The sequence below is a fragment of the Bombyx mori genome, chromosome 12 (assembly GCF_030269925.1).
Source record: "Bombyx mori chromosome 12, ASM3026992v2".
NCBI lineage: Eukaryota > Metazoa > Arthropoda > Insecta > Lepidoptera > Bombycidae > Bombyx > Bombyx mori.
In genome coordinates, this window is record NC_085118.1 from 5,905,325 (window position 1) to 5,977,413 (window position 72,089).

The 72,089-nt window shown below is 38.4% G+C and overlaps 2 protein-coding genes and 1 long non-coding RNA gene across 3 annotated transcripts; 2 read left to right on the top strand and 1 right to left on the bottom strand.

Annotated features, from left to right (window-relative positions):
- Positions 1-15,316: 15,316 nt before the first annotated feature.
- LOC101739185 (phenoloxidase-activating enzyme 1) lies at positions 15,317-34,274 on the top strand. The gene is made up of 7 exons (XM_021350123.3): positions 15,317-15,550; positions 18,813-19,018; positions 28,557-28,743; positions 29,552-29,660; positions 31,634-31,821; positions 32,613-32,705; positions 32,934-34,274. The coding sequence occupies exons 1-7, from the start codon at positions 15,499-15,501 to the stop codon at positions 33,245-33,247; spliced, it is 1,149 nt and encodes a 382-aa protein (XP_021205798.1). The 5' UTR covers positions 15,317-15,498; the 3' UTR covers positions 33,248-34,274.
- A 2,817-nt stretch (positions 34,275-37,091) lies between these two features.
- On the top strand, positions 37,092-38,652 carry LOC101743509 (uncharacterized). Its single transcript, XM_004929517.5, has 4 exons — positions 37,092-37,352; positions 37,530-37,706; positions 38,057-38,209; positions 38,455-38,652. The coding sequence occupies exons 2-4, from the start codon at positions 37,545-37,547 to the stop codon at positions 38,635-38,637; spliced, it is 498 nt and encodes a 165-aa protein (XP_004929574.2). The 5' UTR covers positions 37,092-37,352; positions 37,530-37,544; the 3' UTR covers positions 38,638-38,652.
- LOC134199825 (uncharacterized) lies at positions 38,390-41,630 on the bottom strand. Its single transcript, XR_009974466.1, has 2 exons — positions 39,270-41,630; positions 38,390-38,544 (listed from the first exon to the last, which is right to left on the bottom strand). It is a non-coding gene; the product is annotated as an uncharacterized LOC134199825 (long non-coding RNA).
- Positions 41,631-72,089: the final 30,459 nt, after the last annotated feature.

Genomic DNA, 72,089 nt, shown 5'->3' on the forward strand with positions numbered 1-72,089 from the left:
CAATAAAATAAAGATGTCGGCCCTTAAGGCCCTTATACGGGTTTTTGGTTTAATTGTTCACGGCTTAACACCTGATGTCCTCAGTAATTGGACGCGAAGACTTGAATGTTGGTTGTCTTTTGTTTTACTGCTATACCCGACGCTTATGTAGCTTGCGATCCAGTCAAATTTGTGTCCCCTAAGAAAGACGAGTGAGGTTTGAGATCGGGCTCATAGAATTGTATTGACAGTGTTTCTGAAGTAATTTATTACGTCATAATTAAAAATACTTTTACGTACATATTAATCTCTCGTTTCTATTGTCCTATTTTAGCATTTATTGGTCCCGAGCGACTAAAGTATTGTTCGTCGACCTTTTAATAATGATGTAACTACCGTTGATTTTCTAATAAAATGTATATATTATATTATATAAATATTTATATATTATATTATGATACTTTGTATTAATTGTATGTATATTTACGGAGATATGTATGTGTTATGTATGTGTATATGTATTTCACTGGAATGGTACACCGCGCGTAGTTCGTTTCAAAATGATTCTTGTCCACCTGATGGTTGTCTGGAAGAGATCGCTCTTAGCGATAGACCGCCAATTGTACTTTTTTGTGTTTAATGTATCGCACTGTTTATTTGTTTTTTGGTGTACAATAAAGAATACTCTCTCTCTCTCTCTCTCTCTCTCTCTATATTTCTACACTTTTACGTTTCATTTCACATAGAACGAACTAATAGTATATTGAGAGGTGGCGGTCATTAAGGTTTTTTTTTATTGCTTAGAGGGTGGACGAGCTCACAGCCCACCTGGTGTTAACTGGTTACTAGAGCCCGTAGATATCTACAACCTAAATACGTCACCCGCCTTGAGATATAAGTTCTAAAGTTTCAAGCATAGTTACAACGGCTGCCCCACCCTTCAAACCAAAACGGATTATTGCTTCACGGCAGAAATAGACAGGGTGGTGGTACCTACCCGCGCGGACTCACAAGAGATCCTACCACCAGTAATTACGTAATTATAAATTTGCTGGTTTTATTTTTATTACACGATGTTATTCCTTCACCGTGGAAGTCAATCGTGAACATTTGTTGAGTAAATATTTCATTATAGAAATTGGTACCAGCCTGAGATGCGAACACCGGTGCATCGCGAAACACAAATGCACCGGACGTCTTATCCTTTAGGCCACGACGACTTCACAAAACTGAGTTACCTGAGTTTTTACTGTTTCACATCACATACGTGAACAAAACAAGTAAATAATAATAAACACAACGTGTTTCTGAAACGATCCAGCACTGTACAAGTTTTCCTTTTTCTTTCCACACATTCTTGCGTTGTCTTAAAAATTTAGAGCTATCCTAAAAGTTTAAGCTCATTGGGAAGTTTAAACTCGAAATTACAAAAATTCAAAAAAGGCATTTTGCTAAAATTCAGTAATAACCTAGTAATCGATTATTATTCAAGTAGATAACAGTACATCTAGTAATAGACATAATCCACTGAGTTTCTCGCCGGATTTTCTCAGTGGGTCGCGATTTCGATCCGGTAGTAGATTCAGCGAAGCACTGCTCTTGTTAAGGCCAGTGTTAGCAATTTTCTCGGGTTGAGCCTGTGAGTTCACTTACCGGTCTTCCCATCGTGTTGCTGGATGAGGTGGGCAAGCTGCTGGAACGCATTCTGGCGGCCCGCATCATCCAGCATCTGGTCAGGGTGGGACCCGATCTGTCGGCGGAGCAGTATGGCTTCCGAGAGGGCCGCTCAACGGTAGACGCGATCCTTCGCGTGCGGGCCCTCTCGGAGGAGGCCGTCTCCAGGGGTGGGGTGGCTTTGGCGGTGTCTCTCGACATCGCCAATGCGTTTAACACCCTGCCCTGGTCCGTGATAGGGGGGGCGCTGGAACGGCACGGAGTGCCCCCCTACCTTCGCCGGCTGGTGGGTTCCTACTTGGAGGACAGATCGGTCACGTGTACCGGACACGGTGGGATCGTGCACCGGTTCCCGGTCGTGCGCGGTGTTCCACAGGGGTCGGTGCTCGGCCCCCTTTTGTGGAATATCGGGTATGACTGGGTACTGAGGGGTGCCCTCCTCCCGGGCCTAAGCGTAATCTGTTACGCAGACGACACGTTGGTCGTGGCCCGGGGGGGGAGTTTTGCTGAGTCTGCCCGTCTTGCTACCGCTGGGGTGGCGCATGTCGTCGGCAAAATCAGGAGATTGGGCCTCGACGTGGCACTCAGTAAATCCGAGGCCATGTGGTTCCACAGGCCCCGGAGAGTGCCACCTGTCGATGCCCATATCGTGGTTGGAGGCGTCCGGATTGGGGTCGGGGTGCAGTTGAAGTACCTCGGCCTCATTCTGGACAGTCGTTGGACCTTCCGTGCTCATTTTCAGCACCTGGTCCCTCGTTTGTTGGGGGTGGCCGGCGCGTTAAGCCGGCTTCTGCCCAACGTCGGGGGGCCTGACCAGGTGACGCGCCGTCTCTATACGGGGGTGGTGCGATCAATGGCCCTATACGGGGCGCCTGTGTGGGGCCAGTCCCTGGCCGCGGGGGTGGCGAAGCTGCTGCAACGGCCGCAACGCACCATCGCGGTCAGGGTCATCCGTGGTTATCGCACCATCTCCTTTGAGGCGGCGTGTGTACTGGCTGGGACGCCGCCTTGGGCTCTGGAAGCGGAGGCGCTCGCCGCTGACTATCAGTGGCGGGCTGACCTTCGCGCCCGGGGCGTGGCGCGTCCCAGCCACAGTGTGGTCAGAGCGCGGAGGGCCCAATCTCGGCGGTCCGTGCTGGAGTCATGGTCCAGGCGGCTGGCTGATCCTTCGGCCGGTCGTAGGACCGTCGAGGCGATTCGCCCGGTCCTTGTGGATTGGGTGAATCGTGACAGAGGACGCCTCACTTTCCGGCTCACGCAGGTGCTCACTGGGCATGGTTGCTTCGGTGAGTTCCTGCACCGGATCGGAGCCGAGCCGACGGCAGAGTGCCACCATTGTGGTTGCGACTTGGACACGGCGGAGCACACGCTCGTCGCCTGCCCCGCATGGGAGGGGTGGCGCCGTGTCCTCGTCGCAAAAGTAGGAAACGACTTGTCGTTGCCGAGTGTTGTGGCATCGATGCTCGGCAACGACGAGTCGTGGAAGGCGATGCTCGACTTCTGCGAGTGCACCATCTCGCAGAAGGAGGCGGCGGGGCGCGTGAGAGACGCACAATCCCGCCGCCGTCGAGCGGGGGCCAGGGAGGCGGATCTCGCCCAAGCCCTGGCCCTCTAAGTGTTTCGGGTCCCCCTCACATGTCGGTCTGGGGACCGGCGAAGGGGGCCTAAGAAGACGACGTGCAAGCTGCTCTGCACGCGTTTTACGCAAGAGCATCCGGGTGATGGAAGGCCGGCTATCCTCGACTCACGCTGGTTCTGGTCCAGCGGGGTATTCCGTAGGATAGCTCACTCTAACCGGCGCCATCTAGGCGGGCTTCGGATAGCCTGCCGACCGAGAGGGCTGGTGGTCGTGGCGCCGACGACCGCCAGTCCGGCGTCCCGAGGGGGAGGGTGATGGGAGAGATGTGCTCCGCACTAAACGCTTCACTTTCCCCCCTCTGCCTCTTCATGAGTTCTGTCTCATGCGAGGTTTGGACGTTGGTTGTTGAGCGACAGGAGGTTTTAGTCAGTTCGACTCTGACATGCTCCGCCCTCTATCCCCAGTGGAGGGCGGAAGTCCGGCGATTTCCTCCTGACAAAAAAAAAAAAAAAAAAAAAAAAACCGGTCCGCGCAAAGTTGAAATAGCTCTTTAAGCTACCAACGATTAGGTAGGTAAAAAACAGAAAAAAAACCGGGGTCCGAATACACCATGCGAATGCTGCTGAACTTTTTTTTTGGACAGGAGGAAATCGCCGGACTTCATCGAACAGACTAATATCTCCTGTCGCTCAACAACCAACGTCCAAGCCTCGCATGAGACAGAACTCATGAAAGGGCAAATGGGGAAAGTGAAGCGTTTGGTGCGGAGTACATCTCTCCCATCACCCTCCCCCTCGTGACGCCGGACCGGCGGTCGTCGGCGCCACGACCACCAGCCCTCTCGGTCGGCAGGCTATCCGAAGCCCGCCTAGATGGCACTGGTTAGAGTGGGTATGTCGCTGCCCAAGTGAATATTGGAGTTTCGATTGCATTATTGTGACGTTCACTCTTAATAGCAGAGCAGACAGAGTGATAAAATCGAATTATACATTTTCGATACAAATTCGAATTAATCGTGATCTAATGGTTAGGACGGCCGGTGTATCAAGCGATGCTATTATGTCGTTGTTCAAATGACACAAGCGATATCTATTTTCAAGGAAATACGTTATTGATATGTCATGATAAACGAATAAACAACTTTGTGCTATGAAAATAAAACACGTAAAATTCATCTATTATATGTATGTACGTACGTAATTGCTGGTTGTATGATGTATTTTAAGCCTGTATGGATAGGTGTCACCATTCCACCATATGGTGGGACAGTTCTTATAGAATACAGTTGAGACAGCGAAATTATCGTTGAAGTTGGTGATGGTGGATGCATTTACGTTGTAAGGTTACGTTGGAGTTTAGTAACGTTAATTGAAACGTGAGCTTGTTCACCCTTCTATGACAGTATAAAAAAAAAAAGTTTTTTATTTCATGGTGAAGATCATTCGTGAGCACGTGTTTGGTGCCCTTAGATTTGAACCGTAATCTATGTTTAAAGCGTGGACTGTATTTTGGTGCTAGCTTCAATAGAAACTAGATTCAAAGCAAAGTATTTTTATTTTTTACACGCTTTATATTAGCTGTACTTGTATGAATGTTTGTATGTTTTATATTTGTAACCGACTCCTTTAGACGCGATTTTGACCCACTCTAAACGGCCAGATTTCATTCAAACTTTGTAGATTTATCGAGGAACGATGACAATACACTAATTTGATAAGATTATTCCATTATTCAATTTTTCCAAAAAAAAAAAACAACTAAAAAACGAAAAAATGAAAATTTAAATTGAAAATAGTGTAAAAATAAATATATTTTGTTGTAAGAAAAGCGTGGGGTGCATGGTGTTATTAGTTATAAATATTTTTCCTACAGATATGAGTAGAAGAATTATTATTTCAATAATATCTTAAAAAGCTCCCCACGCTTTTTTTAAAATAAAAAATATGTTTTTTACACTATTTTCAATTTAACTTTATTAAAATTTATTTTCCATTTTTCAGTTGAATTTTATATAAAGCGTGTTTTTTAGTTTTTTTAAACTATTATTTATTGATGAACAACACGTGCACGTACGACCATAATTATTTTGTAACTGCAACTAACTGTGTTGCCATACTTATGTTATGTTCCCACATTTAAAAATGATCATATAAAATTTTATGTTTAGGATTGCCCTAAACAATCTAAACGTCTTACTCATTGGCCTACGGACACTTATAAGCTTATAACTTATAAGCTTAAACGGCCGTCTGGTGTAGTGGTAAGTGAAATGGTCACTACACAAGGGGGTCGCGGGTTCGAATCCCGCCAAGGGAAGATATTTGTATGATAAATATAAATGTCTTTTCCAGGGCTATGGATGTATATTAAATATATGTATGTGTATAATAAAATCTTACGATTATTTCAGTTATCTGGTTCCTGTAACACAAGTTCTTTACGAACTTATCACGGGACCAGTTAACGTGGCGTGATTGTTAGTAAATATTTATTATTATTAATATTATAATACTTTGCCTATAATAGACTGGCACCGTAACCCTTAAACTAGCAAAATTACGTATGAAGGCTGCGTATTTGGAACGAAGTAGACTGCAATAAAATCGGTGTCTATAAAATTCAATCTTTATGTAACCAAAACCAGTAAATATCCGTTAAAAATTCAACAACTCCAAGATTTATGTTTTCATGTCTCCCACGAGAGTGTATTGCATTAGGTTTATAAATGTAACCGTCTATATGTTGGGACATATTATTTGTATTTTTCTAAACTTAAATTGAAAACAACAATTTTAATGTGTCATTTATTATTTACTTTACTTTACCTCAAACAAAGAAAGTGTTTTACTCATAATTAAATATATTCTTATGTATATACTGCATTTTGGTCTACATAGCTTTAATCTTTTTTTTTAATGTAAATTGTAATCAGTTATACGAACAATTTTCTGATTACTTTCAAGAACCAAGTAACCATTACTGTAGTAAAATACGGATTTCAGATAGTTGACATATTTATCTGTGCGGTCACCGTCCGTCCACATATCAAACGTCGGTAGTATTCAATTATGGCAGAAACTTTCCCTATAGAAGCTCTCAAGTCGTCGTGGTCATTAGGATGCCTGGTGTACGCGTAACTATTTTATTTATTTATTGCTTAGATGGGTGGACGAGCTCACAGTCCACCTGATGTTAAGTGGTCACTGGAGCCCATAGACATCTACAACCTAAATACGCCACCCACCTTGAGATATAAGTTCTAAGATCTCAAGTATAGTTACAACGGCTGCAAATAACATTGCCTTGACTATTAACGCACACAGAAAGCATTAAGCTAAGGAGTCAAATCACAAAACTTTTGCCATTTGTCGTCATTTGCCATTCCCATTTTCGATGTGTGCCCTTGGTGCCGGAATTGAAGGAAATAGCATCATTATTTAACGTCAATGTTTAACTAGATTGGACCCCGAAAACGGGCCGGTAATGATTCCAGTCGAATATAAGTAGCGTTATACGAACAAAATACAAATTATTTATTTGTTCTTATGTTTTAGTGCTCCGATCCAATATATGTATGTAGGTGTATCTACACGTATGTAATCATCAATAACATGAATTATGCTGATTTACAAAGCGTAGAAAAACATTTAACGGATTTTACGGTAGGCAGCGGCTTGGCTCTGCCCCTGGCATTGCTGAAGTCCATGGGCGACGGTAACCACTCATCATCAGGTGGGCCGTATGCTCGTCTGCCAACAAGGGCAATAAAAAAAAAATTTAAACAAATTAACAGTGAAGTTAATTTTACAAAATATATTTCGAAATCAATCAAATAAATACGATAACAAGGTTTCGTTCAATCATTCAAATGTTATTTACTTTCTCCTAGAATTGATATTGTGATTGCAATATCTCAGTCTCGTAGGAGTAAAAGGAAAAATAATCCACAAAAGAAGATGCTATCGTCAATCAGATAAATTCTATTCTAAAAGTATTCATACATGTTTAGTTTGATACTTTAGGACTTACGGGAAAACATTGGTCTTAATATTACTGTGTACTGTTTAGTTGTCCGAAGAATTATTTTGGTTGATCTCATTATTGCCATTTGAGTTGCCATTACCATTTTGTAAGTCATCGTGGCCTAACGGATAAGACGTCCAGTGCATTCGTGTTGACCGATGCACCGGTGTTCGAATCTCAGGCCGGTACTAATTTTTCTAATGATATATGTACTCGGCAAATGTTCACCATTGACTTCCACGGTGAAGGAATAACATTGTGTAATAAAAATGAAACCCGCAAAATTTGAATTTGCGTAATTACTGGTGGTAGGACCTCTTGTGAGTCCGCGCGGGTGATACCACCACCCTGCCTATTTCTACGGTGAAGCAGTAATGCGTTTCGGTTTGAAGGGTGGGGCAGCCGTCGTAACTATTCTTGAGACCTTAGAACTTATATCTCAAGGTGGGTGGCGCATTTACGTTGTGGATGTCCATGGGCTCCAGTAACCACTTAACACCAGGTGGGCTGTGAGATCGTTCACCTATCTAAGCAATAAGAAAAAAAATCATCTCACTAAGTACCTAGAGTAGAGCCTACTAGAGTAGAGCTCAACCCTATTACCTGAAATCTTTGTAGCACATCTACCAACCCACCACGTTTGAAATTACTATTAGTCAGTTGAATGAGCTCTCCTTCTTTTTCTCGAGCGCTTTGACTCATCCTTCTTCATCAGAGTTTTGGAGAATATCCTGCTAATGCATTGCCGGTATTTATGAGCGACAGTAAGCATTTGCGATGGACTCTAACCAGGAAGCAATGATCAAATATTGGGAAATTGATGATGCTGCCAAAGCCGATAATTAGATAAATTTAGATGATACTATGATTTTTATTGATGACTAGATGACCCGGCATACTTCGTAGTGCCTCAATCGATAAATAAAAGACCGACGGGGGACATGTCAAAGGAAAAACAAAATTGTTATTTTTATTTAATTCCTTGCATTTTCATATTTATCTACCTTTTAAACCTTCCCTGGACTTCCACGAATAATTCAAGACCAAAATTAGCCAAATCGGTCCAGCCGTTCTCGAGTTTTAGCGAGACTAACGAACAGCAATTCATTTTTATATATAGAGATTAATTAAAAATATTTGTGTCTAGATAAATAATTTACATTTTAGAATGGAATTATCATATTCGTCTACTGCATAATAAATCTTGACAATTTTTACTATCTGTGTAACAAACGGCGATCTTATCATACGATAAAAATGAGTTAAAAAAAATCAAACCTCAAACAAAGCAAATCATATTTAAAGTAATCCTTTTTTTGACAAAGTCAATGTACATTACCAATAATGGCCAATCGATATTAACGTCAGACAAACCAATCTGTATATGTACCAAATTCACTGTCCTTTGATTTATACTGGGCGCTCAATCTGCCGACAACACTCATTTATTTCAATATAGAGACATTCAGAAAAAACCTTTTAAGGTAAACGAATTCAGATTGGACACAGAATGTATGGACGTTAATTTGTAAAAGCTGTTGAGTTAGATTGACGAAATTATCTCTTCGTTACAATTCACTGTATTTTTAAACCAAATTCCTTTATAATGTTACAAGTATGTAAATACATATTGATTAATATAGTCAGAACGGAACACTAACTTCCTAGATGATGTTTCAGGTAAAACAAAATAACAAGTGCATATCCCAAAAATAAAAGCAGAAATGTCTATGGATAGATACATTTTCATTGATGTCGTAAACAATGATATATTCAGGGACTAGTTACTTATGATTTTTGTACTTTCTTATAAAGTTTCTGGCAAAAACATAATGGTGATTTTAAATAAAATCTGCTGTTTTGTATTGGCATAAAATTTGAGAGTGTGATAAAATACATGCATTAATTAAATTGAGCTATAGGATTTTAAGCCCGGGGTACGTTTAAAACTATATGAGTCGTGAACTTGTTTGCACATCTCTGGGAGTAAAAACGAAAAAGAGTCAATTAACAACTGCCTATACTTATAATGAAGCAATAAAACAATCACGATTCAAGGACAGGGCTATAAGCACTTTCTTTACAAAAGTTCTATGTCAAATTTTGGAAACGTCAAACCAAACCCCACTTCTTCCTATCTTTAAGCTAAAACAGATCTATAACCAGGCAGATATAAGTACGAATATTTTGCATATCTTAGTACCAAATATTTAAAGTCCGCAAATTACTGGTTAGGTCTCTAATATTAAAATGAACACTGCCACAGTCGAAAGCTCTGAAATTGAAATTTGAAATATTATCAATCCCTGAAAATTTGTAATAGATATCGCTCATATTTTGTTCTCTACAAATAAACATAATGACAACAACAAATATTTGTGAATTACCTTTTCAGTCACAGCTGCTCAAGGAACAAAGATAAAACGTATTTGGATATGAAAAATTGTCCGAATATATCGCGTCTCAAAACACTAAGACTCAATAAATCATGGATGGTTGAAGGTGTGCAAATAACAGGAGCGCCAAGCGAACATTGGCTACTGAGAACCATATAAATAATATCCAGGGTCATCGATAAGAAGACACATTGATGCACCCTCAGCGATCCCCTTATAAAATTCAATGTTTTTACGAGACATTTACCTTTCGTAAACATCTACAAGAAAACACATAGTTCTTTCTTTAAATTTATATTGTTTTGTTTATCTATGATGTTATTTTGAAATGTCATTTTGTTTTGTCTCATATATTTTATTTTTGTAAATTACTTTGTATATTCTTGGAATCTAAATTTAAAGCAGTTAAATCGTTTTAAATATTTAAAGCCTTTTGGCTAAAAAGCCCTTGTAGTTTTGTCTATCTATATAATATTAATACGTGGAGCAAAAACTTTGTACCCCCTTTTTCGAAAATTGCGCGGATGGAGGAGTATGAAATTTCCCACACTTATAGAGAATGCTAATATATTTTTTATTATGTCTAATAAATACATCGAATCTGATAATGCGATACAAGTATTTAATACCCGGACTCCTTGTACTCGTAATGCCATATTTCCAATACTAAATTCCAATTCTGAAAACATCAAAAACTTAACTTGATATTATTTTGCATTCATATTCAAAACACAAGATGCTCCTATCAGGTATAGTTCGTTCTATTTGCTTCTTGGATCAATTATTAAGGTAAGGTTTCGAGACAGTCGGAGAGGCCACAACCTCTTTAGAGTCCGAACACCAATTTATCTTGCTCTCTCAGCGAATTTGATAGTGAGGGTCGCTATTGTCAGATATTTTATATATAATTTTATTAGAATATTGAAATTCAGGTTTTTCTTTTCAAATAAATTTGATTGTCGAGACTAAAGTAGCATACACAAATGCATTGACTTTTATCAGCGTCTATGTTTTGATAGTTACTCTCAACAATCGATTTTTTTTTCTCCTACCTATGCTGATAGCCTTGAGAGGCTATTTCAGCTTCTCCTTGACGTGTAGGTGAGCTTACGGGGCTTAAACCGGGAGTTTTGCTAACACTGGCCCTAGCAAGAGCAGTGCTTCGGAGAATCTTCCACCGGATTGGCAACGCGACCCACTGGGAAGATCCGGCGAGAAACTAAGTGGACTGTGTCTATGGGTTAATTCACTCGTCGAGCCCTTTATCGCAAGCGACGGGTTCGACGAGGACGGTGACCGGTGCTTGTGGTACCTAAAAGCACCGTTAATGGATCGGGCGGATCCGTAATGACGTGCTTAAGGTGACGTCAACTGTTTACCATTCGGTCCACAGGATCGGGTATGTAGTTACCGGCGGCCATGGCAAGAGGGTTTTCATGTCGTGCCACCTTTTCGAAGTGGCGCAGTGATGCCGACTGTTGATGCTGACTGACTTAGTCAAGCTCCAGGTCATCATGGAGATCCACGTTCTTAGGAATCATAGAAATCTATGGAAACGAAGTACCGTATTAGACTTTAGTTTGGCCTCCTTGGTCTATCCTATCTGCATTACAACTATCAAAAACACTTCACATTATTCTTAAGTTCAGATTCCGACAAGTAAGGCCGGTTTAGCAGCAATGTTTTTATATGATACTTTTTTAAGCGAATTAGACTTGGATATTTTTTTAACGCTACGTTCTAGACTCATCTCACCTGATGTTATATGATTTCTGGAGCCCGTAGATATTGCAACATTATTGCCATCACCCCATTTTCAGACATGAGGTTGAGGTCTTCTTTGTATTGTTGAAGTACCTGATTTGCGGCAGTAACAGATAGGATGGTATCAGATAGATGTAAGCAAGTCTAGCCATTTATACAAAAAATAATTACACTTCACGTGTATCACATTTATATCAGAGGTACGTAAATTGTTTTCTGTTTCAATAAAATTCAATTAACATTCACAAATAAGCCTTGTAAACAAAATCTCGCATTTAAAATATCTATATAATAGAGCATTATATCAATAGCTTTGTCGAGCGGATTCCTTAATAATCCCCCAGACGTCCAGTCTCTGTCCGAGCATTCGATTGAATACGTGCTCCTCTTACATCGACGCGATTTGTTCAAGAATTTATTGCTGTTATTTGCTTATTTTCTCGTTCATTTAATACTCACGAACCTTAAAACGAAATACGGTTTATTAAAGAGTAACATTGAAAACAAAAAAAAAAAATGTCTAGATAAAATCAAAAGTAGCATATGTTATCTTAATTCCAAGGGCAGGTTAACTAAACAAGGAGACGTGTACACATTAATTTGCTGTCACATTTTTATCTTAACCTAATTTTAGTTTTACACGGTCACAGCAGAGCGAAAATAATCACGAAATGTTCGTAAATTCAATCAGATAACAAATAAAAAGTCTATATTACAAGCATAGCGAAGAATTGAATCTTTAAAGAATTGAATATTTTTTACCCGCCGATGAGCCTAGAGTACTACGAGTATACCATTCGGGCCAAGCCAAACTCAGGGAATCACTAATTTTTATCAACTTGGCATTTTCATTTTAAAATTTATAAAATACGATAATTTGCACGGAAGATAAAAATTCGTGACTTTTACCGTCTAGTTTAAATATTTTAAGAGGCTCACGGGTGACCCTCGTGGCCCGAATGGTTCGGTAAGATAAGGCTCACCCGTGAGCACCGTGGCCTGAATGAAAATACTCGACTTTTCATATGGCGCTCAATGTGTTAAAAAACTAAATTCAAAAGTTAATATCATAAAGAGCTGTATCACTAATATAATACTACTAATAATTATTGGCGGTAGGATCTTTTGTGAGTCCGCACGGGTAGGTACCACCGCCCTGCCTATTTCAGCCGTAAAGCAGTAATGCGTTTCGGTTTGAAGGATGGGACAGCAGTTGTAATTATACTGAGCCCTTAGAACTCATATCTCAAGGTGGGTCGCGGCATTTACGTTATAGATCTCTATGGGCTCCTGTAACCACTTAACACCAGGTGGGCCGTGAGCTCGTCGACCCATTTATGCAACAAAATAATAATAATAATATTAAAAAAAACTTGACAGGTGTCAAGGGACACCCAGATGGAAAGAAGTTCCTTTCGATTAATAGTGAAGGAATTGTGATTTTTTTTTTTCCAAGTTATAATAATTTTTTTATTTTATATAGGATTCATTATTGCTATTATTTTTTATTATGTACAAAAAACCTGTATACACTCAACAAAAATAATCGTCGCGACACCACACTGCTCGATGCGAAATAGAAAGACGAAACGAAAATAACTGGTTTGCTTTCTATGAGAGAGAGAGAGAGACAAACAGAGAAACACGCGCACGCCGCACGGCTTACAGCTATAGCAAAAAGTGTCGTTACAACTTTTTTAGTTTTAATTTTTTCCGTCTAGCCCCCTTTCGCAACGCGCGATAAGGAATTTCGTTCTAATAATTATATATTCTGTATTTTCAATAGATATCCGATTGAGATCGTTAACGAGTGCGTAGTCGGACTGCGTTTCTGAGAATCGGGGAGCCAACGCAATTAGCAGACGAGACATGAAAGTTAATGCGGTTAATCGTTAAACGAATTGCTAGAAGGAAATTGCGCTCCACTCGGGGACCCTTGCTTGATTGGGCACTAGGTCGAATAAAATTACATTCCGAGTAGGCAACAAAATGTTTGTTAAAGACGACGATATTCTGTTTACTAGAGGTCCCGCAGTACCCGAAATTCGACTATAATTAATTGGAATTGTAAGTTTGTACATCATTATGACCACAGACGTGAAGAAGAAAAGTTTGAAAATTAATAGTATGCATGCGTGTGTGCGTCAAATACATGGTATGTAGTGTGTGTAATGTTTTCTTTATGGATTTAATGTATCTTTTATGCATTATTTAAAAAAAAAATTAGCATTGTGCACTTCTTCTCTATATTCTCTATAAGTGTGAAAAAGTTCATACTCCTCCGTCCGCGCTATTTTTTTTCGATACGAATGCACCAGGCGTCTTGTCTTTTAGGACACGATGACTTCAAAATACACAGCTTCAAAATTAACAAACAGCTTGATAACACATCACAGTGTAAATGCCATTACCCCTCTTAGACATCGAAGAATTGTGTTATGAACGGTCGTCTCACCTTCAAACCGGAATGCATAAGCGCTCTGCGGCATAGACTCACATAAACTAATAGCAGGATACTATTTTTAATAGACTTCAAACAAGGAGGAGGTTTTCAATTCGACTGTATGTTGTTTTTTTATGTTTGTTACCTCATAACTTTTGACGGGGTGAATCGATTTTGATGATACTTTTTTTATTAGAAAGCTGACGTTTCTCGTGTGGTCCCATTTCAATTTAGTCCAGTTCTGATAATGGTATCCATAAGAAAACCATATCAATCTTAAATTTGCATTAAGTACGTGCGCAACAAATAGATGAATAACTCAATAACTCAATATCACGCCAACCGATTTCGATGATTTATTTTATATATTTGAAGTCGGTTTTTGTTAAAGCATGTCTATTTACAATTATACAACTTTAGTAGTATCTGAACACCGTACATATAATTTTCCGAAACGCAAAAGGTTCCGTCTAATGCCATTTATCTACGGGAAAATAGGAATTAGTAATTTAGCTAAAAAAAGTATGGCCACGGTAAACTTCCTGTGTCGGACTTCCACAAGCACGTCGATTTCGACGAAAATCATTACGTTCATATTATATAGCATGACCTAACGAGGTTGTATAATAACATCAATATCAGTGACTGTTTTGTTAAAGGAAAACGTACTATGAATGTTTATAAGGAACGGGTAAATCCATACATTTAATGACCGCCGCCGCGTCACTGATCTTGTATACTCAGAAACGAGTTATAGATCTTGTACGGATAGCATAAAACAGTGACTAGACTTTTATTCACAATTAACTTATTCATTTTATTGATGCTAACTAGATTGAAGGGATTTTCTGGTTAAGCAGTTAATAAACGTGCAACTGTTGTGATCGTTATATACTTCTGAGCCATGAGTAATTATATTAATGAGCCAAATAAAAATCGGAATGAGTGAACCCTGCCCACATTATCTGATTGTAAAAAAAATTATATTGAGTTCTCGACGTGTTATCTTGCGTTTTTATACGAAATACTGTTGCAAAGAAAATATGATAAGTGTCTGATTGTCTGAATTTAGAAACAATGCAAGCCTACGAATACTTTGGACGTACTACGTATATTTGTATTTACACGGTTTCGTCATTAACCATTGCCATAATGAATACTAAATAATTAAATACTGATTTGTTTGTCCCGTGCACTTTAGATACTTTAGAAATGAAAACGACATAAAAAAGTAATTCCAAATCACGGAATATAATGAAACTAGAGTTATATTTCTGTATATATAAAATATAACCTAAAAGTTATATTCAAATTTTTAATAATAAAATTAATAATTTTTAATCACCTTCGTTAATTACTGGTTACGACAGTAGCAATGAATAATTAAATTTTCATTAGACAGTGAATCACTTTGCGACCATCGGATATTTTTTTTTGCAAACGGTACCGCGGACAGGCACAGAAAATGTATTCGTAAGTATTTAACGTACGGACTTGACCTCCAATAAGCAGTACAGCGCAGCCGACGAACGTGATCCGGCCTTCTTTTGTTTAATAAATTAATTTAAAAAAAAAAAATCCGTCTATAAAGACACTAGTCTAGTTTAATTTTAGTTTTATTGTTTCTCTGTGTGCGTAAAATGAGGAATAAAGTGTTGTTGCTTGTGTCGTCGCTTTTTTGGAGCTATGTTCGTAAGTAGTTTTTGAAAGCTTTCTTAGCGGGTGGTTGTATTTCTTGAAGGATTTTTTATTAACACGATACTCGATTGACTCGGTGGTACAGTAATTAGCGAATTTGATTGCTCAGTGGGGGTCGTAGGATCGATCCCCACATTGGGCAAACATTTATGAGACAAATAGTTTGTTTGGTTCTTTAATATCTATAAATAATAATAATAATAATAAATATTTTACTAACAATCACGCCACGTTAACTGGTCCAGTGATAAGTTCGTAAAGAACTTCTGTTACATGTACCAGATAACGGAAATAAATGTAAGTTTTTTTATTATACACATACATATATTTAATATACATCCATAACCCTGGTAAAGACATTTATATTTATCATACAAATATCTTCCCTTGATTCGAATTCCCGGCGCGACCCCCTTGTGTAGTGACCATGTCACTTACCACTACACCAGACGGCCGCTTAAATGTATACATTTAAACTATATAAGTATATATTTCAGTCTAGCCATACATGAGGCCAGGTGACCGTGTCTGATTACTTATTATTTTCATAGTTAATCAAACATATTTATTGATAAATGAGTTTAATTGTATATTACAATGAAATTTCGGAAATGAGCATTTTAAACGCAGAAAAAACGCGATGTTTTTTTTTTTTAATATATAGATTCTTATTTTACACAAGCACAAGTTTTTGTTTTTGTCGTATATACAATTTTTTTGTTATAGCATTTTCGCGTTTATCATTCTATGACTTCAATGCTTACTTCACAGTTTTTTTTGTAGCTATATATATTTTTATATTATATTTATAACCTTAGTTTGAAATGTTTTGTTTTGTAGTAAGTAATCTTCCACTGAGAACCAACATGAAGAGCGTTGCGTAGCTAATTGATAAAAACCAATTATATCTGTTATATTGCAACTGATTCACAAAATATTTAGTGTTTTTATTACTGATCTTGAACCTTTTTGATAAAAATATAAACTTATTTCGTCACTAACGAACAGATAACAAAATATATGTTTTATGATTTCTAATTAAATTGTAAATAGCAATATCTTGAATGCGGAACTTAATTGCTTATGACATTCCATTCATAGCAAAAAAGAAACTATATTCATTGACCAATATTTTTGGATATAATTACATCTAGTTACTGTTTTCATTACGCAGAGTGTTAAAATTATAGAAGTGGCTTTTTGCAAAATATGGTAAAAAAATGATTGTAAAATTGTAACTACTAATTGTAACTATTGTAGTTGTACACTCTGTTATGAAATCTATGGGATCCAATACTAGAAAAACATCAAGAAGGCAATTAGGTCGCTTAAGTTACAAAAACATTGGGTCATTAATATAATACAATAATTTTCTCTTTTCTCTAAATAAGAAGTCGTTTATTATGTCAATGTGGTCGATTTTTTTACTAAAAATTTATAAATGTAGTTGAATAAATTTTTACTAATAATATAAATGTCAAAGTTAGTATCTATAGATATTTGTTTCTCAATCATGGCTGAGCTGATTTGGGTTAATTTTGCATTGAGGTAATTCACAGCCTGGCTAAATACATATTATGATACTTTGTATTATGGTTAATTGACATGATCCGGGCAACACCGGATGCACCTGCTATAATCAAAACTACAGTATATTTGCTAGTTCATGGTTTTTTTAACGAATTGATATAAAACAGCAATTAGCAGTTTATGCACCAGAGACTGACAGACACAAGTAACTTTATATCTCAGGAAAATGCAACGCTATTCACTCTTACTGAAATTTTAAATTTAAGGCGAATCTAACCGTGGATGAAACTGATCTAGTATATAATAACGCAATCTTTGTGCTACAAGGTTCAGATTCGAATATCGTCCTCAGTTAATATCTTTCTAAAAGAGGTTTAGTTATCTGTTTGTATTTATTCTTGTTTACGTGTTTCTGGCACACAGGAACCATCAATCTCAGAACCGTTTCGGTTAGGTTTTTTTTTTTAAATTCAAACGTTATTTAAGTAAATAGAATGCACATTTTCGGGTATATTTTTTTTACATATATGTAGTACCATATTAGTTCACTTTTATTCCATCAATGATAGTTTGTTTGTAATTTTTATTAACTTTTATTCAATATTTTCGCACGTATCACCCAGAAATAGACTGCATATTTCTGTTGCAAGGCCTGGAGAGTAGGACAACCGTTATAATATATAATTGAGATTTAAACCTCACCCAAGATGGGATAAGAGCAACGCTAGCTAATTGGGAACCCTTTTATGGGTAATATTAATGTGAATTAAAGATGATAATACTATTACTGTGATAATAATGTGTGCATAAGAGAGAAGCGGTAGTAACAGTTCCATATAATCGAGTCATCGCCTATTATATTTTCATCATTCCATCAACCACGACAGGCAAACATTTATCGATGAACATATATGTAGGTATGTTCGCTCTCTATCTGAGTGTTTAGATTCATTTATATAAATATAACTATCATCACGGGCACATCGCGATGCTTAGAAATGAGCGATCGATTGAAGGATGAGGAAATAAATATAAGTGCGATAGTCTCGTAATACTCATCATAGTAATCTTCAGTTATTATTACTGTCGTTTTATTTATTATTATTATTAGCATCCTGATGCGCCTGAGACCTTTTCTTGTGATTTATACCCACTTATGTCGGTCAGTAGCACAGTGAAGTGCGTCACTCACTCTTTTTTTTTATTGCTTAGATGGGTGGACGAGCTCATAGTCCACCTGGTGTTAAGTGGTTACTGGAGCCCATAGACATCTACAACCTAAATACGTCACCCACCTGGAGATATAAGTTCTAAGGTCTCAAGTATAATTATAACGACTGCCCCATCCTTCAAACCGAAACGCATTACTGCTTCACGACCGAAATAGGCAGGATGGTGGTACCTACCCGCGCGGACTCACAAGAGGTCCTACCACCAGTAATTACGCAAATTATAATTTTGTGTGTTCGATTTTTATTACACGATGCTATTCCTTCACCGTGGAAGTCGATCGCGAACATATATTGAGTACGTATTTCATTAGAAAAATTGGTACCCGCCTGAGATTCGAACACCGGTGCATCGCTCAGCACGAATGCACCGGACGTCTTATCCGTTAGGCCACGACGACTCGTGTCCAGATTCTTGTTTTATATGATAGTGTTATGTCAATAAACCTATCCTTTATTGTCAATGGATCATATTAATTTACCAAAAATATCTCCAGTTTCAGATCATTGCACGACGCCGCTCGGCGAAGCTAGCGAATGCGTCTCATTGTACGATTGCTCTCAACTGTTGTCTGCGTTCGAGCAACGGCCCTTACAAAGCAAAGTGGTCAGCTTCCTGAGACAATCACAATGTGGTTTTCAGGGATACGTACCGAGAGTTTGTTGTGGGCCTTTACCGGCGCAACAAGAGAGGCAGACTACGGTAAGATCTTTGGATACGCTTCGACTTTTTTATTGGAACGAAGTTCCTTATCGCGCGTTGTGAAAGGCGGCTAGACGGAAAAAATTCTTACGAAAAGTTGTCACGACACTTTTTAGATCCGTCATTCTGACCAATCAACGTGTAGGCGCTTATCGCGTGACATTGCTCGTATCCGATTGGTCCGCGTAATGAGTACAGTTTCTCGAGATAGCGTTTCAACAATAGTAATTTAGTTCATAGTATTGTTTTTTTCTTCTTCATAATGCCGTAATTTATTATTATAACTTAAAAAAAATTATTACAATTCCTTCACTAATTAATCGAAAGGAACTTCGTTCCATCCGGGTGTCCCTTGACACCTCTGAAGTTTTTATTAACTAAGGAGTTCGTCCCGAGGTCCGTTCCGTGGTCCCGTAAGGGGGTACGATGACCTTCTTCTTCTTCTAGGGAATACTAGTGACGTGATAAAGTGATTATTATCGCTTTGTATCTACGTAATTAGTTAGTTGAAACAACACGCACGTATTTTAACTGGTGGTAGGACCTCTTGTGAGTCCGCACGAGTAGGTACCACCACCCGGCCTATTTCTGCCGTGAAGCAGTAATGCGTTTCGGTTTGAAGGGTGGGGCAGCCGTTGTAACTGTACTTGAGACCTTAGAACTTATATCTCAAGGTGGGTGGCGCATTTACGTTGTAAATGTCTATGGGCTCCAGTAACCACTTAACACCAGGTGGGCTGTGAGCTAGTCCACCCATCTAAGCAATAAAAAAAACGTATTGCTACCATATTTTGATCAAAAGATCCTTAACTGCTCTTGATGGGTATACGAGTTTACGGCTCACCTAGTATTAAGTGGCTGCCGGATACATAATAGACATCGAAACGTGAATGTCGCTATTCGAAAAAAGAACGCATGCAGCAAAAATAAGCAGTAGACCAAGATTGAGCATCGCCTTAACCACAATTGGTGGTCTACTATTTTCATCTCATATTCAATCTAAAGATTATTGCAAAAAGATTGATTTAACGTTACATAGTTGAACATACGTCCCTAATCGCATGACACAGCCATATCTATACTCTATACTAATATTATAAAGAGGAAAGATTTGTTTCTTTGTTTGTTTCGAATAGGCTCCGAAGCTATTGGACCGATTTGAAAAATTCTTTTTCCATTAGAAGCCGACATTGTCCCTGATGAACATAGGCTACTTTTTTTAACTTTTTTATTTATTTATTTTTTTTGGTTTCATGTGTGTTTTAATGTTTCCGAAGCGAAGCGAGGGCGGGTCGCTAGTTTGTTTATAAATCTGATGTACTAAGCCTATAAGATTTAGAAATATACAAATAATTATTTGTGTGTATATCATATCGTTGGATCACATGTGCGCTGTTACTCTCAAGTAATATTTCTAGGTATAAGCGAATTAGAGCCGCTGCAATTATAATCACAATAATACGTATCTAAGACGTATTATCGAATGACTACAACGACGAATGATAATATATAGTATAGCAATGGGATAGGAACTTTAAAATTTATAGCTTGATTCATTGTGGTGGATGATGTTGTGAGGCTGTGCATGTAAATACCAATATCATAATTATAATTCCGGATTAAAAGGATACTCGTTATACCAATGCAGTTACGGATTTCATGCAATTTGGTCTTTGTGGCCCGGGTCGTGATTTTTTCTACTATCTTTTTTTGTTGTTGTTGCTTAGATGGGTGGACAAGCTCATTGACCCACCTGATATTAAGTGGTTACCGAAACCCATAAACATCTACAAAGAAAACGCCGCCATCCACCTTGAGACATGAGCTCTAAGGTCTCACTTTTAACCACGGCTGCTCTGCTCTTCAAGCCGAAACGCCTTATTGCTACACGCCAGAAATAGGCAGAGTGGTGGTATCTACACGTGCGGACTCGCAAGACGTCTTACCACTAATAAAAAATCTATATTATCTATCTATACTAAAAAGTGCCGCTCAGATCATTCATAGTAGGTACTTATCGATCATAATAAGAGACGGCTCCATTTTCACGGCTTGTTTACGCAGTTAATTCAATTTTTAAAACTGTTTTGCGCAAATATGGTTTTTTTTTTATGGCCGCGTCTTATAAATTATTTATAAATTTAGGAGGAATAAAAATATTTTAATCTTATGATGAATAAATAATGTTTGTTTTTGTTGCTGTTCGTTAAGATACTGACCGGTTTTTATTTACGTGACAACCCTAATTTGAAGTGTGGCCTTGTTAATTAGTCGCGTGAATACGAGACAAGCCATTGTGCCCTTATTTGTAAATATCAATAACTGGTTAACTCGAGTCTTGATATGAAGTGAATTTTTTTTTTTTTTTTTTTTTTTTTTTTTTTTTTTTTTCCTACCTATGCTGATAGCCTTGAGAGGCTATTTCAGCTTCACCCTAACGTTAGTAGGTGAGCTCGCGGGGCTCAACCGGAGAGTTGCTAACACTGACCCTAGCAAGAGCAGTGCTTCGCTGAATCTACCACCGGATCGGAAACGCGACCCACTGAGAAGATCCGGCGAGAAACTCAGTGGGCTGTGTCTATGGGTTAGTTCGCTCGTCGAGCCCTTCGTCGCAAGCGACGGGTTCGACGAGGACGGTGACCGGTGCTTGTGGTGCCTAAAAGCACCGTTAATGGATCAGGAGGATCCGTAATGACGTGCTTTGGGCGACGTCGACGGTTTACCATTCGGTCTACTGGGTCGGGTATGTAATTTCCAGCGGCTACGATGAGAGGGTTCTCATGTCGTGCCGCCTTCTCAAAATGGCGCAGCGATGCCGACTGTAGATACTTACTAAAAGAGTCGAGCTCCAGGTCGTCGTGGAGATCCACATTCCTAAGGAACCAAGGCGCTCCGACGGCTATCCTGCAGAATCGTGATTGAATAACCTGAAGGGATTTCAAGTTGGTGCGGGCTGCGTGAGCGAACACTACGCTTGCATACGTCATGACGGGGCGTATACAAGTTTTGTAGAGAGTTACCTTATTACGGAGGGACAGTTTGCTTCGACTACAAAGCATTGGATAGAGTCGTCCTAGAATAAACGCGGCGCGGTCGCGTACCGTTTTTATATGGGGACGGAATGTCATCCCTCTGTCGAGGGTGACGCCTAGATATTTGACCTTCGAGACCCACGGAATGGGCTGGCCAAAGAGAGTGATGGGACTAACGGCGGAGGTGTTTGCGCGCCTACTACGGAGTGGGATGCTCGAAGTGATGTTCGGAGGGCGACCCCTTTTGAAGAGCACCGCTGCGCTTTTCGTGGGGTTGATGTCTATTCGCCACTTCCGGAACCACTGTCCCAGGGTGGCTACTGCGATCTGGAGTCGCCGATGAAGCAGCGACATCTTCCTACACGAGTAGTAGATAGCCGTGTCATCGGCGAAGAGCGCTAGATGGGTCTCCGGAGACCGGGGTATATCATTGATATACAAACTAAATAATAACGGGGAGAGCGCGGAGCCTTGCGGGACTCCGGCGGTCAGTTGACGGGGACGAGAACGAGTTCCCTCTACTCGATATCGAAACGAACGGTTCGACAAGAAGTCTCGTATGATGAGCACGAGTCTGTCTGGCACTCCCATGTTGTACAGTTTATAAATTAAACCGTTGTGCCAGACTTTGTCGAACGCCTTCGCGATGTCGAAGAAGAGGGCGCCGGTCGGGATTTGTTTACGCCTATTTAGTCCTATCAGAATGTGCTCCGTGAGGCGGTGCACTTGTTGTACGCACGAGTGTTTTGAGCGGAATCCGAACTGTTCGTCTATGAGAATTTTGTTCGCGGTAACAAAATCCCAGAGGCGTTTCCTAAGGAGCCGTTCGTAAATTTTTCCTATCGTCGAGAGGAGACTAATCGGACGGTAACTAGAAGTTTCGTTTGTCGGTTTGCCCGGCTTATGTATACCGATAACGTCCGCTTCTTTCCACACCGCGGGAAAGATGCAGTGCGTCATAGCGGCATTTAAAATTGTAGCCAACATTGCTATCAGTTGGACTGGCAAGAGTTTAAGCGCGCGGTTGTGGATGCCGTCGGAGCCGGGTGCCTTCCTAGGTTGTAGGTTGTGGATCGCGTCTCTAACTTCGTCGGTGGTAATGGGGGGTAACGCGTCCGAGGGCGGCAGGGAAGCTCTGCGCTCGACCTCCCTGTCGACTAACTCGGTGTGTTCGGGGTCCGCGTGTTGAGTGCTGGTGGTGCACTGCTCTTGCAGTGCATCGGCCAGCAGCTCAGCCTTGTCATCGTCATCGAATGCCGGTGGTTGGCCTGAAGGGCGTACGAGGGGAGGCATAGTGGCTATAGTTTCGGATTTGAGAGTCCTAGCTAGTCGCCAGTATGCTTGGTGGGAGGGCGCGAGTTGTTCTAAATAACTATGCCAATTATCGTTACGCGCGTCGCTTAAGCGGGAGTGGACTTCGCGTTGTAGACGACGCATCCGAATCCGGTTTGAATGCGTGGGAAGACGATCGTAGGCCCGGATTGCCGCGTTCCTAACTCTTAAGAGATTCCTAAGATCGGGGGACAGTCTGATGCGGTGGAAGCTGTCCTCCACATCGACTTCTTTAGAAGATCTAATGATCGCGGAAGATATGTGATCGGTAATGATGTTTATGGATTCGACGGTGTCCTCGGGGGATAGATTCGAATCCGGGCCGTAAGGGAGGATTGGCGGAGCGGTGTCGGCTAGGCACGTGCCCAGCTTATTCCAATCCACCATGGTCCTCGTAACAGTGACTGGGTTGTGGGGGCGACCGAGCTGCATAACGACAGGTCGGTGGTCCGAGTCGAGCTCTGACATTGCTTCGATGGAACGCAAGCGCAGAGTTACGTTCCTCAGCAGTGCCAGGTCTATAGTGCTCGGACGGAGCGCGATGTTATACGGATAACATGTTGGAGTTGGGGGACCGACTACTTCAAAGGTAAGGTCGTCTATAAACGCGTCGAGACGCCTACCATTTATGTTTGAACTGTGGCAGTTCCACCTAGTGTGGTGGCAATTTAAATCGCCTGCCAGGATGACGGAGTCTCCCATGCCGAACAGTGACTCGATGTCACTGCTCAGAAGGGGCTTGTCCGGGGGGAGATAAACGGATGCGATGACGATCGGCTGGTGTCCCGTCAGCGAGATACGGCACACTGACGCCTCGATATGTGAGAGCGAGGGAGTATCGAGAGGGACAACGTGCAGGGCCCGCCTATAGTAAATGGCAGTCCCGCCTTTGGAGGCGGTGAGTCTGTCATTCCTAACCATGACGTAATTCGCGACTTTCGGGTCGCGACGCGAGGGCTTCAGACAGGTTTCCTGCACTAATAGAATATCTACAAGATTATCGCGGAGGAATTCGAAAATTTGATCGCGTTGCCGCGCGAGTCCGTTAGCATTGTAGAATGCTAACGTAAGGGAATACGGTTTTTCTCTACCTTTTTGCGCCATTGATTACCGGTAAAGATTTTATAACGTACGCGACACGGACTCATAAACGTCCATGTGATCGAACGCGGCCGCGAGCCGCTGTTCGGGGGTTGTCGACCTACGGATAGCGTCAGCGAACGATCGCAGACGGTCGAAGTTCACCGCGGTGACGAAGTCGCGCACGAGCGCGAAGTCGTTGGCGGCAGAGGGTTGCGGGGGACGGAACGCGGGCGCGGGGCGAGGTGCGAGCAGGGGCTGAGGCGCGGGGCGTGTCGCGAGCGGGGGCGGGGGTGCGGTTTGTGTTCCCGCCTTCGTATACGGCAGCGGCTTTTTCCACGCTGAAACCGTGGGAACTGCAGCCGGCACGAAGGCAGGTTTCGGCACTGAGGGTGCCGAAGTCTTTGGGCCGACGGTTCGCGGAGCTGGGAGGGTTGAACGCTTGCGCGGAGCCCTAGGACATCCACGGTAGTTCGCGGGGTGCCCTTGCTTAAGGCATAGGACACAGCTTGGGGGTTCGGTCGCGGTTTCCCTAACACGCGAGCAATCTAGTGTGGCGTGGTCGCCGAGGCACTTTACGCAGCGGGGGCGCGCGTGGCAATTACGAGCCGAGTGGCCGTAAAGCTGACATCTGTAGCACTGCCCGGGAGTGCCACGCTTGTGGGGGGCTTCGATTGAGATCCCGGATAGGCCGCAAATTGTCGTGAGACATGCGATCTTCTTTTTGGCCTCCGGGGTGGGTTCTAACGCCACGAGTATCATATTATAGGGCTGTTTGCCCCGCCCGCTGTGCATCCGGTGCACACTAACTATCGGGAGGGCCTGAGCGGTCAGATCCTCCTTTATGTAGTCGATGTCGAGTTCTTTAGGGACTCCGCGTATCACTACGCGGAGCTCGCGGTCCTCCTGAAGAGCATAGGTGTGGAAACCTATGTTCTCCTTTCGGAGGTATGCTGAGAGGGCCCTATGGTCGCCCGGCGTTGCGACCTTTATCTGAATCCCATGCGCGACGTTACGCGCATGGGTATAATTAATTTTATTTGCCTGAAGGGCCTGGGAAACGCGGTTCCACGCAGTTTTTTCCTGGAGAATCAGCGGGGGCGGGGCAGCTGCTTTAGGAGCGGGCGCGGGCTTGGGACGCGGCGGCGGGGTTACGCGGCGAGCGGAGTCCGACTCCGGTGTCACGACTACCTGCGGGCGGGAGGCGGTCGCGGATTTTGTCTGCTTCGTCGTGGAGCTCCGGGACTCCACGGCGCGAGTACGCTTTTTACCGCGCGTTACGGTTTGGAACCCATCCGAAGTTCCAGGCTGAGGGCTTGACGCGGATTCGAAATCCATCTCCGATTCGGTATCGGAGCCTGAACTTGAAACGATCGAGGTCGCGGCGGACGTAGCGCGTGATGACGTAACCGACGCGGGCGCGGGGGTGGGGGTAGCGCTAGGCGCTTCGTGAGTCGCATCGTGGGAACGTGCGCTCGAACTTGACGCGGCGGCGGGGGGTGCGCGGCGTGCCTCCGAGGCACGTTTGAAATACGCGGCGACGGACGCGGGGGGGGAGGGATTGCCACGAGAGGCCCTATATGCCAGATATTCGGCCCTAATTGTCGGGTACCTTTCCCGGAGGAACCCGACAAAATCACTATCACTGACACTGTCACGATCTTCAATCATCTTGCTGTCTTCTTGCCCGGGGGGGGCGGCCCCGGGACTTTTGTTGAACTCGCCGAAAGGCGAGGCCCCGGATAGGATAGGATTTGTAACCCCCCTGTGCTGCAGGACAGCAAGGAGCAGGGGGGGGGAATGCCTATGCCGTGAAAACGGCAATCGGCGGGGAAAAGGAAAGGAACCCGCTCGGGCTGTATAGTGCTACAGCAGGCAGAATCGCGAGCGGGGGTCTAGTCTTGAAAAAGACTGTTGTTTTTGGGAAGGGTTAGGAAATCGCTAGCCTGTGAGTGCCACAGGAAGCTGAACGTAGCGATTGGTTGCCTTGAAAAAGGCAGTTGGTAAGGGTGGGTTCGCGGTTACAAAACTTTAGCGCACAAAATGGACCTCGATACGCAGATCGCAAGCGACCAACGGATCGGCACGTCCGCACTACCGAATTGTACGCACGATGTATTCACGGTCACTACACTGTCGAGCACAACTGTGAGTTCAGAGACGCGGCTCGCAAGCGGGCCACGGATCGGAAAGCACGTCCGCGCACGACCGAGTCGTGAGCGAGAATCATGAAGTGAAAAGATGATATTGAATTATATATATATTCAAGGAAATCGAATAGCTAGGTATATAGTTTCATACATATTTAATACATAGTAAATGTACCGTAATTGTCATTCTATATTTTTTTTTATAAAAAGACGGTAGTTCGCACACTATTCAAATGCTGACGAATAACAAACACGTCGCATGTGACTACGAAACTCCGGAAATAACAAATTGAAAATAATTAAGTGATGCTTAAAATCAATTTTGATTAACTATCGTTTGAATTAATTTTATGTTTTTAAAAGCATCCATCTCAGACTAGACGACGTTTGTTTTGAGGTACAAGGGTAGACGAACTCACATCGCACCTGATGTTAAGCGGTCACCGATGTCCATGAAAACTCAGCGTGAATCTTCTTCCCACCTATAGACATTATAGTAAAGTATCAAACTATCTATCCCAAGATACAAGGGTAGCTGGGAGGTACATGACTTTGTTACAATTTACAGCGGTCACGATAGAGGGTATTCTTGAAAATATAAGAAAATCTGTTATCATTTTCAGTTTTTGGTAACGTTTGATAAATTTAATTGAATTAGTTCGGCTTAGTTTAATTTTAACTTATGCTTCTTAGCCATGTTTCCGTGTAACTATTAACTCACGTAACAATTGACTTCCACGGTGAAGGAATAACATCGTGTAATAAAAATCAAACCCGCAAAATTATAATTTGCGTAATTACTGGTGGTAGGACCTCTTGTGAGTCCGCACGGGTAGGTACCACCGCTCTGCCTATTTCTGCCGTGACGCAGTAATGCGTTTCGGTTTGAAAGGCGGGGCAGCCGTTGTAGCTGTATTTGAGACATTGGAACTTATATCTCAGGGTGGGTGGCGCACTTACGTCGTAGATGTCTATGGGCTCCAGTAACCACTTAACACCGGGTGGGCTGTGAGGTCGTCCACCCATCTAGCAATAAAAAAAACTATCACTAATCTATTCTATATATCTACCTATATATAAAAATGAATTGCTGTTATTTAGTCTCGCTAAAACTCGAGAACGGCTGGACCGATTTGGCTAATTTTTGTCTTGAATTATTTGTAGAAGTCCAGAGAAAGTTTAAAAGGTAGATAAATATGAAAATGGTCGGAATTAAATAAAAATAACAATTTTGTTTTTCCTTTGATGTGTCCCCCGTCGGACGGATTCCTTTTGTTTGTTTTACGTTTATTTTATACGAAAGCTTAGGTCTTTTTTTATCGATTGAGGCATCTGCCGGGTCAGCTGGTTATATCTATACATATAAATAAAATTGGAGTGTCTGTTTGTAATATTGAAATAACGGCTTTTTACTACATGCATATGTGAATATATACTTATATATATACGGTACATACACCAAAATTACATTTTTTACATTTTTTGTCTGTCTGTCTGTCTGTTTGTTCCGGCTAATCTCTGGAACGGCTGGACCGATTTTGACGGGACTTTCACTTACAGATAGCTGATGATATAAAGAATAACTTAGGCTACTTTTTTTAGCCTAGCTTCGCGCCGCGGCGTCATCCGCGGTACGACAATAACCGCGGGTAACATTGCGGGACTCAACTATAATATCAATAATAAAATTTAATGTTTCCGAAGCGAAGCGAGGGCGGGTCGTTAGTATAAAATACAATAAATGCCTCACACACAGCTTCGTACGTCAGTGTACGCCGATACTATCATTCCCGAAACCTCGGCTGAATACCACCAAAACTATACAAAGTTTAAACTTTAGGTACTCGGATAAATGACACGAGAACCAAGATACTGGTTCCGACATAGAAATTTGAATATTTATTCTAAGTATTATAATTTTAATTTTGTTTTCTGGTCCCACAGCCACGCTCAAGAACAACGCGGCCTCCGACGAATGTGGTCGGCCACGTCGACCCCACAGTGCCAGAAGACTCGTCCCCAGCTCCTCGGAATCAATGCGGAGTGGACACACAAGGTGACAGAATCTATGGGGGTCAGTTCACGGACTTAGATGAATTTCCTTGGATGGCTTTGCTTGGATATCTGACGAGTAAGTTATTCTACTAACTATAGATAGGTAGGTACCTATGGCATGAAGAAAATGTATTGAGTTAAAACATTTCCTATAATTGTCAATTTTTATTACAATGTTTGAAAATAACTATAGATGGCATGCAAGATTCATCGTACCTTTTTTTATATTGCTTAGATGGGTGGACGAGCCCGGTGCTAAGTGGTTACTGGAGCCCATAGACTTTTACAACGTAAATGCGCCACCCACCTTGAGATATAAGTTTTAAGGTCTCAGTATAGTTACAACGGCTGCCCCATCCTTCAAGCGGAAACGCATTACTGCTTCACGGCAGAAATAGGCGGAGTGGTGGTACCTACCCGTGCGGACTCACAAGAGGTCCTACCTCCAGTGCGTGTAAACATAATACATTATATTTCATTGCCGTAAGAAATTAAGGGTTACTGGACTTAGCATTATATTCTTAGAACCCTAAAGATCGTATGGATTAGAAACTCAACCATCGAACACATGTATATTTGCTGCTGTCAGCGCAAAAGTGGCCTAACCCACAATTTTTCATATTCGTGCTTATGTATTACATTATTTAAAATATAATAAATTTTAATGCAACACTGGCCTATACCTAGTTTCAACCATAGATAATAGAAGGCTTTGTAAACATTATTTTTGCGCGTATTCTTTTTGCCAGTGTAAAAGTAAATTCAGACCTCGTTATTTCCATACTAACTATGGTAAGCTTAAGTCACTTTTGCGCTAACGGCCTCATTTACCTATTGTTAATCGTGTGGCTTAAGAGCAGTGAAATAATTTTATGTGACTATAGGTAGGAATACCATAACCTATCAATGCGGCGGTGTGCTCTTCAACGCCCGCTACGTGCTAACGGCTGCTCATTGTTTGATCGGTGCAATCGAAAAGGAAGTCGGTAAATTGTGAGTATTTTATATAGTACTAACGACCCACCCTCGCTTCGCTTCGGAAACATTACATCTCATTATTGATAGCTGAGTCCCGCGATGTTACCCGCGGTTATTGTCGTATCGCGGGTAACGCCGCGGGGCGAAGCTAGTCTAAAAAGTAGCCTAGGTTACTCCTTATATCATGAGCTACCTATCAGTGAAAGTCCCGTCAAAATCAGTCCAGCCATTCCAGAGATTAGCCGGAACAAACAGACAGACAGACAAACTAAAAAATAAAATTATTTTGATATATTATTATGTACTGTGTATACATACTTACGCATTTAGTAAAAAGTGGTTATTTTATTACAAACACACTCCAATAACAGTATATACAACAAATATTACACTCCAATTTTATTTATTTGTATAAATAAAAAATACAGCTACCCCTCAAGAGGGTCCGAATAATTTGGCCTTCGGAACAACTTATTTTCGTTATTTCTGATCTTGGTCCTGGATCTATCTATCGTCGCTTTAGAAGTCACATAAATGTATTTCCAGATAAATGACGTAATGAAAGTGTTTTTTTTTTATCAAGGTTAAGTATTTGATTAACTTAGGTCAACTATCTCAGGTTTTGTAGACAGCGTGTAATAACTTTTACTGGTGGTAGGACCTCTTGTGAGTCCGCGCGGGTAGGTTATTTCTGCCGTGAAGCAGTAATGCGTTTCGGTTTAAAGGGTGGGACAACCGTTGTAACTATACTTGAGACCTTAGAACTTATATCTCAAGGTGGATGGCGCATTTACGCTGTAGATGTCTATGGGCTCCAGTAACCACTTAACACCATGTGGGCTGTGAGCTCGTCCACCCATCTAAGCAATAAAAAAATATTTACTTTTTGAAATGTCCTTACTAGTATTACTTAACTTAGGCTAAATTGGCAATGGTAATATTGTATAGTTAAGGGGTAAATCACCACTTCGATAAAGCGGCACGACATGATAATCCTCTGATCGTGGCCGTCGGAAACTACATAGCTGATCCTGCGGACCAAATGGTAAATAGTCGACGTCGCCCAAAACACGTCATTTCGGATCCTCCCGATCCACTAACGGTGCTTTTAGGTACCCCAAATACTCGTCATCGTTCTCGTCGAACCCGTCGCTTGCGACGAAGGGCTCGGCAAGTAAATTAACCCATAGACACAGCCCACTGAGTTTCTCGCCGAATCTTTTCAGTGGGTCGCGTTTCCGATCCGGCGGTAGATTCTGCGAAGCACGGCTCTTGCTAGGGTTCATTGTAGCAACATCGTCAGCTTTGAGCCCCGTGAGCTCACCTAATAGTTAAAGTTACGCTGATATGGTCTCCCTAGACCATCAGCTTAGGTAGGAAAAAAAAAGGTAAATCAACGTGCGCATTAACTGAATATTTATTATTAGAGAGACAAACATAGACAATACGAACAGGAAGTAGGAAAACGAAAAACTGACGCAGATAAAATAATAAAACACAGATTAATAATTGTAGGTCATTACTGTGAGACCGGCAGTTTGTACTGTGAATCAATCATGCGTTGCGGTTTGAAGTATAGAAACTTTATTCCAACTATAAATGTATACCGGTAATAATATATAATCAATACTGGTGGTAGGATCTCTTGTGAGTCCGCACGCGTGAGTACCACCACCCTGCCTATTTCTGCCGTGAAGCAGTAATGCGTTTCGGTTTGAAGGGTGGGGCAGCAGTGTAACTATACTTGAAATCTTAGAACTTATATCTCAAGGTGGATGGCGCATTTACGTTGTAGATGTCTATGGGCTCCAGTAACCATTTAACACCAGGTGGGCTGTGAGCTCGTCCAACCATCTAAGCAATAAAAAAAATATCAAGATTTACGCAATTACAAGAAAAAGAAATAGGGACCAGAAATGAAATCGGCCTTGATCGTGCAGTACCTTAAGCGACATAAGAAATTAATACAAAAAATCAAACATTTAAAGGACTACGGTTCGTCTTGGCGAATACGACACTCAATCTGACCGGGATTGTGTTGACAATGTGTGCGCGGATCCGCCGCAAGACATCCCAGTACTTGCCGTCTATCCTCATCAGGGATTTAGCGACCAGAATAAGAACAGAAAAGATGATATTGGTTTAATTCGATTGGCGAGGAGAGTTACCTATTCATGTGAGTCTTAATGTATACTTCTAATTTTGTACCTCGATTAGTTAAATTTTTTATATATTTTTATTAATATAAGTGGGCAGCAACTATTCCTTTGGGATCCAGAAATCAGCAGGGGGTCAATTAAATTACAACATTGGAATTAATTGAAATTTTTTAGAAATCAGTAACGACTGAAGTCAAAACAATAATCTTTAAAGAAATGTGTAATTAAGAAAATATGTCCTACGAATTCATTGACATAATGTTTTAAAAAAGGTGAAATAAAAATCTTTTTTTAAAATACTATGTCAATGAATTCGTAGGAATATAGCTTATTGGAAATTCAATGCCTTAATAATATAAATACTAAAATTATAAATACAAGGTTTTGTAGGTTTGTGCCTCGATAACGCAAAATGGCAAAGGGAATTTGGATCTAATTTTGCACAAAGATAGATTGTAACAGGCATTAAAACATGTGATACTTATTATCAATGCAACTTATATTATCCTTATATAACTTATTACAAATGCTATAATAAATAGGTACATGTATAAACATCTATTGATAGTTTATGGATCAGAAAGAGAGACATAAATAATTATTTTTTCCGGGAAAAATGTAAAATACCGCATTCTTTCTGAATGAGATATTCAACGTGGAGTTACTTGATAATATATAAATGTATATCTAAAACACATTTTAATACTAGCGAATGATTTCGTCGTCGTAAAGTAATTAAGTTCTCGGCTTCCGCCGGTCATTCCACTTAATAGCGCGTTTTACAAGTTTTTCATCAATTTTTTTGCAGATTACGTTCAACCTATCTGCCTCGTCGAACCGAACGGTCGATTGGACGTAGGTAATGACGTTTTCGTTGCGGGCTGGGGGAAAACCTTAAACGGTAAGTCCTTATTGATTTTAGAAGTTTTCATAGTTACGTGTTTTAGAAATTCCGAGAAATAATTATATCGAGGTAGGTACATGGAATTTACGTTCGTGTCGTTCGATTTGTGTATATAGCCATTGATTTTGATTGTTTGTTTTTTACTTGTTAAGCTATTTTATCCTTAACCTTATTCACTGTAAGGTCTAAATTACTATTTACGAACATAAATTATTTATATTACAGGTCGCAATAGCCCAGTCAAATTAAAACTCAATGTTCCAATATTCGCAAAGAATGATTGCGCCTCAAAATATAGACAATTAGGAGTTGATTTGACTGATAGGCAGATATGTGCTGGTGGTGTATTCGCCGAAGACGCCTGTAGAGGAGACTCCGGCGGACCTCTTATGTTGAGGAGACCTGATGGCGTTTGGGAAACAGTTGCAGTTGTCTCATTTGGTTATGGCTGCGGACGTGATGGATGGCCAGGAGTTTACACTTCGGTAGCTAATTACATAGATTGGATCGAGTCGACTTTGCAATCGTCGAACGAGTGATAAATTTGTGATAAATACTCAGTTTTTTTATGTCTAAGTCAGTAGAAGCTTCACAGTTTTCGATTTACTGTCTATTTGTTATGATAATAATGATATAGCTTAATATTAATGACAACTATTTACCGTATACTACTACTGTAAAATTATAAATTTGACAAATAACATTGTTTATTCGATTTATGAATTTTGTTGTACTGGTTTTAATATCTATAAAATGAAATTTATTGGAGGTTTTATTGTTAAGCAATTATGTCCAACAAAACAACATGTACATAATAGTTGCTGGACGTGGAATATTTATCCAGAAACCGAAACCTAAATAGATACTTAGGTAATTATGTTACATCATGCCCAAATCCAAATAATTGGATGTAAAAATCGCAAGCTTTGTGTGTGTCTGAGATTGATAAAGGAGCCCCTCTTACTGTTAGAGAAATAGCAAGATTATAATTGATGTTTAAAATAATCTGGTTAAACTTGGTGACAAACTCAAAGAATACCCTATCGCGGAAAAAAAAAGAAAAATGAAATTTTTTTTGTTGTTTTCTCAAGAGTTATATCCAAAATGTATTTTGTAAAACTGATGTTAACGGGAATCCCAAACCACGGCACTAATGTTTTGATTTGCATATATCGAGTATCTTGGATGCTTAAAGGTTCTTCAACTGTGAAACTTATAATCTTAAATAAAGCAATAATCATAAATTCTCGTGAGTGATAATACGAGATTGATCTTTGGACTTGCGATAAGAATCTGTTTAATTTAATCTCTGACACTTTCTAAGACACAATCTTGTTATGATTTGTAATGTTATTTATTAATTGGTATTAAGATAGTAATTTTCCTTCTTAAGATATAAGTTTTTCCTTAGAGATTCAAACGGATTCAAATTTTGAAGTTTGAAAAGGTTTGCCTGTTGATCGTGATTAATTAACTATAAATTTGAAATTGAAATACTCTAATACTTAGGCCAGTAATGCTTGTGAAATGATGTATTGAAATAAAAAACAAATATGAAGGCTTAAATTATCTTTTAATTTGTTATCGTATAAATTAAGTTTATATTATTTTATTATATGCAGGTAAATGTATGATTGAGACCTGGACTCTTAGAGAAAGAGAAAGGATAAGGATCGATGCACTAGAAGTGTGGTGCTGGAGAAGGATGCTCTGCATATCTTGGACTGAGTATCGCACCAACACCTCGATTCTAAAAGAACTTAATATCTCTCAAAGGTTGGCGTCAATGGAGACGTATCGCGACGGCCAGCAGAGTCTGTCGAGATACTTGTTGTTCAGGGTAGGGTCAATGGTAAAAGATCTCGTGGACGAAGCCCCATGGGATGGGCTGATCAGATGAAAACCTTTACCAAAACCCCACTTAATGAATGCGTGCGCAAATACCTAGTTCGCGAACTATGGAGAACAGCTGTCAAGGCGTTAATAAAACAAGGATTCAACATGACCACGACTGCTCTGCCAAGGGTAGCCGACTATGATGAGGACATGTATGAGCAAATGCCATTGAAAAAAATAAACAGCTCAATTGGTTGTTGGTGCCTATAGACATCACTACATAATAGCCACCGTCTACCTTTAGACATAAATCTCGATTACATTTCTTAACACCTGTCCCATCCTTAAAATCGAGTATAAGTTGGATTGCGTTGTACATATTCGAGGAGGCTCACAATATCACGTAATAAGAAAATGCTTTGCCATCTTAGTATATATCCCAGCTCAGTATACCGGGAAAAGGATGCTGCCACTATCTATTCTATTTGATATCAATTCTAATTATCATTAAATTACAAAACGTCACTTAATCACAATGTCTCTAACACTTATCTAACTAAATCATTTTCATACCTAATTCCATATCTTTGTACTCAATAGGAACGTTCCATTACTTTTGTATTTTCTCTGCCCTATACAACGAACCCACACTTTTCGTTACTTTTATCTGGCTAAAGGTCAAGTACAAATCTTATTTTTCTAAGAAGTATAATTAAAATTGTAAATAGAACTAAATCAAGCAATAAAAATAAAAAAGACCTCTTTTATATTAATTTATTTTCGAAATATTATATGAGCGTATTTGGAAAGGAATTAATTTCTTGACGGTGAATGCACGAAAATATTTTTTGCTTGATAATTTTTTTAGCAGAATTTAACTCAACAATTCTGTGCGTTGTTAGAACTTTGATAAAATGAACTCTTGAAATCTCTGTGAGGCTTTGGAAGAATTTATTAAATAAAATCACGTAATATTATTTGTTTTATTAAGTCTTAAACTACACTACACTATACTAGATACAGCGGTCACAAACACGTTCGACACATATTATAGGTATAAAAATTACGGCACAAACTAAAAAAAAAGCTAGAATAGCAATTCAATGAGCTAACAGTGGTATCCAAACTTTAGCAACAGAGTTCTAATCATGAAAACAAAAGCCATAAAACACATTGTGAGTAAGTAGTATAAAAACACAAAATAAATCATAAATTGAATATAATCATTTGTTACCCTCCGAGATAACATATACGGAGAGGGGAAACTACAATCGGAAATGCAAAAATTACGACAGTTTAAAAGTAGGCTATATTTACATAAAACTACTGTATTTGAAATGATATAGTTGTATTTCAGCTCCATTTATTTGTTTTCTGATATGGTTATTAAATTATCTGACTTCCATCAGCGTTTTCTTAATATTTGGGTATCACTGTTTTTCTTCTCATTTCTTCATTATTTTAACCCAAATTTAATATTGAGTTACAGAATTGTGTAACAAACCGTTTTTTTTTTTGGAAAAATATTTTGTTACAACGCCTTTGTTACAACTTGCTACTCAAACTCACTGGCCACCGGAGTTCACAGGTACCTCATCGCAAATGTAACCTACCTATTGATGATATTCAAGATATACTTCTCAAATTAATTATTATTACGGCTTTTCTACTCTATGAATAGAAACGCAGATTAGCTATGCTGCGAAATGACTATTATATTGATATGCCCCTGTGCTTACAATACGCCCTACCGTTAGTATTTAAGGGGCTATGAATTAATATCTTGGTAGGAATCTAACGAAATACTCTTAGTACGAAAGTATGGTTGTATATTATTAGATAATATTAGATAATACTAGATAATATGTAGTTCAAGGAGACCACTGCATACTTCTTGCTGCTGATGCTGCATAAGTCTTCTGATAAAAGCAAAATTTCGGCGGTGTGGTTTAGAATAGCACCACCCCATCTCTTCCCGTGGCTGTCATCTCAAGTATCAGTGTTCTCTGTGTATTCAAATTAGGAAATCATTTTGTTGTTAAAAAAATTTTTGTAAAAATTTTTGTAAAAATTTTTTACAATTATCCAGATAGGATCCGTTTTACGTTTTGGCATACGATGCAGGGTAGTGATAAAAATCGTGCTCGCAAATCGTGGTAGCAACAGAAAACTTTGAAATGATCTGTTCCATAGAGATAAAACGCGATTTAAATAAAAGTGGGCTTCGACTGTACCAAAACTCACCGGAATGTATATTTATTACTATCGCCAGTCGCTTCGGTCACTCAACAACGACCCAAATAATAACATCTTCGGAGAACAGGCACCTAATGTAGCAAAAGCCTGTCTTATGACATTCTCATAAATAAGTAACAGTCTCTTGAATAAAATTTAAAAAGGTTTCAACTGGAACTAGTTTCTTTTGCATTTGACTTGTAATATTTCTAAATCCACAAGATATTTAAGAAATAATGAAATCAGAATCATGTTCTTTAAAACATTAATTTATAACGTACAAAAACTCAGTGATCAAGTCTTTAATTATGCATAAACATCCCATTTTCATCTGCAAACGACAACGCTCGTAACAAAACATGTTTTCATGCAAACTATTGATCTCGTACAAATGAATTATCACAGTACGATCTATCATGTTTATGGACAATAAAGATTGCAATCGTGTTTAGTATAAAAACTTGCTCACGACATGAAACAGCGACTGCAGATTTTTACTAACGAGTTTTTTCATTATAATGACCAAGATATTTCTTGTTTTTTTGTCTCGATTATGTTTTAACAGAAAAATGTGTAAGTATTTTTTTTCTCGTATTATTTAATTACAAATATACTTTTTGTTGCTTGTACTATAACAAAGTTCTTAAGACAATTATTTAAAAAACCCATTTCACAAAAGTTTCATATATAAAAGATTTGGTATAATTCAAAGTTTGACCTAAACTTTTTAATTAACCTTTTATCTAATAGGTCGTATACAAAGCGATGTTTCTTGATAAAATTAACGACTGCGACGGCTTCGAAAATAAAATATTGAATGCGGAAGGTCTCAACTTTGCTACTGAGGAAGGCGACGAAGACGGAGAAGGTTCCATGACTATGCAAGGGCAGATAAAACTTAGTTCTGCTATTGAAAAAGGCGATGCGGTACGTTCATATTATGTAAAAATAGTATTCCATATTTTTAAAATAAAAATTATTTTCAATTTATTCAATTAAAACTGGCCACTATTTCAAAACAGCAATAGCATAGGTAAAACAACTTTCAAAAATACTAATAACCCAAAATATTCAGTCGTGAAGTAATGTCCCAAAAATCCTGGCGATATTCTCATTGTGATGCCAATTTGCTTCCATAACTACTTAACCCAGTTTACTATCACCTACAGCAATAACAAAACTTAATCTACTATTTTAAATAAGGAGGTAATTTAAAAAAAAAAAACTTTGTTCAGATAGGCCAGTAGGGTATTTTAAAATGTGCATTATAATTACAGATACAAATAGAAGTGTGGAAAGAAACCGAAATCGGACAAAAAGAATTCGTGAGCAGTGCAAGATGGGACATTTGTAAGAATTTGCAGAATGCTGAGGCGCCTTGGTACCCTTTGCTGGAATGTCTAAGGATCAGCAAATGCCCCGTGCCCGCGGTATGGATTCACATATTTTCTTCAAAATGTGAAAAAATAAGAATTTTTGAGCATGATTATTGAAGCCTAAAAGGGAAAAATATTCACGTTTGCGACCAAAACAAATGGTATACATTTAAAAGAAACAGATTGAAGACATTTTTCGACTAGTAGTAACTACAGATATTCGTAAAAGAAAGATTTTATTAAAACTTTAAAATTTATTCTTATTAAAATTTAAATAAATCCAATTTTTACATTTTCAGGACGACTACAACATCCAAGATCTGTCGATTTCTCTTGCGGGTGTCAAAGATGTTCTCCGTCACGAATTCTGTGGCAGCTACACCACGGAACTGAAAATAGTGAACTCTATGAATTCTATTATCAGCGATAAGTCGTGTCATGTAATTGGTCTGGCTATTGTTGAAAAAGAAGAAGAATGTTAAAAGAAAAACCTAAAACTGTTGTGTTTTCATTACTTAATCAAAATATATAATTTAATGCTGTGTTGTTTGTAGCGCTATGAAATGTCTTTCTTGTAGATAATGCCTTAAGGAGTGGCTTGGTGCCTTTTGAATTTTGTTAGTTCGCTTAGAAGCACGTCTGTCACTTTAATAAGATCCGCCAGCTACATAGGCTTCAGATTATGGATTTAGTAGGTGTAAACAAGACAAGTATTTGGTTTGGAAATAGTTTTATTTGTACATTATCACCTGATAATTTTTTTTGGAACTGTTTGAAACTCTCGTTTAACCACTGCAAATTATTTTGTATTTAAATAACTAACTAGTTAATAATACTACATAGTGCTTGCAATAAAATAAAAAAGCTTAGTTCTCACTATATATTTCCCCTCTAACGTTCATAAAGCTAGAAAAACATACGTGAAAAATGCATTATGAGTAGTTTCATGGGTCAGCTTCGATGTAGTCTAAATCGATCTAGATATACAACGTGTTATCGTACTCAATTGAAGATGATTTTGCGGGCTTATGATAGAAATTAGGCACCTAGATGCCTTTTCGAACATGAGTTTTGTTTTTTTATAGTGTTCTACTTGTTGTATGCCAATAATTACCTGTCAGTATGACCTTTTTTGAAGATGGGGTAGCTATAAACCAAACGTTTCATCCGGGCCAAAAAATATTGTTAATTATTATGAAGGCCGAGATTATTTCTTTTGTAGCCATCACTAGAAAAATTTATTCATGTTAAACTTTTCTCTATTATTTTATATAGACCACACTATTTTAGATAGTTAAAAATTCAAGAAATAGTGTGCCTGCGAATGCGAGTATTAATATTGCTTATTTGAAATCCAAACTTCCAGTAGCGACAAGGCATTTTGTATTATTTATGCTATGCTATGCCTATTACGCCCGATTATAATCAGAGCATTTATGCTTCATATTGTATCCTCGAAGACAGCATTCCATGTAAATGTTTAACCATAAGATTATCTGATCAATTAATTATTAGACTAAATAATATTTATTTAACGAACGTCGGATTTAGTAATTTGATATTAACTAAAGTTCCCTGACGTGCATCATTTACTTTGTTTGTATTTTGGAATTAATTCGCTTATTGGAAATTAATCAAGTAAAGATATACATGAAATTAACCAAATAGCAAAGTTGTTGCTATTTACTCCAAAACTTATGAATCTGGCCGTATACTTTTGTTTCTGGAATTTTAGCTTTCTGATATTTTATAAAATTCAAAACAAAATCACTGGCTGTCCTTACTACTTCATTTTTGCACTATGGTTGTAGTATGCAAATGGAGTTGCCAACTCGAGGTTCCAACGGTTCCAAATTGTAATATTATTCAAATAACACATTTATACGTCATGCGAATTTATGTACCCACAGACGGTATTAAGAATTTAATTATGAGCAGGATTTTTCGTATCTCGCTATTCAGCAAGGTATATTGAATTAAGCTTTTAGCGCAATTAAGTTATTCTCATAAAAAGCTTTATTGTATATTAACATTTTCAATGTGAACTTTGACAAGCACAAGTCTTAGTGTCACTGAAAATGTATAGGTATTGAAAAGTACCTACAAGTTTTGGTACTATCTGTCGAAAAAAATCATAACTTGGAACACTGTAGTGATATGAGTCGACTATTATCAAAGCCGGCAATGTGACTTTTGGACAATTATTGGTAAATCAGAAAAACGAATTATTGACTTTGTATTCTATTGGCAGTCACAAAACTCTTCTGAACGACATTTTAGATAAATAGCAGGTTAAGTATTAACCTTTATTTAATGCAGGTTTTGAACCGTATTCTTTGAAGGAGACCATTATATTCAAATCAATCTGTATTGACATATCAATAACATTTTTTTGTCCAAATGCACAGATTGCCACCTTTGATAATAGACGACTCATATATATCGATCAAAACAAACAAATAAAAACGTTTTACGCACGTAAATTACCGAAATTCAAACCTCCTACTTATAAAGTATGCGAACAATTGGACTTGGTATGTTGCCCGCAAAACAATGGCATCTCACAGTCAGACTACGTAAGAAAATGCTTGAATTCACAAGGGTTTCATCACAAGGAAATATTTCAGAATTCAGACTCTGCTTTATGTTTATCTTAATACCGTTTAAATTATTATTCCAAGAGGTTTTGATACTAAAATAAATAATAAAAATAATAATCAAGCAAGCCAAACTAAAAATAACACTTTTTTATTTCTTGATAATCCTGGTCAAAATATTAGTCCAAATTATAAAATTATTCCGTTGTCATCATCCACGATAAGGAAGCAATTTTCACATTGTTTGGACGTCTTAAAATTTGTAACATTTACGTTAAAAAGTTCTGTTACATAGATAGATTCATTTTCGTAGCCAAAATGTTAATATTAGATTAATAATTTGACACATCGTTTTGTAGTTGACAGGAGTTTTCAGACAACTCTCACGAATAATAAAGTTCATAAGATTTCCTTTGATTTTCCCTCTTTGGCAGAGAGGAGCGTCCTTTTGGACATCGTTCTTCAATTTGGCAAAGAGCTTTGAACATGAGAGGCTATTTGTCGGGAAATATCCAAGGATTTTTTTGCAAATGTCGAAACATAACTTTTTAATTTTAATGTTTACTGTAACTAAAAACTTCGAATTGTTAAAAAAAGAACCAAACAATATAGACTAGTTAAAGAAACACTGGATTTCCTTTTACCAAGACCAAACACGTATAAACTGGAATTGTGTTACTAATACTATTACTTTGTAGACAATTCTCTAACAAACCGCCGTAAACACGAAAATATTGAGCACACAAAAGGAAGTGAAGTGGGCGAGAAAAGACGCAGGCACATCAAAAAATGTGATAACTAGCGTAAGGGAGATGTTAAGGGCCCTCACACACTTTCAATAATACGCCGCGGAGTTTGCAATAAAATTGTCAAGTGGAAACTGCTAACGACGCACTTTTGGATCCGAATCGAGGTAAATACACGAAATTGTATTTTATACGTATATTTTAGTGTCCATTAAGGAGACTTTGTATTTATTATATTGAACGTGATGCAGACATGCGGCTTAATACTTGCGTTAAGTGGATGAACTAGATTCTATGAAGAAATTGAGTACATGCGGTACATACAAAACAACATTCTATCACTTTTTTTTTGTAATTCTTGAATATGTATATCTGTATACGATTTTTTTTTGTAATTATTGTAACTATACTGAGACCTTAGAACTCATATCTCAAGGTGGGTGGCGACATTTACGTTGTAGGCGTCTATGGGCTCCGGTAACTATTTAACATCAGGTGGGCCGTGAGCTCTTCCACCCATTCAAATAAACAATAAAAAAAATTAGCTAAATTGTACCAGTAATTATCAACCGACATTAAAAAGGTTTTAATTACGCAGTTGACGAAACTTATTTGAGTAAACACAATAGAACGTCCAATTTAATTTCGCATCCGGAACCTTGCGATGCAATCATTTACGAAAAAAAAGTTAATGGTGCTTAAAGCTCGGACGCAGTCCTGTAATTACAAATTAAAAACTTTGTCCACTGGACCCCACTTTTTTCTCATTTATCTGTATGTAGAAGATAATATTGCACCCCAAAGGTAACTTCATTTTGCAATTTTGAGCCTTATTTTTACCCATTCAAAATATGCTTTCGAATGTAAAAAGACTTAATTACTTTTAATGCTATCTCTGTATTAGGACGTTTGTATACATGTGTACGTTGAAAGCGACAGAAAATTAACTTTTACGAGTAACATTCGAAATAATTGGAATGTAAATGTATTGGTCAGTTTCCATTTTCTTAAATGGATTTGAACATAAAAAAGTCCTCTCTACGGAATATATCTTTTGACTATGTTTGTTGTGACTCATTCTGATTCTTCATTAGTTAATGTAGTAGGGTAATACAAACAATTTATATTTAAAAAATACTTAAAGTTTTTTAACATGTCAAATAATTAATACTAAACTTTAGTTAATCTTTAATATTACACTAGAAAGAAAAATATCCATATCGAAGAGCTCTCAATTTTTAATTACTTTTTAGTAATGTTTCAATTATTACTCATTTTATTTTTGTTCATTAAACTGATTTGCGGCCTTTTATTGTCAAATATAACACAAAATGCCTTAAATATTTTTGTAATGAGATATTCTAATGAAAATTCGACTTTTTTCAAAAACAGTCTACAGATTACTGGTGGTAGAGCCTCTTGTGAGTCCGCACGGGTAGGTACCAACGCCCTGCCTACTTCTGTCGTGAAGCAGTAATGCGTTTCGGCCTGGGTAGCCGTTGTAACTATATTGAGACCTTAGAACTTATGTCTCAGGATAGGTGGCGCATTTGGGTTGTAGATGTCTATGGGCTCCAGTAACCACTTAACACCAGGTGGGCTGAGACCTCGTCCATCCATTTAAGCAATAAAAAAACATTCACAATACTCTCAATGTTCTGAATAGTCTATTATTAACAGATAAAATAATTTGAATTTAGTTATGATTCGTATTCCGATCAGCATAAGTCATAAGTTAACAGCGCGTAAACTTATGGCAAGACAATAATAATATAATATAAAACTTTTACTATTACATACCATTGTGACGATTGTCGCCAAAGTCACGCTTTCATTTAACAATAAAACAACCGCATGTGGCTGTATAAAAATGAATTACAATGCGTAATAAAAATGTGATATTGTGAGAATCCGTCTCGTCGAGATTACGGGGCGACCGGATTATTGTTACAATATTATTTTGTTGTTTTACGACGGGAAAAATAATAAGCGCCTTGACATTTATGATTCGATAGTAAAACTCTTGTTAGGGCACCGCCTTTTATGCTCTCCTGGTATTCGTTGATAGGAAACGTTGCTTGTAATTAGATACAGGGGCTCAAAAGAAAGAAACTGGTGGTACTTTACTGGTGGTAGGACCTCTTGTGAGTCCGCGCGGGTAGGTACCACCACCCTGCCTATTTCGACCGTGAAGTAGTAATGCGTTTCGGTTTGAAGGATGGGGCAGCCGCTGTAACTATACTTGAGACCTTAGAACTTATATCTCAAGGTGGGTGGCGCATTTACGTCGTAGATGTCTATGGGCTTCAGTAACCACTTGACACCATCCACCCATCTAAGCAATAAAAAAAAACTTTTCAAATTTAAAAATCTAACTTTTATTTTCGTAATTTGATTATATATTGATCTAGTTGGGTGTCCGGCTAGGGGCTCTCTTAGTCCGAATAGATTACCGAAGCAAATAGAAGTGAATGTACTAAAAATTTTCATTGAGATACCCAAGGATTAAAAAGGTTAGCCCGTGGTTGGCCGTCGGCTCTGGGTGTATTAGGGCTTACTGCGCTTTAAATTTGATGATAACAGAAATCGCCTTCGGCATTCGAGTCCAGCATTTGTTTTGTAAGAGAATAAAACACAAAGCTATAAAGTCGATGAAAGTCGTTTAAAATACATTTTAAACTCTATTTTTATAGGCATACGGCGCAGTATTATAGCCAGTTTTACAGATCTCGCAATTAGATGCAGGAATTGGTTAGAGCAGTTTTTTCACAAGCTGGAATGAATGAACTAGCTCTTAGTGCACACATTATAAAGAAGTTATCTCCGCTCAGCTTAAGAGTTAGAATAAAGGTGGTGGTGGTAGTGTTGAGTGGTTACCAAAGCTCAAAGACATCGAATTCCGCCTTCCTCTTTTAATTATAAGGTTTAAATTACAATTGTATTGTATAACGGCTGTCATATGACCTTTCAAACCGGGACGCATGACTGCTTTGTGTCAGAGACAGGCACGGTGGTATCTACTAGTGCGGACTCGCAATACTCACAACCAAGTTACTGCGTGAATTATAATTTTCGCTGGTTTGCCTATGCACTTTTGCACGATATTACTCATCGTGGAAATCGTTCGTAAACACGTGTTTTTTTTTTATTGTTTCGATGGGTGGAAGAGCCCACAGCCCACCTGCTTTTTAAGTGGTTACTAGAGCCCATAGACATCTAGAGCGTAAATGCGCCACCCACCTTGAGATACAAGTTCTAAGGTCTCAGTATAGTTAAAACGGCTGCTCCACCCTTTAAACCAAAACGTATTACTGCTTCACGACAGAAATAGGCAGGGTGATGGTACCTACCCGTGCGGACTCACAAGAGGTCCTACCACCAGTAATAAAGTAAATATAAATAAAGTACTTAAGTACGTATTTCTTTATAAATAAAAGTACTTACCTGCGAGATTTAAAATGCGGCTTTATTGTATTGTTCTATACTACGGCCTTTTTCTTTTAATCAAAGACGTCTTTTTAATTTGAGTTACTTAAAGAAATAGGTAATTTTTTTATTCAGCTGAGCATTTGGTCTACGGCAGTAATAAATAGAATGTCTGTACCGATCAGTTTGAGTTTAAAAGATGCGCTGTCTAACTCGCCAAAATCTGTTTTGTATAAAAAAAATCAAGAACTAAATAAAGAAGCTATGAACAAAGAGATTAATTCGTCGGAGCGAAAATACCAAGTACAAAATGAATCTTAATTTTCCCGAACACTTAACTAGCACTGGTTGTTGCGATTGCAGCTATATCTCACTAATTGTGAATAAGAACACTGAGAATTGTTCCCTTTTATAACTAACAACTAAATTAAATTAATTGCTAGGAAATATTTAAATAGACGAAGTTGGAGTGTCTCCCTGGTGCGATTGGCAGGAAACCTCTCGACTCGTCTTTTGTCTAGACGCAAACCGGTCGAGACGCTTCTTTTAAATTAAGCTATTGTACCTTTCGGTAAAATGAAATTTAATTTCAATAGCAAAATAATTTTATTGCTAGTGGTGGCAATGTTAATGCCACTTTTTTTAATATTGTTTAGATGGGTGGACGAGCTCACAGCCCACCTGGTGTTTAGTTGTCACTGGAGCCCATAGACATCTCATCATCTAGGTGGTAGGACCTCTTGTGAGTCCGCACGGGTAGGTACCATCACTCTGCCTATTTCAGCCGTGAAGCAGTAATGCATTTCGGTTTGAAAGGTGGGGCAGCCGTTGTAACTATACTTGAGACCTTAGAACTTACATCTCAAGGTGGGTGGTGCATTTACGTTGGGGATGTCTATGGGCTCCAGTAACCACTTAACACCAGGTGGGCTGTGAGGTCGTCCACCCATCTAAGCAACAAAAAAAAAAAATCTACGACGTAAATGCGCCACCCACCTCTAGTTAAGTTCTAAGGTCTCAAGTATAGTTACAACGGCTGCCCCACCTTTCAAACCGAAATGCATTACTGCTTCACGGCTGAAATAGGCAGAGTGGTGGTACCTACCCGTGCAGACTCACAAGAGGTCCTCCCACCAGTAAAATTGAGTCATAGTAAGTGAAATTGAGACATAAGATTTTAATCTCAATTGTGTTGTAAGCGGCTGTCCTAATCCTTCAAGTTAGCATGCATGACTACTACGCGGCAGAACTAGGTAGATTTGTGGTGAACACCACTGCGGGCATACAATAAGCCCCGCCACCAAATTACGGTTTTTAAAAAAAAAACAATAATCAAAACCGCTACTTTAAAAGTACGACTATGAGGCAAATTGTGATTAGTTTTTTCTGTCATAAATATAATATTTTGAAACTCTTAACTTCTCAATAGAATGTTTCAAGGTTTCGTCTTAATAATTTAATTAGGTTGGTTTCTCAATAGAAAATTGCGTTACTAGGAAACGAAAAGTAAACTATAAAGACTCGCAAATTCTAATTTTTATTTAATTTGATAGCAAGGTATATTATAATATGATTAAGTAACCAAATTACGTGTTGAACGTAGTCTATAGACATCAAGACGTGAAAGTCACCCATTCAGCTTGAGACATGGAGTTGAAGACTATTTTATTGCGTAGCAATACTCTCAAATTTCAGGGTTTCATGGTAGCCGAAATAAGCCGAATGGTAGCACCTGTTCATGTCGGCTCGAAATCCTGCTACTAGCAATCAATCACCTTAGTTTTTTTTCCTACCTATTCCTAGTAACCTCGAGAAGTTATTCTAGATTCGCCGAATTAGTAGGTGAGCTCACGGGGCTCAAACCTGATGACGTTGCTAACACGAACCTTAGCAAGAGTCGTGCTTCGCAGAATCGGAAACTCGACCCACTGAGAAGATCCGGCGAGAAACTCAGTGGGCTGTGTCTGTGGGCTAATTTACTCGCGAAGCCCTTCGTCGCAAGCGACGGGTTCGACGAGAACGATGACCGGTCACCTTTGTGATAATTTATCAATGCTATAGAGTCACACTCTAGTATGAGTACAAAATCATCTGAATATATAAAATGCATTGTGTCTATCGAACGTTCAAGCGGCACGAGATTACAGTACAGTATGATAGTTTCATAACAACATTAAGCTGCTTCATACAACTTCAGATAACTGCGTTCGTAAAAGCCAATTAAGCAACCCGCTGTATATAGTTGACGTCACACAGAATACAGCCAGTTCGTATCCATTGCGGTTAAATAGATTAAAGTGTACTCGAAGTGCAGATCAAAATTTATTAAATGCGAAAACTGGAGGGCTTTTAGTTTTGATTTGGGTTTTAAAATTGAAAGTGCGAATAGTTTAGTTGAATTATGAACCCATTTCTGACGTGAAACCGTACAAAGTGGTACTCTTTGAAGGTAATTGAAAAATAAAGTGTCATTTAAAAGTATTATATTCTGTGTCTCTGTCATTACGTTGTGAGGTTTTGCGGGTCAGAGATAATGCAATCATTAATAGGGTATAAACATTGTGTTTTAAATTTATGTATACCGATTTTGAATACACCACTTTATCTTACCATTTTTAAGATATATATATCCTAATCACTGCATAGACGGATGAAAAAGCTCACGGCCTACATAGTGTTAAATGTATACCGAACCACTATAAGGTATCGTGAATGCTGCCACCCAGCTTGAGGCTTGAGTACTAAGTCTCAATACTACACTACAACGGTTACCCTACCCTTCAAAACGAAACCCATTACTGTTTCATGGCAGAAATAGGGAGGTTGGTGGTACCTAGTCGTGTGAGCTCTCAACACTCCCTACCATCAATAAAGAAATTTACCCCTTCCTTGTGGAAGTCATTCATGAACATGAATTAAGTATGTGTTTCATTGGAAAAATTGGGACTTTTTTTCACACAGTGGGCCGAAACTCATACGAGGTGTCCACGCTCACTGGGGTCCGTGGATGTTGGGAGTAAGCCGCGGTTCCAAGTGTATTTTAGAGCCCTACACACCAAACGATTGCATTCTCGCACCTGACGTCCAACATCACAAGGTTAGAATCTAGTCAGAATAGGACCTCTTGTGAGTCCGCGCGGGTAGGTACCACCGCCCTGTCTATTTCTGCCGTGAAGCAGTAATGCGTTTCGGTTTGAAGGGTGGGGTAGCCGTTGTAAGTATACTGAGACCTTAGAACTTATATCTCAAGGTGGGTGGCACATTTACGTTGTAGATGTCTATGGGCTCCAGTAACCACTTAACACCAGGTGGGCTGTGAGCTCATCCACCCATCTAAGAAAAAAAAAGGTTTTTTTTATTGCCCTTGTAGGCAGACGAGCATATGGCCCACCTGATGGTGAGTGGTTACCGTCGCCCATGGACTTCAGTAATGCCAGGGGCAGAGCCAAGCCGCTGCCTACCTCTGAATACCTCATTGGACCAGAACCAGCTTACCGGGTCAGAACGCGATACACTGGCAATCGTTTGCCCTTCCATAGCAGTTTCGTAGGACTACTGTCATGTCGGCCTCGCCCCCGCAAGTCGCCACGTAACTTTCACCAGGGGGAGGTTGCCTCCTTCCTACAAGAGCTGTAGCCGGACGAAAGTTTCTCTCCGGCCTCCGGCTCGGCGACGGCTTATCTGTGCGGAGAGGGGTGATAGAAAAATTGGCACCTGCCCTTTTACTTACTTGCACTTCACACTTACAGTTACTTCCACTTTTACTAAGTCTATTACTGAATGGGAAACTAACACGTGCGCATAATTAAAATTTTTAATTCACATTTTTCCTAATTCCCCGATTTCCCTGGGTAAATAAACACGAAGCACGAGATAAATTCAAATCCCTGAGATTTGTTGTTGTTCTTTATTGTTCAAAGTTGAGATTTAAGTTCCTTTCTTACGCTTTACAGAGGATCTAAAACAGCGCCCGAACCACTTTAATTTATTACAGAAAAATAATAATCTCCAGCATTAAAGTTGTCTAGATATTGCAACATAAATTGTATCAACATTTTTTTCTGAAAGAAATCTTGTTATTCCTCGAAATATTCGATATTCAAGACTTTAAAGTTTTTTTTGTATATGTATATGTGACCATATAATCATTACCGTTAAGACAGCCTGCGATTACCCACACTTGGATTTGGCTCAAGAGAAACCAACTAAATCGGTATATGGCTCTTCTCACCTTGGTGGAGAGTATCTTACTTTAGCCATATGAACTAACGAATCTTTTTTGTGAGCAAACATTCCCTCATCAGTGTCATTCCAAACCACCACAGTTGTTTGGCGAAGTTAAAATTTTCACAAGTTTTACGACAGCTCTATAAACAAACTTAACTCGAACAAGATGTTTTAAGAAACATCACTTGAGCAATATTTATTTACGATCCCCAAACGTTAGGTACCTAAAGCGTTTGAATTTTACGGTTCTGTCGAAACGATTTGTATTCCTAACGTATAGTGGTTGTAAAAGTTGGCTGGAGTCGGATTGGGTTTGTTTAAATTTGTCCAGGTGTACAATCAGACTGGCAACAATGCCTAAACATAGGATTCCTTTCGTTAAACATTTTTAGAGAACTTTAAGTTCAATGAACGCATCGAACTCGGCGTGAATAAGGTCGGTGGTGACGTAAACGCATCTACGTCATTCGAATCGGCACTTAATGCGCCTACCTTACATTATATTAAAGGCATGATTGCAAGTAATCTAAAAAACCGGGTTCAAGTAAAACGTATTGACATTAGCAAAGATTCGAAGTGTGTATGTAGGCGGCTATAGGACGTCTAGAATTAGAAGATATTTCGAACCATTCGTGGCCTAATGGAAAATATTCCCGCTTCTAGATTGATTTAAACTTATACTTATAGTTAATACATGCTTTCCGACGAACGAATTCCACGATAAAGGAACAATAAAAATCTAACTTGCGCAATTTACGGGTTTATGTAGTTACGTGTATTGGGAACCCTAATTGTTAGATATCCCAATTCTGCCTATTTCTACGGCGAAGGAATCATAATTTTTGTTGAAGAGTACAACCTAGATAAAATATAACTTTTTTTTTATTGCTTAGATGTGTGGACGAGCTCACAGCCCACCTGATGTTAAGTGGATACTGGAACTCATAAACATCTACAACGTAAATGCGCCACACACCTTGAGACATAAGTTCTAAGGTCTCAGGCTTAGTTACAACGGCTGCCCCACCCTTCAAACCGAAACGCATTACTGCTTCACGGCAGAAATAAGCAGGGTGATGGTACCTACCCGCGCGGACTCTCAAGAGGTCCTACCACCAGTAAGTCCAGTACCTTCTTCCAGTTACCTGGGGTCAGCATAATACGTTTTCTCTTTCCACACTCCTCTATCATACACAATTTCTTCGCTCACTCCTCTCTTACACATATGGTCTTTCACGCAATCCATCAATTTCTACTTAGGTCTACCTCTTCCTCTATATCCTTCCACATTCACGGTTAACACTCTCTTACCAACCTCATATTCATTTCGTCTCATCATATGTCCATACCATCTCAAACGCGCACTTTTCAGCTTCTCGGTCACAGGTACCACTTTCAGACTTCCTCTAACAAAATAATCAAATATAACGTAGACTGTACAAATTTCCTCGTCATGTTAGGAGGAGGTCATTCACGTTGTGATGTCCACAGTGCCAAGAAACTTCGATTGTTGTTCAATTGAACATCCTTTATTTAATGAAAAGTCCGAGTTTTAAAATCTACTCATTAATTGAAAGCGGTATTATTTGTCTTTGTAGCTTAAGCCAGCATGAGTCTGGATGTATGGTTCCGTCTAGCTGTTACTATTTATTACCACTTTTGTAGTAGCTTAGTGCTCTTTATCTAACTCCACTTTATTCTTGTTTTGAGTACAGGTGATACTGTGCTCCGCTGGCACGAAATGATATCAACATATCTTATAAAAAAATCACACGACACTCGATCTATCGCATCAAAAGAATTCATTTCACCTAAAAGTAATATAAGTTTAATAACTTCAGAGAATGCGTTCCTTTTACGTTTTCGCGAAAGTTTTTCAAAGGTTTCTGATCAGTAGTTCTGCCTGTGTGTGCGAATTTAATCCGAGCGTGAATGAATCGGTACAAAAAAAAAATATATATCTCCTTAGCAATACTCTTTTGAAAGCGTTCCGGTGTATTTTCGTTGAGCTGAAAACTTTTGCAATACCGGCTCAAGTTTAAACCTACGGGGAAAAAGGAGATTCTACTATCATCTTGCTGTCTAATAAAACACTCGACGCTTCTCAAAATATATTGTCACTGAACGAAGATTATGACTTTAGTTTTGTCATCATTTTGGAGACGGAGTTATTTTGCAGTCCGATACTCGAATTCAATACATATTGAAACACAGTTGTTTGAAAGCTAAGTGAAATATCAGAAACTATTTATATTCGAATCATAAAATTGAACTAACAAAACCGTTATTTCTGTTTTACTTGCATAACACATAATAAGGCCCCGTTGATGTAAATTACGCTCTTAAAATAATGAAATGTCACATTAAAGCAGCTATTCTACGAATATATCGCTATCCGGATAATGCTAAGCAAATTTTTATCGATAGCTATTCCGATAGTGCTCCGAATGCCAGTTTTAACGAGATAAAAGCGAACAAAGGCTGTAATTTTTCGATATTGAAACGAAATCTCCATAATTCGGCTTATATTTGCCATGCCGTTTGTCAATAATGCCCTCGCGTTGTTAAAGTATGACGCTACGTTGTTTTAGTGAATTGATTTATTTGTGCTCCCGTGATATAGCGAGAATAGAAAGTGGAACCCAAATTTAATATTCCTTGAAGCGTTGTTATGTAGATCATAATGGCGTGCTCTATTGCAACCGTTTTGAAAATTATATTTATTAGTTGTATCTTGTCTCGCAACGGCTGCCAAATTTCTTATAAGTACTTCTGCTTATTAAATATCGGAAGAAATATGAATTGTCTAGTGGTAGGACGTCTTATGAATCTGCACGAGTAGATACCACCACCCCGCCTATTTCTGCCGTGAAGCAGCCATGCGTTTCGGTTTGAAGGGTGGGGCAGCCGTAGTAACCATACTGAGATCTTAGAACTTATATCTCAAGGTGAGTGGCGCATTTACGTGGTAGATATCTATAGGATCCAGTAACCACTTAACACCAGGTGGGCTGTGAGCTCGGCCACGCACCTAAGCAATAAAAAAAATGTAATACGGTAGTACTAGCCTCTAAATGGCCTACGATCAATGCTCAAGATACTAATTATGAGTAAGTGAATATAGTTTCTTTTAGTACGGATGAATATTACGAAAGTACGAAGTAGCCAGGAGTGACCGTTTTCAATTTATAAAAAGGTATTTTTATATTAATCTAGGCGAAGTAAGTTCCCTTTAATTTCAGCGACACGCTATGTAAAGACTGCGATGTTGAGAAACAATTTTGACGTGGCAACGTCTTATAATTCGCCGGCTGCACGCACGAAAAAATATGACTCATGCGGCGTTACCTCGCTCTGGGGCGTTCCATTTAAGGCTTGAAGTGCAAGCGAGAGCGCGCAACGAACGACAAAGAGGCACAATCGGCCTCCGCGCTCGGCAGCGTTCGACATCTGTATCTCTCCTACTTGAGTGAGCGATGCATCCGCGTGGACAGCTGCTATACAATAATACATTTACATGTTTTCGTCAAGTATGAAGTTCAGTGAAAAGTGAATGTGGTGTCAATTGTTTAGAGCAACGATAATTGCGTTAATTGAAAAATGAAACCACTCCATCAGTATTTTCTTATGACGTTGTCACGTTCAACTATCGTCAGTAAACCGACTTTACAGCCAACCGATTTTTTTTTCATAACAAATCATCGTTCAATATACGAAATATAAAAATACAATTGAAGACCCCTCGATATTTAAATGACATCACTTAATATTTTTTCGAATCCTACGTCGCTCTTGAAATTCGTATCAATAGCTGTGATTTAAGTATTTCCCGTGTCATTTGTTTTTTCCTGTTCCCTATTTCAATGAAACGATTTTTTTTTTTTTTTTGTTAAATTGCTTTTCTTTGTATCGCGATCCCCTTCATACACACACGTGAGTATCTTACGCAGATTTGTTCTTAAGGAACGACGTTTATTTGTTTTACGCTCGGGGCCTATACAGCTCAATTTTGAACGATGGTTTCATAACTTTTTTAAAAGGGCTTCGATGGCTCAGAGGTTTTCTGAGTGCGATGTTCATGATTATTGAACGTTTTAATTTATTTGATTAAGTAGTTGAATTGCTATAGTTAAATATTTTAAATTTTGATTCGTGTTTCATTGTATATAAATATTACCTACTAGATGACCGGGCAGACTTCGTAGTGCCTCAATCGATGAATAAAAGATCTAAACTTTTGTATAAAATAAACGTAAAACAAACAAAGGGAATCCGACCATATTTATCTACCTTTTAAACCTTCTCTGGACTTGGACAAATAATTCAAGACCAAAATTAGCCAGATCGGTCCAGCCGTTCTCGAGTTTTAGCGAGACTAACCAACAGCAATTCATTTTTACATATACCTAGTCAGGTCATAAATTCTGTCACATGTTTAATGTAAAATAATTGAAACAAGTTTATTCATTATGTAACCATCCATATACCAAAATGAACTTAACAAAACATAGATTCTTATGACACTAAAGTTTATTCAAAATGACCTCCGTGATTTTGAATACAGGCCTTCAATCTGCGCGGCCAGTCGTCTATCGCAGCACGAACGAGGTCCATGTCAATATCGGCGGCTGCCTTAATCAAGGATGTCTTGAGTGACTTGAGTATGATAATTTTTATTATTTTACTCGCATCATTATCAAAGCACTAAGGTTGAATAAGTAAAAACAAAAAAGGGAGTAAATATTTTATTAAAATCCAAACACGGAGTCAATAAATCCGCAGAAACTCTCGCAATCTAAACTCATATTTCATTACGCGTTCACATGAAAGCATTTTCGTATCCGGCTTGTGCCTTTCGACAAGCAGGCACACACTCATGTCGCCAACGATGCAAAACATCATTCATTACGCGCCCGCTGACAATAAATAGATTATATGACGTTACAAAAAGTGCAGAGAACACAATTTTTCCTGCCCTCGTTTCCCGTAACACAATAATCAAAGGAATATGAGGGGCTGAGCCGAATCAAACGTCTACATATGCGCGAAACGATAAAAGAAAGATTCGGAATCGGGGTCGAGATAGGGTGTGTCGCTTACACGTTTTCTTAATGTACAATTTGTGTAATTGACAGCATTGACAGTCTCTTCGAGATTAGAAAACGTTTAATAATTTCATTAATTTTTGAAATGAAAATTTTGACTGAAGGAACGCTTTATAATTGAAAAAAAGTAAACATTTATTTTTGCAATTGTGAATTGCTGAAAATTAAATGAAAATTCGAGCAAATTAAAAAAAAAACATTATGATAATTCGCGTTTAAAGTTTCAAAGCTATAATCGATTTACTGTAGATAGTTTTGATATAATTAAATCAGATTAATATTTTAAATTAATTAATTAGCGAAGGACCGGGACTGGAGCTTGTAGCGACTGTCACGCTTGACATAATCCATCGAGAAGCAAGCGGAAAGCGCACCCCCGGGGAATCGTGAATTTCCCCATTGATCCCCCAGAGTCCACCAGCCACACATGGTAATGCAAAAAGTAATTTTTATATTAAAGCCTTTGCCAAAACATAAAAGAGCGATTTCCGCGAGCATCTTATACTCTCGCTGAATGCGCCGTATAAATTAGTTTTGCCGGAGATTGTTTGTTCAACCGAGGTTTTTTATTTATTTTTCGTTAACATTTATGAGTTTTTCATCGTCGGAGTCGTTATTATAACGTGGCGTCGGGTTTTAATGTGTATTGTAGTGGAAAAACGAAAATGAATATTTCGAAGCGCCCGTCTACTGTTCAAATATGTACATTATATGGTTTTTAAAGAAATCTGCGAAAATCGAAAATTTGATGTTGCTAAAGTACAGTTCTGCTGCTGTTGAAACCTGAAACGTATCGAAATTTTGCTGGTAATTAATTAAAGGCGCAAGCGATGCCAATATTGGTTTTATGCGTTTATACCCATAGACGGTGGCTAATATGGAGCCTTCAAAGAGTCTGCCGCCCGAACGTGGTCTAAACATTAAATTTCAGCGGAGCGTGTACCACAAAGCATCGCCCACTCAGCTCAGTGGTGCGTTCGTCTGTATTTAGATTCGAGTGCACGTACAGATTTTGTTTTCTTTTAGGAATTTGTTGTCGCTTAACAACCTTTGAAAATATAGTTATATACTTGTGTATATAATGTGTACTTAACCTTGAAATTTATTCTAATGAGTTTCGTCAACGGACAAAACATTTTAGAAAACAAAACGGAGACTGGTGGTAGGACCTCTTGTGAGTCCGCGCAGGTAGGTACCACCACCCTGCCTATTTCTGCCGTGAAGAAGTAATGCGTTTCAGTTTGAAGGGTGGGACAGCCGTTGTAACTATACTGAGACCTTAGAACTTATATCTCAAGGTGGGTGGCGCGTTTACGTTGTAGATGTCTATGGGTTCCAGTAACTACTGAATACCAGGTGGGCTTCGGCTGGTCGTAGGACCGTCGAGGCGATTCGCCTGGTTCTTGTGAATTGGGTGAATCGTGATAGAGGACGCCTCACTTTCCGGCTCACGCAGGTGCTCAGTAGGCATGGTTGCTTCGGTGAGCTCCTGCACCGGATCGGAGCCGAGCCGACGGCAGAGTGCCACTATTGTGGTTGCGACTTGGACACGGCGGAGCACACGCTCGTCGCCTGCCTCGCATGGGAGGGGTGGCGCCGTGTCCTCGTCGCAAAAATAGGAAACGACTTGTCGTTGCCGGGTGTTGTGTCATCGATGCTCGGTGACGACGAGTCATGGAAGGTGATGCTCGACTTCTGCGAGTGCACCATCTCGCATAAAGAGGCGGCGGGGCGCGTAAGAGACGCGCAAGCCCGCCGCCGTCGAGCGGGGGCCAGGGAGGCGGATTTCGCCCAAGTCTTGGCCCTCTAAGTGTTTCGGGCCTCCCTCACATGTCGGCCTGGGGACCGGCGAAGGGGACCGGCGAAGGGGACCTAAGAAGACGACGTGCAAGCTGCTCTGCACGCGTTTTATGCAAGAGCATCCGGGTGATGGAAGGCCGGCTATCCGGCTGGTTCTGACCCAGCGGGGTATTCCGAGGGTAGACCATTCTAACCGGCGCCATCTAGGCGGGCTTCGGATAGCCTGCTGACCGAGAGGGCTGGTGGTCGTGGCGCCGACGACCGCCAGTACGGCGTCCCGAGGGGGAGGGTGATGGGAGAGATGTGCTCCGTACTAAACGCTTCACTTTCCCCCCTTTGCCTTTTCATGAGTTCTGTCTCATGCGAGGTTTGGATGCTGGTTGTTGAGCGACAGGAGGTTTTAGTCGGTTCAACTCCGACATCCCCAGTGGAGGGCGGAAGTCCGGTGATTTCCTACTGACAAAAAAAAAACAGGTGGGCTGGGAGCTAGTCCACCCATCTAAGCAATAAAACAAGACTATATTTTACGTGTATCAATAAAATTCATTTTAATCGACGCACGTATCGAATTTTCATACATCAGCAGTTTCGTTTCGAGCCAAAGTTCGGTTATTGTGTAACGAAGTGTCATATCTGCAGTGATTGTGTGGTGCATGCTGCAATAAGCGCACAATACGCGAGGGGTGGCAGCCGTGAGCGCCAGTTAAATTGAGCAACGCCCAGACTCTCATTTCCTTCCACCATTGTGCGCGACTCACAATACAAAACATTTTTTTTTAATACGAATTTCGACAAAAGCCCTTTGAATATTTTTTCCAAATCTTCGCTACTATTCAGCCCGTCAAAACTTATTGTCTATCTGCAGGACTGTAGGCATGTTTACTCTTGTAAATAAAGTGCGACAATAAAACTCGAAAGTATAATTTAGGCGAACGTTCAAATTTGAAGTTTCTTAACTTTATTACTGCGGTAATTATGATGATAACTCTTTTAAAACATTCGTAGCTCTAAACTTTGGAGATTTGTGTCTCGAATTGCCGCATTATACCAATTAATTGTGTTAAGTAGGACTTAACGATCGTAATATGTCTTGAGATATGCCAGGTTTCCGTTTGAACCGGCTTCAGTTAAAATTCTGAAATGTTAATTATTTCGTTTTTGTTTTGATATTTTGTTGTTTCACTTTCACTTTTAAATCTTGTTTTGAGTGAATAGTTGTTTGAAAGAGATAACTTTAGGCGATAAAATAATCAGTCATACTTTTATGTTCGTGATGTACTATTATTTAATTAAAATATTATTTTCCTGTTTGGTCTACAATAACATATAAGTTACATGCTGTATCCATAATCACTATCGACTAATATAAAGTATACGTAAAAATACGTACTGGATTCATTTTATTTATTAAAATTTTAAACACTAAAATATTTAAAACAATGGTGTGCTCATTCATAAAATTTTTGAATAATTGCAATCACTGCATAACAAAAAGTTTGGAAAGCATAAATTTTGATTAAATAGCTAGTTACCAGATAGATGTTTTTGGCAGGCTTAGATTAATTGGGATCTCACCCTAAATTAAAATGTAAATTTTTCTTTAAAGTATTAGATCGACATTTCAAAAAATTTGCAAAATCAACTTGTAAAATTATGTCCCAAAGTATGCTTCATATCATGCTGTATTTACTTACAATTCGAGTACAGTAAAGTATATTAGTAATTAAAGATTAGCGTAACACGATTCAAAAAATATATTTATTAAGACTTAAGATTACTGGAGGTTAATCTTTAATAGTACAGTAGAAAGAAAAATATACTTATCGAAAAATGCTCAATTTTTAATTACTTTTTAGTCATTCATGTTTCAATTATTACTCATTTTATTTTTGTTCATTAAACTGATTTGCGGCCCTTTGACGTCCATGAGCGACGGTGACCACTTACCATCAGGTGGGCCGTATGCTCGTCTGCCTACAAAGGCAATAAAAAAAAAGATGTCTATGGGCTCCAGTAACCACTTAACACCAGGTGGGCTGTGAGCTCATGCACCCAACAAAGCAATAAAAAAAAACCATGTCTAGCAGTGGACGTCTGTGGGCTGATAAGAAGAGGATTAAAAAAATAGATTATACAGTTTTATTTCAACGTAGTCAAATCTAATAAAAGGTTATTCTAATCAGAAGATAGATACAGAAATAATTACTTAATATCCAATAATAATTTAACACACATTACGTTGTTCGTAAAATGTTGAATTGAATTTGGAGTTCCAATCTATAATCGAGTATAATAATAGGTTTTGTAAAATGTCTTAGAGCTAGTATGAGTATGCATTGCTTCTCGCCAAGTTAAATGAGTTAGGCTCTAGGGAACGCCTGCAGTGGTTTTCTCTGAAACTCAATACTGAGACATGCATGCAACGAATGGCAAACACAGGTGTAGAATCCAGTGAATGTAATAAATCAGAGTCGATCAGGTTATCGACTTCGGATCGAATTCTCTCAGCGTCTGCAAGTGAAAGGCTTATTACCTGTCTATAGACGTCCTAAGACGTCTGTTTGCATTAAAAAAAAAACACGTGTGCCATTCGGGGACTATCGCGGTAAAGCTATTGCATAGCATTTTTTATCAACTTATGCAATTATAATTAGACAATAATAATTAAATATTAAAACAATAGTAAAATAAGACCACGCTATATTTATAAATATCAACAAAAGCAAAACATTATCTGTCCCCTTCACACTCATAAGCTAGACCGCGCGAGAGAGAGATGGGCAGACTTTTCATGATGCGCATGCAGCGCGAAGTCACGCCGCGCGCATATTCGCAAACACTACACAAGCGAAACGTGTGAATGTGTTGAACGCGAGCTACATGGTAGGCGGAGTGGGGGTGTTAGGTTTTATTTTCGTTACGGAATTTCTTGATTTAGTCGCCGCGCTCAAACACATTCTATACATAGATTTTTTTTAAATTATGGTACTGTGAAGCAAATTTAATGTCGCTGTTTCAAAAAGTAATCTTGATCAAACTATGTCAATAATATTATAAGTGCATCTAGACGTATTTAAATACATAAATAATGCTCCGGAGAATAGTAATAATTTATTCAGTTTCATTTCCTATGTGGCCCAACACCGCGCATTTAATCAAAAAGGACATAGTGATCAGAAACTTTGTTGATTTAATTAAGACATACAAAGTTCTGGAATGAAAATGGAACGACAGGTTAAAAAACCCAAAAGCGAAATACACTACTCAAATTATGGACCACGTAAACTTAATATGTGTATTGGTTAATAATTTTAATATTTAGGTTTGTAAAATGTTCTAGAATCCTAATCTCAAATGGTTATGTATTCATCTATCAATGTCAATTTTTTTTGGCAATATGCTACGGTTACATGCGTCTACGTTCAATGGCTTATAATTTTCTTTGCTTTACACGAATCTATTTTTATAACTGTCAATAATATTGTTTCTCTCTCATAATCCTTCAAATAAACACCTACAATTTCTTTCGTGGCCATAATTCCTTTACACTGCTACAAATAAAAACTGTCACTGCTTTAGTTACTACCCCAAACATGGAAACACTGTACTTAAACTCATTCTTAAAAATATCATGAAAACTGGAATTAAAAGAAAATTTCCCCAAAAAAACTGTTTAACCAAAGAGAAAAGTAATAAAAAACATTTTCTTCGTAACGAGCTGGATCCCAATGAAATATTAATTTTTGAATGAGAAAATTTAATAAACTTAAGTGAATTCAAGTAATTCGTGTTTCGGTCACGTCGTCGTTACGCCATTCAAATGTTACTACAATAACGCTACCGAACGTTTTATGACCATTTCTAGACGAAAACTCATATTTTATAGGTGATTCTGTCATATTGGAGTTAAAAGAAACCTCTTTACGATTGTACGTGGTAAGTGTTGGACTGTTCAATTGAGGATCGTGTGACACTTGCAAACTCAGAATAACTGTCCCTTGAGCAACGTAATAAACTCACCATTTTTATACTAGCAGAAGTTGTGACCGAAGAAATTTATTATTTTTGTAAATATGATATTTTATGGTGACGACTTCATTTTCAGCGATTAGAAGTTAATAATTGACCCCCCAAACCGTAGTAGGTGACGAATTTGGTCAATCCCTCTAGGTGACTTCCTCTTTATGAAGGAATGAATCATCTAGACACACCAGTCACCGTCCGAATCCGTCGCTTGTGACAAAGGGCTCGACGAGTGAATTAACTCATAGACACAGCCCACTGAGTTTCTCGCCGGATCTTCTCAGTGGATCGCGTTTCCTATTCGGTGGTAGATTCTGCGAAGCACTGCTCTTGCTAGGGCCTGTGTTAGGAACACTCCGGTTCGAGCCCCGTAAGCTCACCTACTAATTCGGCGAATCCAGAATAACTCCTAGAGGTTACTAGAATAGGTAGGAAAAAAATCTAAGGTGACTGATTGCTAGTAGCAGGATTTCGAGCCGACATGAACAGGTGCTACCATTCGGCTTATTTCTACCATGTAACCCTGAAATTTGAGAGAATCGCTCGTGAGCTCACCTACATGTTAGGGCGAAGCTGAAATAGCCTCTCAAGCCTATCCAGCAAAGGTAGGGGAAAAAAATCTAGACACATTGATACTTAAACAAAATTATCATAAAGCAAACAAGTACAGTAATAACGGTGGATGTTTCAATGACAGAACCGAGTTACTAGTATAATTTCGAATTAATAGCACATAATCATTCCTCTTCCAATATTTTCTTGACCTGTCGCGAGTCGCAGCCAGATTTAAAAACTACTAAGACTTAATCTCACGTTTATTTTTTTCGGTTCATTATTTCAGATGTTTCAAATACTTTATATTATGTAGTTATTAAATATGTAGTTCTGTGGTTTTCACGGACGACTGTTATTGCTACGCGTCCTCATTTGAATATTGTGCTAATTACCGTCTGATAACAATAAACCCCAGCTTAAGCGGTATAAATTGTTTTAATTACATTTTCTTTCAACATATAATTTCATAAAATATATCACAATTATCTTTTACAACTCAGGCGTTTGTTTACGTTATACAAAATCTATATATATATAAATGAATTGCTGTTCGTTAGTCTCGCTAAAACTCGAGAACGGCTGGACCGATTTGCCTAGTTATGATCTTGAATTATTTGTGGAAGTCCAGAGAAGGTTTAAAAGGTAGATGAAAATGCTCGGAATTAATTAAAAATAACAATTTTGTTTTCCCTTTGATGTGTCCTCCGTCGGACGAATTCCTTTTGTTTGTTTTAAGTTTATTTTACACAAAAGTTTAGGTCTTTTATTTATCGATTGAGGTACTACGAAGTCTGCCGGGTCAGCTAGTACAAAATAAAATCCGCTCGGAGTCGGAATGGCGGGAAAGTTGAAGGTTATTAATGTTGTCGATTTATCCAGGTATACAAGATACTAAAAAATACAGTGTTTACTGACTGACTGAATAACTCAACAGAACCGAATTAACATTTAATGACTGGTTTCTAACAGTTCAATTTGCAGCTTACAAATTAGCAGTCAAGAAAAAATATCTTCCTAAACCTGCAATTAAACGGTTCTTATCAGAGAGGTTGGGCCAATTTCGTTAATTACAAAGACGATAAGTAGCCTTTTCAACTCTTTACGAGCGCGCTCACGGACGAGATAACGTTTCTAATTGTCGAATAAAAAAGGATTACTCTTAATCCTTGTTTAATAAAAATGTTAATCATGAGATTTTCCTTCGCAGTATGCAAATGTTATGGTGCCCGTCCAATCCGCGGCTCCGTGTTCCGATGTATCATTCTCTGCACCCATCTACGCGTTTCGTTAAATTTGATTTGTAAGTGGTATGACGAATTGGACGATACAGGACTTTTATGGACTCATTGGTCAAGCTTGATAAATATTATATTGATATATTTTACACAACTTTTTGCGTTGTCACAAATTGCACCAAGGTTCAATTAAGCTACTTCATTATGATTTAAATATCTTAAATCAATTTCAATGTTTATTTTGTGAAATACTTGCAATCTTTTTAATAATAATTTGCATTTTCGTTCATTTTTATTTCATTTATATTATAACTAGCTTTTGCATGCAGCTTTGTTTACGTTAATAATTACGTTAGATATAAAAAACCTCTCGGAATACCATTATTTCTAAGATGAATGGGAATGACTGTGTGTAAATTTTTTTATGGTGGCTGTTTGAGTAGACATGACGTAAAAGCGTAATAAATAAACTTTCGTGAATACAAAAATTTGTTTGGATTACTTTAATAAACGCATATGTTCTTTCAGCATCTGATTAATAAAATGCAAATTATAGAACCAAACATGGATACAGTAAAAGAAATACCAAAAGAAGAAACGAAAACGACCATCCTTTTGGCGTTTTGTAATGGATACATGGAGATATAACCCAAGGAGGGTTGACCTCAGGCTGGCCACCGGTCGTAAAACTCATGTCAAATCCCTATGTAGCATGATAATAGAACATGCTACGCTGACCCTACATAATGTGCGGTCTTGGGTGGGCAAGATGAAGAAGAAGAAGTTATTTTGAAGAAGACGACTTGCCACGTATTTTTCTACCTAATTACCAGTAGCTTTAAGGGGCTTTTCTGTGTTCGCTGAATTGGTGTGCGCGATCATGAATTGGTGTTTCGAATATCTAAAAACACCAAGAACGACATGCTCAGGGCGACGGTGTCCATGCGCTGCCTTGTTGTCTGGGTTCGTAGTATTTTGTTCTTGTAATATTTAAACATATTTTTTTTCATTAAACCAATGAAGTTGTGTGTGTAAATATTCATATGACTATGGTTTATGATTCAGTACACTAATTACTGATTAATAATTTAACGGCCGTATGGTGTAGTAGTAAGTGACATGGTTACTACACAACGGCGTCGCGGGTTCGAAGCCCGCCAAGCGAAGATATTTCGACACCTCCTACGTATAATATCGTAACTCAATTTTATCAACTTTACAGTATCGCAATTCAAAGTTATGCAAGCAGATTTTTGATGATAGTGAAGTCAAATCAGCTCATTTAAGAATCAAAATTGGCATACAGATATATTTTTAGGAACGGAATATTACTACTAAAAAGGTTTTTTGAATTTTTTGCTAGAATTTCTTAAAAGTCACATACGGTTTTCTACTACGGTAAATATCAATGGTATTTCGTTGTATGAAGTACTTACTATACTTTACGTTGATATATATGTAGGATTAAGTAGGGTATGTTACACGTACGATAACTTACATTGGAACTAATCAAATAATAATGTGTCTTGGGTTACAGTTACCATAATATACAATGGAACAAAGACGTTCATAGCATAAGTGTTATTAAGGGGAATAATTAAAATAAAATAATTATCTTCCATTATACTGAAATATAATGTATTTTGTAATCAAAACAGTCCAAATAAACATTCCCTCTAAGAAAATAAAAATATTTATTCATTACTTGAATATTCGTAAAAAATTCAATCAGTATTGTGCAGTCTCTAAAATCACATAGATTCAAATTTTCAGTACAAAAAATAAACTTAAATTATTAAAAACTATGTAATATTAAAAAAATTTTACATTAATACTATACTTTACAAAATTAGTCTGTATCTAAATCCGGAAAACTGTCGTTACCAGTATCTGGTAGGATTTGGACAAAATCATAATGAGCGCTGGGTATGATTTGAGATTTGCACATGCTCATTAAACCATCTTTTTTTACCTGAGGTATCATCGGCAGCCTATTGGCATACAGTACATCAATATCGATTACACATTGTCTCCTGGTAGACGCTTTTATACATAAATTATGGTAGTCTTCGGCAGGTAAATCATATTTATATAATAATTTATAAGGATCTTCAGGTTTTAAACACCTCTCTTATTTTATTCCATTGAACTTTTTCTCCATTATTACTTTTAACCCCATTGCCCTTTAAAAACGTTTTGTAATTAAAAAAATCGGTGTATTGTAATTCTTCTACAATATAAGGCTTTCTTTTTTGCTTAGCCCAGTGTACTAAACAAAAACACTCAAATGGTGTATAAGCAAATATATTCTTGGCACATTTTTCTATAAAGGTGTGAACGCTATCGCCTTAATTTTGGTTATGACCAACTTCTAAAAAACAATGATGTATTGTCACTTTAAAAATAAAAGCAGCAACCGAAGCTTGCTTGTACCTTGATCCTTACGTTTGGAGATGTACTCATACAAACAACTAGCCACTTCGTTTGCCTCGCGATTCCCTTGGACTTCATGCCTCATAAAACAAGCACATTCCTGTTCAGCCACATTAAAAACTGTAAAATTAAACATTTAAACCTTTCTTTTATAATAAAGGATACTTATAGTATCATTTGGAGCAGTAAGAACTTTTGAAAGTCGAAAGTGGCGACTAATAGTTTACCATCTGATACTTTGGCCAGTTCTTTATCGGTTGACTTTTTTGGCGAGCTATCTCTTTATTTTTCATATGTGCTTCATATAATGTGCTTCATATAGTGTCAGACTAGATATATTCTTATAGATATGACACTTGTCACATCGGTATTTCTTTGGCATATAAAAATTAATCTTAAAGTCGATTTTAACGATGTCGCGATATTGCCGTTCAGAACTAGCTTTTGGAGAGTATGTTAGTGTATTAAATCACTTATTATACAACTCAAACAAGCGATGGAACTTAAGATCTCCGTCTAGGTAAATTTTACTACTTCCTTGGCGAGAGTAATGAGACTCTACAGGCTGAAGAGATTTTATGTGATCGCATATACTTCTGATAACATCCCTAGTTATTACTTTGCGATGATTTGTATGAGGCCCTCGCAGATCCGCTTCTATCAAGCCACTTACCTTACTTACCTTTATTTTCTAAAGACTTATAGACAAATTGTTTACTTAATGGAAATGTGTTTAGAAACATCTTCTTGTACACAGTTAAATAGTTTTCCTGGTCGTCTAAAACAGCCCTTGGGAATCTATATATCAAAGTAAACCTACGCCTAGACTCCATATCAGTGAAAATCCTTAGTTTTTTGTTTGACAACCAAGTTTTCAATAAAGGCTTACTGCTTTTCACGGTTTCCTAAATCTTAAAGCTTATTGAAAATCAATATTCTTTCATCATCACTCATTTTCGTTGACCATTTTAGTCTACAGTTCATATGACACATAGGACCCAAAATAGGACAAATCCATCTATTGGTTTATCTCATCAATATCTGCGTCAAAAAGGGGCGGTAACTGTGTAAAAGAAAAACTAAAATATCTTTTTATTGAGATTTTTTGAAAAGAATACTATAGTAAGTTATGCTTCATATCGAAGTACAATATCTTAAGTGTGACATAGGATAAAAAAAGTATAGGAAATTCCAACGTAAAATATCGTAAGAACAGATACGGGACTCATTTATATTTTTTTCAATAGTAAACTATCGTAAGTATTTACTTACGATATTGGAGAAGGATCTAAATTCAACGTATAGTATAGTATATATATACTTACGATATTTTACCATATTTTATAATACCCACATTATACTATTTCATATTATTATATTTTAAATAAATCATAAAATCATTATTCATATTGTATAACATATAAATTACCTTGTACTCTCGTAGCGTTCTCCACAAAAGGGTTGGATGTACACACATCATCACTATAAGTTGAATTATTAGCGTTTACCGGTTTTTGCCAATCAAATTATCACATTGTTTTACCGGTTTCATTACTGCATCAATCATTCGTTTTGACCTAGATGACATAGTTGATAGTTAATCTTATACTTACTGTCCATTAAATAATATAAATCAGTACATTTTTTTAAAATGTGATATTAGCTGCGCTGGTGCTCCTCTCCAGCGTATTCAATCGTTACTACTACTTACCATTCCTTCGCGCGGCTAAAGATCCCTCGTCTCCCGCGTACAGCACATTAACTGCACTATACGATATATTACTACGGTAAATATGAACATACGACAATATGCACTCTCAATATCTTTGGTTCTATTGCAAATAAAAAATTTTTTATTAGATGAAACGATAAACGATGTTATAAAGTATTTGAAAATCTAAAAATGTCATTTTCGTAAATTTGTTGGTTACGATAATATACGTAGGAGGTGTCGATTTGTATGATAAATATAAAATGTCTTTTCCAGGCTTATTATCTATATTATGTATATTATATACATGTGTGTGTATAAAATCTTACATTTATTTCCGTTATCTGGTCCTGTAACACGAGTTCTTTACGAACTTAGCACGGGACCAGTTAACGTGGCGTGATTGTTAGTAAATATAAATAAAATCTTAATAAATAAGAAATTTTAGTCAATGTCTGTGTTTGTTGATCGAAGTTTTGTTGTACTTATTTTTATCGTAGGTAAGCAAAATATAATTGAGAGCCTTACTGTAGAAAATATCACCAAGAATTAAATACACAGTATGTCATGCATAATTCATACACAAACTTAAAAATAAAAAATATAAGTAAATAAATAAATAATATCGATATTCTATAATGACGCTTTATGTTGTAAATAAAAAAGCAGTTTAGTAATGGCCAATTAGTATAATATAACAAATTCAAATAAAAAGAAAATCCATATGAATGTTGGTATCATTACTGAGAAAATTCTAAAGGATTATAAAAGGGGTCCGTGGTCTGAAGAGTGAGCACGTACCTAATTTTTAAGCGTGGTTTTACGATTCACATACGTAGGCGAGTGTAGAGTTGTTCTAAACAATTCGATTATATCGAATTCTGGTATTCTGGTGTTTGTGATTCTCTTATTTTTCTCCACCTTATCCCACTAGGTGGGATCGGCACAGCTAATTTTTCTCTTCCATTCTCTTCTATCAGCCGTCATCTCAACACTCACTCCTCTCTCTCTCATATCGTCATTTACACACTCCATCCATGACTTCTTCGGTCGACCTCTTCCCCCTCTACCTTGCACTACCATTTCCATACATCTCCTAGTCACATGCATCTTCTCTCTACGCATCACATGTCCATACCACGCTAACCGTCCGCTCCTTAATTTGTTGTTTACCATTGGTGTTTGTGATTGTAAAACAAAAAAAAACTTCAAGGGAACTAAATAAGAGAAAATGTAACTGTTGCTGAAGATTTTAACTTGACATATTTTAGGCAGATGAGTTCTCAGTTTTTCGCCATCAAGCGGTTACTAGATTTCATAGACATCACGCGATTATACTTATATTTTATGTATATGGAAAATATTTGTCAAGATAACTATTTGCTAACAAATAATTTTATAATCAGTCGACACGCATTGTGCCGATGGGTAGCCTTCTTTGAATACATTATATTTAGAACAACTTATGATAAACAAAATTGTTAATGTAGATCCATCTGCTTATGTATTTTTGTCGTAATTCTTATGCAATTTATACATAAGATGGTTGGCATTCACATTCTTGGGGCGTGCTGATTAAAATTAGGAGTGCCATGAGCTGCTCTGTCAGTCTAAATTAATTTAGATTAAACACTGTTGGTAGGACCTCTTGGGACTCCGCACGGGTAGGTACCACCACCCCGCCTATTTTCGCCGTGAAGCAGTAATGCGTTTCGGTTCGAAGGGTGGTGTAGCCGTTGTAACTATACTGAGACTTTAGAACTTATATCTCAAGGTGGGTGGCGTATTTACGTTGTAGATGTCTATGGGCTCCAGTAACCACTTAACACCAGGTGGGCTGTGAGCTCGTCCACCCATCTAAGCAATAAATAAATAAAAAAACACTATCGATATCACTTGCAGTACATCTCTAATCTCTTGCAGGTATGAAAACGAAATTTATTCTAACAATTCGAGCGCTCTCCCACAAGTCGGATTATTGTAAATAAGTATTAAGACCGACGCCTGAATTAATCCTCGTTGCTTTTTAACGAATTTCAAAAAAGTTTGTGAGCAACTTCCCTTTGCCCCGCGCTACGAACCTTCGGTGAAATATCGTTTTCCCTCACAAAATTATTTGTATCAATAGAATGTTTGAAGGAAATTTGCCTGTTCAAATACACATAGTTAAATTCGGGGTCTGAATTTAAAAAGTTTTATTTGAATCGGCTAATAAGCTCTCGGGTGCCGCACAATTGAGAAACATAAATCTTGCAGTTTTACACATGAAACAAGTTTTCACATAAGCGCTGACTTTTCGAAAGAGAATTCAATTCAAAAGTTCTGTTCAGTTTGATTTACTGAAAAAAAAAAAAAAAAACGATTTTAAAAACTTGTGAATTTTAATGAACACATTCAGTACGTTTGTTACGGCTCGGGGAACGCGTCGCGACCTATATCTCGGCAAAAGCTATCTCGTTAATTGACTGCTGGAATAATTTAAATAAATTGCTGCCAACGGCTATATTTCAGCGGTATATTATAAATCAAAGGATTAGGAGCGAACGGAATCGCGTAAATGGATACTGGCAATAGAGATAATGCATGTTATACCTCTGCATACGTTACGGGGCGATAACGACAATATAATCGGGAGTGAGGGTCCGTCCGTGCGGCGGGGAGCGCTTGACAAAAAGTACTAAGTGCGAGTTAAATACCCTTTGTGTAGCCATGCTCTCCTGGTCGCCATTCATCGACGAACGTCGAGGGTCCTCTCATTATTCAGTCGAAATTCGATTATTTTCCCATTTCACAAAATATCTATAACGTCCCCGGCTTTCAGTGTAATTGAGAATGGAGGAGTATTTCGGACGTAGCTGATCGCTCTTAATTTATTTACATTCGGGCTACTTTCCGCACGCAATTTCATTACGTAGCACACAAAATAATTTTTGCACGACGTTGTTCGAATCAACCGCAGCTATTTCCTCTGAATCCTTTTAATAAGAGCCGGGTCGCCGTCGTATATCAGTGGAACAGACGGAAGTAAATATCCTGTCCGAAAATGATTACTCGGCACGCGCAGTTAACCGACGTTATGACCGGCTTATTCGCCATTCCGGGGGTATTAGTCTCCTGGCCACCAATTTATGTAATTTATTAAGAATTTCGCTTACATTTAGACCGGCCATTGGTGGCTTCTCTTTTTCTCGCTCGCGGGTGGGCGCCGCAAAGAAATATAAGCATTTGCTCGACGTGATCAAAGACCTTCGTCGGCCGGACTGATCCCTAATATTTCACTCATAATTGGTTTATTCTAAGCTCCCAGCGTTTCCGTATGTGCCTCCTTTGATCCGTCCACTGTATTAAGTTGTAACAGGAGATGTATGGAGCATATTATTCGTTTGGATCCGAAGCTTTAACATGATGGTCTTATTTGTCATTTGATATTATGAAAAGAGGGTTGTAAAAGGTATTTCAAAATGATTATCTAAGGTAAAATATTATGTAACGATGGTAACCGTCTTGAGAACGTTAAATTGTTTTCAATGAGCTGTTACTAACGTGACGTTACGCAATTTTCATTTACTTTAAGACGTTAAATTAACTGGAAAACAATTCAGCCCTTTTTTTATTGCTTGCTGCTTGTGACTCAACCCACCTGTGTTAAGTGGTTACTGGTGCCCATAGACATCTACAGCGTAAATGCGCCACCCACCTTGAGATACTAGTTCTAAGGTCTCAGTATAGTTACAACGGCTGCCCCACCCTTCAAACCGAAACGCATTACTGCCTCACGGCAGAAATAGGCAAGACGGTAGTTCCTACCCGTGCAGACTCACTAGATGTCCTACCACCAGTAATTACGCAAATTATAATTTTGCGGGTTTGATTTTTATTACACGATGTTATTCCTTCACCGTGAAAGCCAATCGTGAACATTTTGTTAAGTACCCCATGCCTCAAGATCGGTTTTGGTATTCACGTTATGATTTCGGTAACCACCATATCTAGTGAGATGGACCGTGAATCGTTCATCCAGGCCAAGAAAATAAAAATAAACATCATTTAACCTATATCGTGGCAGCTTTGATTAACGTATCTCAATTTCCTCCCATCAGGGTCAGTTTGTTGTTTTTGCCGAGATGTCACATCGGTTGACCGGAAGCTGTCCGCTATTGTCCCTTCCATTTCCGACCAGAAAACTCGACGACGTACGTAGTAAAAGTTAATTCTATTATAATAATCAGGGTAAGCTAATAAAGTATACATATGTGATGAATTTTATGACAAAAAAAACACTAGTAATTTTTATGCGGTAACTAGGTAGAGAAGCTGGAGATCTCTCTGTGAATGCCATCCATCTTGAGATCCAATTTTCGATTGAATTGTACAATCAAAGCGTATTAAATTTACTTTAGACTGGAATGTTTGACCGACTCGTCATGACTACTTCAATATATCCTAACATCATGTCATCATCATCATTCTTTCCTATTACCCTCTGCTGGGGTGTAGGGCTCGAATCAAATTTTTCCATTTACATCGGTCTTGGGCAGTCTGTTCTAGCTCCTCCCATGTCATGCCCAAGACCCCTAGCTCCTGCTCCACCGAGCGACGCCAAGTTGTTCTGGGGCGGCCTCTCTTCCTCTTGCCAGACACTTTCCAGATCAGTGCTCTCTTTGATAGGTGGGTATCGGGCTTTCTCAAAATATGACCAATCCAATGCCACTTCCGCTTAAGGATCTCCTTCTCCATTGGTGTCTGCTTAGTGAACCTCCACAGCTCTTTGTTACTGATCTTCTCAGGCCAAAAGATTTTCAAAATCTGACGCAGGCACCTATTCAGAAATAATATAAATAACCTAACATCATGTACAAATAGTTATATTTTTACGATATTATTCTTTCATCGCGAGCTCGTATGAGGTACTTAATATTTGGTCTCATCAAGATAATTGAAGTTCTTACACTTACGTTGACATATTGTATACATACAATTGACGCATTGCTCGAATAAGCATAACTCACAAATTCATCACTACTAAAATCGATCCAGTCATGTAAACTACGATGTCTTCGTTAGTCCACCAATCCAACAAATCTTCCATCTTTGTTTAAATGGATGGATATTTGAAAAACATAAATTAATACTTTCGCTCAATAGTTATTCAACCAATAAGTCAAAAAGCGTTCAAATGTTTTCTTTAATATTTTATCGAAAAACTATGCTTATATGTGTATTGTAAAACATTATCATCGACTCAATAGTTGTTCAACTGTAATGCATCGAGCATTATTTTATTTTAAGCCAAAAAAACTTTGATAGGTTAAAAAACCTATGAATAAATTTTATCAAATAAATTTACGATTTTCAGAGAATATTTCCAGAGCTAATAATCTCTATATCAACTTAATGGCGCCTGCTTGGGATTTTACAATAGTAAATTAATAAGCTTCAGAAACAGATGATAGTTTTCATAGATGGATCTCGTTTCGTATTTTATTCGGAGTCGTCCATTGTGTTGGGAACGAAAGGTCGCCGGGCGTTGATTAGAAGCATTTGTGAGAAGCACGAGCTTCCTTTACGTTCATTAAAAGGTTTATAGCTCTGATTAATATTTACCAGTGCAGTTAATGTAGAGGGCAATCCGTAAAAGGATTTTATGATAGGAATTTTTACAGTTAAATAATATGTTTTTTTTAATTGCATTTTTTTCCTTGCCTTTGTCATTTTGTTTCGCTGATGTCTCGATGGTAAAGTTTTTTGTACATTCATTTTAATTTTGCTTTGAATACTTATGGTAGTTGAAACAATTTATAACTCCTTCTATGAATTAGGTGAATTTATTTGTTTCTAGTATCGTGTGCACCTGTCTTATTTTTAAGTTAAAATATTTATTTATGTTGTCGTCTTCCTAAAAATAAGTTCACCAATAAATCCCAACTAAAACAAAACTAGCAATTTGGTACATTACCGTTTTCGCTCAGATAAAATTACAAAATCGTCGGGGTGTTTACAGCCCACAAATTTGCCTTATTGTCCAGAGTCCCCTACACCTTATTTATATCTTGCCAGGATAGTTGTTGGTGGAAAT

What these genes read in the sequence shown, in the direction of transcription:
- LOC101743509 (XM_004929517.5), top strand. Translation starts at nt 37,545, where the DNA reads ATGTTTCTTGATAAAATTAACGACTGCGACGGCTTCGAAAATAAAATA. An exon ending in CTATTGAAAAAGGCGATGCG is followed by an intron (nt 37,707 to 38,056) that starts GTACGTTCATAT and finishes TTATAATTACAG; the next exon opens with ATACAAATAGAAGTGTGGAA. An exon ending in GCAAATGCCCCGTGCCCGCG is followed by an intron (nt 38,210 to 38,454) that starts GTATGGATTCAC and finishes TTACATTTTCAG; the next exon opens with GACGACTACAACATCCAAGA.
- LOC101739185 (XM_021350123.3), top strand. Translation starts at nt 15,499, where the DNA reads ATGAGGAATAAAGTGTTGTTGCTTGTGTCGTCGCTTTTTTGGAGCTAT. An exon ending in TTTGCTTGGATATCTGACGA is followed by an intron (nt 28,744 to 29,551) that starts GTAAGTTATTCT and finishes ATGTGACTATAG; the next exon opens with GTAGGAATACCATAACCTAT. An exon ending in CTGGGGGAAAACCTTAAACG is followed by an intron (nt 32,706 to 32,933) that starts GTAAGTCCTTAT and finishes TTTATATTACAG; the next exon opens with GTCGCAATAGCCCAGTCAAA.